This window comes from Octopus sinensis, unplaced genomic scaffold (assembly GCF_006345805.1).
Source record: "Octopus sinensis unplaced genomic scaffold, ASM634580v1 Contig08735, whole genome shotgun sequence".
Classification (NCBI taxonomy): Eukaryota; Metazoa; Mollusca; class Cephalopoda; order Octopoda; family Octopodidae; genus Octopus; species Octopus sinensis.
Window position 1 is genome coordinate 266458 of NW_021831284.1, and position 60948 is coordinate 327405.

The following is a 60948-nucleotide window of genomic DNA, read 5'->3' on the forward strand; positions in this document are numbered from 1 at the left end:
TTACACAAACAGTAACATTGAATTGAGCTTGAATTTTTTCAGTACATTCGACCAGTGAGATCTGGCAATCACATTTAATCCAAGTTAATAGAGCCGATATAATTTCTTCACTTTTTTACTCCAAATCTTTCCTCCTTTAGGAAGTAATTCAATTTTTTTATTTTTAATCCAATAATATGCGGTCCTTTATTTCACTTCCAAAGACCTGCATAAAGAGCGCCAATCTTCATCTCTATCGTGTGTGTCTATGATCAATTTCCGTTTTTCCATTGAATATTTTCCGTAATGTCCTCTTCCTTGTCTGTTTATGCAAATGTCTTCTGTACTATTTTTTTGTGAATTTTCGGAGGCTTCTCGATTTTGTGCCATTTTTAATTTAATTTTAAACGTAAAAATACTTCATATATATTGTTTAAACGCATTAATGTTCCGTCAAGGTTATACAAAATGAATTTGCAAAATTAAATTTCCTACTTGCTAAAGTAATATTCCTACTTGCAAAATTGGTTTTTCCTTGCCGCAAATTAAATTTCCCACTTGACGTTGTTGTTGTGCTTTGTTGCTATTTCTTGTATTGTTGTTCATTATATTGTAATATCGTTCTTTCTGATTTCCTTGTATCTTATATTCTTGTACTCATTGTTATATTCCTCAATTCTTGTATCTAATCTGTTTATGATCCCATCTCTTATTCAATCGTTTCAAACATTCGAATGCCTAATCTGCTCAACAAATAACACTCGCAAGAAGGCGAGAAAGTGCTTTGACTGTCAGAGAGATGTGCACCTATCTTGTGCCGGCTTAACAAAGATGTCATCTGCAGCCCTCGCAATCTGGAAATGTCCAGCGTGTCTCAGTGCTTGTCCCCTAAAGCCAGCACCCCTTCAAAATCCCCCACTCCCGTCTCGTCCGGTTGTTTGTGACATCCCTTCGAAGATTTGTTATCCTCTGTTGCCGGTCTGCGCCGCGCACGGAAGATATGCATATAAAAATTCCGAAAGCAGCTCGGATTGCCGTCGCCGACTCGCTCACGAAGACCATTGTAAACGCCCTCGATTCTGACCAGCCTGCTGATTGGCTGAAATTATTTTGCTTTGGTCCCATGGCAATTGGCACACCCTACAGGGAACCTAATTCGAAGCAGCGCGGTTCACTGACTTCGCAATTAAAGGAAAATTTGACTCTCTTCGACAAAAATCCATTCACGGTCCTTCCTACTCCCCCCGCTGAATTTGAGACCCCTTTAACGAATAAACCTGAACGCACAAACCTTCGTAATAAAGTCCACGCCAAGCTTATGGAAAACGATGTTAAAGCTGCTGTTCGCCTTGTGGCTTCCGATGACGTTGTTCTACCTCCGTCGGAAGAGCTTCTCGAGGCACTCAAACTTAAACATCCGGCTGCCCCCACCGACCTCCGTGCTTTGCCAGTCCTCTCTGGAACCCCTACACATTCCTTTACGCCCTCGGAGATCTTAAGCTGCATCGCGAGTTTCCCCCTCAGCAGCAGTGGTGGCGTGGACGGTCTTCGTCCTGGCCACCTACGTGACCTGACGTCCCCGGTTACAGGCGAGGCAAGAACCCGCCTGGTGAAGGCAATTACTGCTCTTTGCAATCGGTTCTTCTCCGGCGACCTTATCCCGTATGCACGTGACTTATTCTTCTCTGCCAATCTCACTGCCTTGAGGAAGACCGATGGTGGAGTTCGCCCCATCGCTGTCGGAAATGTCTTCAGGAGGCTGGCTGCTAAGCTTGCTTGCAGGCTCGTCTCTACTGATCTTGGCGCATTTTTCGGACCTGTTCAACTTGGAGTTGCTGTCAAGAATGGATGTGAAGGCGCCGCCCACGCAATGAGATGTTATATCGCCAATGCGTCAGCCGATTCTCGCCATGACAGGGCACTTCTCAAACTTGACATCAAGAACGCATTTAACTGCATCCGCCGGGATCACTTCCTGTCAGTTTGCTTCGACCAGTTCCCCGTTTTGTATCCCCTGGCGCTATTGTCATATGGAAGACCTAGCTCTCTAGTATTCGGTTCGGATATTATTCCTTCAAGTACGGGAGTTCAACAGGGCGATCCACTAGGTCCCCTTCTCTTTGCCTTGGGAATAAATGGAATAGCTCGGTCGGTTTCTTCCGAACTGAATATTTGGTATCTGGACGATGCCACTATTGGCGGCTCCCCAGAGACGATTTTAAGAGACGCTTTGTCGTTGGCACCTGCACTTCTGAGGATTGGATTGGAGATTAACCCCACCAAATCCGAATTAGTCGGTGTCAACATTCCTGATAAACGCCTTGACGACCTTTCATCGTCCCTCCGCACTGGTCTTGGCCAAGTGCGCGCGACTGACGTAAATGATCTCCGGATCCTTGGATCCCCCATCCTGCCGACTGCTATTAAGACTGATCTTCTTACCAAACATTCCACGTTAACTATTTTGCTGGACCGCCTCACGTTTTTGGACAGCCACGTCGGCCTGTTTCTTGCGAAAAACTTTTTCGCCCTGCCTAAATTACTCTACTCCCTCAGAAGTGCACCTTGTTACCTACATGAGGACATTCTCACTGATCTCGGCGACTCCCTTCGTTCGAAGATCGAATCAATATGCAATGTCGAGTTCGACTCTTTGGGGTGGAGTCAAGCTTCACTCCCCGTACGCCACGGAGGCCTTGGAATTCGGTGTCCGAATGATGTTGCACTGCCTGCCTACCTGTCGTCACTTTCTTCATGCCAGAAACTCATGGGCACGGTTCTTCCAACCGATTTTGAACATTACGTGCCCTCTGAGTTATCATCGGCGGTCGTAAAGTGGCACTCGCTAGGACTGGAAATCCCAGAGGATCAGCATAAGCAATTTGTTTGGGACGAAGTCCGCCTACAATCCCGAATCCAATCTTTACGTACATCTTTCGACCAACACCGCTTGGCCTGCTTTGAGACGGCATGTCGCCCTCACAGCGGAGCCTGGCTAAATGCCACTCCACTGCCGAGCATTGGGAACCTTCTGGACTGCGAGTCCGTACGCACTGGAATCTGTTTACGTCTCGGTCTTCGCCTATGCGAGCCACATGTCTGCCGCTGTGGCGCGAAAATCTGTCGCTTTGGATTGCACGCTCTATCGTGCAGACGCAGTGCTGGCCGCATCCCGCGTCACGCCGCTCTTAACGACCTTATCAGGAGAGCCCTGGAAGTCGCCGGAATCCCCTCCCTGCTTGAACCCACTGGGATCGATCGGGGGGACGGAAAAAGGCCTGACGGGATAACTGTGTTTCCTTTCAACAGGGGGAAGCCTCTCACCTGGGATGCCACGTGTGTGGACTCTTTCTCGCCTCAGAACCTGCTGATGTCGGCCTCCGCTCCTGGATCTATTGTCACAACCGCGGAATGCAAAAAGATGCGGAAGTACTCCTCACTTACGGAGAAGTTCCAATTCCTTCCATTCGCGGTTGAGACTTCCGGTTCCTTGGGCAGTAAGGCAATCAGCTTCGTTCAGGAGATCGGATCCCGCATGTCTGCCATCACAGGCGACGCCCGCGAATCGAGATGGTTTTTCGAGCGGATATCCCTTGCGATAGTACGCTCTAATTCTTTCTCGATCGCGTCGGCTTCCCGCACTTGAAGCTTTTAATTAATTAACTTGTAGTTATTGGTTGGTTTTCATCAAAAAAAAAAAAAAATCTTGCAAAAACAGATTTTCTAACCGCAAATAATTTTCTTGATTGCAAAATCAAATTTTTAACCGCAAAAATCATTTCTTACTTGCGAAATGAGTTTACTGACCGCAAATTAAAATTGGTACATGCAAAATAGAGTTGTAAATGTATAGTACACTTGCGCATGTTTGATAAAGAGAGGTTAAAATTATTTTATATTAAAAGTTAGTTTAACCAAAAAATTTTTTTTAATAATAAAAAATAGTAGCGAGATTTAGAATTTGGCGAGCAATAGAGGTTTCTTCAGAAATTTTCAATTTTTTTAAAAATTGTGGCTAGCAACATAGGTTTGACTGTATTTGTTCTTTACTGGGTGTAAATATCCTCTTTGCCTCAAATTTTTACTAAGTTAAACCAATTGAATGTATTTGTGAAGAAAAATAATGCCTTTCTATATACTTTGGAGTATAACTATACAACTTTGATATGCCGGATAAGGGTTTTACTAAGTTCAATGAATTCATTTTTTGCTGTACTTTTTGTATTGCAATAAGCTTCATTAGCAGATCAGAAAAAAATACTAAATAGACAACTTTAAAATTTAACACAGAATATGGGAATGAATTCTTAATTTATAAAATTTGTGTAAATTTCTGAAGGAATCTGAATAATATCTTTATGATTTAACCAAACCAAGTAAAACTTGTAATCATTGAAGTCATCCGAACGATTATTTTTAATTGTTCAGGAATGACGGATTCCTCTAGAAGACTTGGCTCTCTTCCATTAGGTCACGTTTTAGTTGACTAGCATTATAGACAATATAGAATTATTCTGTTAAGCAGTAAAATGAATTCCAAATTAATTTTATTAAATAATATTTTAAGCAAATATTTTAAATTAAATCCATTTTAAATTGTATAACTATATGGTTGATGTTTCTTCGTTCTACAAATCAACAGTAAAGGCCCTAAAAATATTAACCTAAAAAGACAAGAGTATAATCCAGACGCTCATGAACAAATTAATGAAAATATTTTAACTCTTGTAAAAGCATATAAACTAGTTTAGAACAGCTTCTCCATCTATTAGAGATCTCTTGCTCGAATATAATCAAGAATCACTCAAATGTCATGAAATTATGGACTTTTCGACTAAACTGCAAGAATATGACGAAAAACTGACTAAATATTTAACTAAATACAAAAAATTGAGCGACACAATTTCTAAATCAATGGAGAAACCGCATGTTTGGTATTTTTATTTGCAGAAAACTACGTAAAAGGCACTTTAACCAATTTATTTTAGAATGTCTTAAATTATACAACATTACAGAAACTCAGTACTCAATGAATTATATAGATTTGATAAAATGTATTTTTAATGTTATATTTCTAAGAACAAGATTTGATTCGGTTTTCCATAAAACAAATAAAGACAAATTTTTTTTCAGTGCTAAAAACGTGGATAAAATGGAGGATTTATGTCCTCAGGAGTTAGAACAGGTGATTAGTGAATTCTGACAAAAAAGTTACAAGAAGAGAACGGGGTGCTGTTTCAAGGACTGAAAACAGTGGATGATGAGATAACGATGGCTGAACGGGCCATTTGTAAAATTGGAAGTTTGATGGATTTGATGGCGTGTTGGACCGATCAGCAGAAAAGTCAAATGGAAAGGATTTTGGAGAATTCTGAGGCTACCGAAGAAGATTTGAGGTGTGGGAATAGGGATATGGAAAAGGTTGGCTGTTTTTTGTGTTTGAGTAGGCTTCCGTTTGTCAAACCACTCGTCGAATCAACTTTTTGATGGTAATTATCATGATGACTTTTTCTGTCATTTTTTTACATTGATATAATCCTTGATTTGTGTTGTTACTACTGTGCGTCTAGTTATCAAGGTGACCAAACTAATGTTTTATAGCTATATAAGTAAAATTTTAGTGATTAGAATCTAATTAGATGATAGTCACCGAGTTCTAATTATGATATCCAGTTCATTCCGCACTTTTGTGTTTATAAGTTCTTTTAAAGTATTCAGAATATGATCGAGATCAATTTGATCAATCATCAAAAACCTCCAAGAGAAAAGTACTTTTTTAGTTATTTAGGTCAGTGTTTCTCAACGTTGGGCCCCAGGCCCACTTGTGGGCCTGAGAAATTTTGAAATGGGCCTGAAGATTTAATTGGGCCTGGAGTGGGCCTCAAAGAAAAATATGTTAATACTAATACTAATAAATCTTTATTCGTTATTATTTTCAAATTGATTTGATTTGTTTTTAATTTAATGATATTGTCATATTTAAATTTAAATATTATAGGCCTGATTGTATAGTTCATGTCAAAAGTACACAAGGAAAAAAGGAAGACTACACGCAAATACCAGACTGATTTTTTATTACTAGGCTTCATCCCATCAAGTGCTGATTCTAAGAGGCCTGAATGTGTGGACTGTGGCTTAGTAATGACAAATGTTTCCATGAAGAAATCAAATTGTTCGCCCATCAACAGTTGAAGCATCCTGCTTCTGTTGGAAAGGAGCGCAGCTATTTCAGGAAGAAAGTGGAGTTACGCCAAAAGAATGCTCCAAAAACTTTAGAATTCTGCTTAAAAAAAGCAAATGAGCATAATAACAAGACACTAAAAGTCAGTTATGCAGTGAGTGAACTGGTTGCTAAGGTGGGGAAGCCACATACAATTGCAGAACGTCTGGTGAAGCCAGCAATGTTGATCTGTGCTAAAGAACTGCTAGGAGAACAGGCTGCCAACATTCTACAAAAAATCCCATTGTCTAATGACACAGTGAAGAGAAGGCAAATTGAAATGGCAGAAAACCTCGAGAAACAGCTTGTGGAAAAATTAAAAGTTTCTAAGTTCTCACTACAAATTGATGAGACAACAATCAACAATTCTGCCTTATTACTTACTTATGTCCGATATATTGATGCAATGGCAATTCATGAAGAAATGTTATTTATAAAAAAGTTGATTGACACACGAAGCGACACTATATATGCGGCTGTTTACGACTATCTGTACGATAATGGGATCCCTCTGTCAAATCTGTTGCAGATTGCAACAGACGGTGCCAGCGCTATGACCGCAAACAGAATGGCTTTGTAGCTAAATTAAAAAAAGTTGCCCCTCATATATTGGCAATTCATTGCATCATCCATCGAGAACATCTTTGTGCTAAATCTCTCAATGATGACATGGAACATGCATTGAAAGTCGCTGTTTCAACAGTGAATTTTGTCAAAGCCAATGCTTTGCATGACCGCCTATTTCAACATTTATGTGAACATGAGGACCACCAGAGACTCCTCATGCACACTGAAGTGAGATGGCTTTCCAAAGGAAATTCCCTAGTTCGTCTTGCTGAAATGTGGGATATGGTTCTTATTTTTGTTCATGACATGAAAAACAAGCTGTAGCAAGAAGCAGAAAGATAAAGCTGAGACTTTGTTTTCAGTGATAAATAACAACGATACAAAAGCAAGGATTTTTTACCTGGCTGACTTATTCGCACATGTCAACCAACTGAACATGACACTGCAAGGGCGAAATGCTAATCTGATAGATAGTGCTGAGAAAGTACGCTCTTTTTTTGAACAAGTTATGTCTCTGGAAGATGCATCTTCAAAAAAATGAATTTGCTTATTTTTGTAATTTTGCCAAAACTGCTCCGAGCTCAGAAGTAATCGCAAGCTGCACTGACCACTTGAAATGCTTGAAAGAAGATATGACTAGAAGATTTAAAGATATCATCGAAATGAATCCGCCTAGTTGGATTATAGATATAGCACATTTTGACGTATTAAGTGAAAAAGACATTGATCCTATTATTGCTGGAGAACTTCTTGAACTGAAGGAGAACAAAGTATTAATGAAAAATATTGAAAGGGATGGCTTATATGGATGGATGAAAGTAGAATCGATTCATCCATTACTCTTTGAAAAAGTTGTTCCGTTTGTACTTGGCTTTCCCACCACTTGGTTGGTTGAGACAGGATTTTCTGCAACAAACGATTTACTCACAAAAAAACGCAATCAATTGCAGATTGAGAAGAGAGGAGACTTACGTTTGAGGTTGAACCAAGATCTGGAAATTCAACTTGACAAATTGATAGATAGACATCAAGAGCAGTGTAGTCATTGACATTTTAATAAGATTTTTTATGTTAATAAAAATACTTTTTGTTAATCAAAGTTTTATTAAAGGCAATGGGCCTGAGATTTTATATGACCCTGAAAATGGGCCTCAGGGAAAAAAAGGTTGAGAACACTGATTTAGTCAGATTGGCAATATTTGTTTCTCTATGATTTTCAATTTTCGTTGCAAAACTGTGCTAAATTTTAGATTTTTTAATTAATTTTTATTTTTTTAATTCACTTACAGGTTTGAGTTTTTTATTTATTAAAATACTATGTCACCGGTTTTATAGCCCACCGGGTTGGATAACCCACCATCGAAAAAACTATCAAAAAAATATAAATATAATCTAAAAATCATCAGAAAATATAATTAACTTTGATTTTCTTCTTTTTTATTAGTTTTTATATTTCTGCTTGTTGCATAAATCACACATCATTCATTTGTGCTTTACATTTTTAAAATAAATAAAATTTTATTTATTTAATGGGATAAAAAATAAGAATTAATTCATTTAAAAAAATCAAAATTTTAATCAAATTTTTTTTAATCTACTAAAATGGACGTTTGATAGTGATTCTCCATTATCTTTATTAATAGTACACGTAGTTTCAAATTTTTCTGAAACTGTGTACTTATTTATATCCAGTTCGTCATATAATGGGTATCTCCGGTTACCAGGGTTATCATCCCTGTCGTGTTTCAGCAGCACTGTATCTCCAATTTCGTTTTTGCGAGTTTTACCACTGCAAATTTGGAAAAAGAGTCGATTACAACAACCAACTATGACTTATTCAAAAAAAAGACCCATCCATAATTGCTGTTAAGGTTTGAATATCTCCTCAGATCCACTAAATCTGCAATATACCGATCTCTAGGTACTCTTGCAATTATGGGGGTGATAGTTGGTTTTGTTGCCATGAAATTTTTCGACTAACACTGATTAACAACATTACTTGGCAATAGACACATTTTCCTATCACACTACAAATTTCTTCCCTTGTTACTGAATATATTTAGTCTCTTAGTAACGATAGCATTCTGTCTCTACCAAAATGAGTATTCATATGCTCGATCTTCAATTGTTTTGAAATAGATACCTCAATAATTTTTAACTTTAGCTCACTTTCTTCTAGAGTAAAAAAACGCAGTTTTTTATTTCCGACTTTTATATACGTTTTTTCAGGAACTTTGAAGCAAAAACGATTTTTAAGCGTCCTGAGCCTTCTCCTTTTCTCTTTATCGTATATAGTAGTGGTGTCATCAAAATTTTTTATTTCATTAAGTTGGTTTGTCGTTAATTTTTGGCTTGTTCATCGATGAAAAGGGAAACTATCTCGAAAACGCAAAATTAAGTAAAAGGAAAGCAACTAATGCTCTGTTCTGCCTGAGGAAGTTAAATTTGGAGCCTGATACTTTCCTCTACGTTTTCAATACGGTGATCCTACCGGGACTACTATACGGAAAAGAGGGATGGTACTTCTCTAAAAAGAAGGACACCATCTTAACTAAATTTGAAAAGTCTCGCAGGCTCGCTTTGAAGCTTGCTTACCACCAAAAAGTTGAAGATCCAATCCCCCTGTGGCTTGAAAGTAAATCCTCCATGGTCGGTGAAACTGTCGAAAAAGCTATAAGTGGTTATAAATCCAACTCAATTGTCACTGGGACGTACCTGCAGAGGTAGAAAAGAAAAAAAAAAAAAAAAAAAAAAAAAAAAATTTACTTGAGGGGGTCTCTTTTTTTTTTCTGGGAAGAAGTCGATAGGGTAGTCCTATTGTTTCATTATACAAACTCCCCCCTAACCTTTAACCCTTCTCTGTTTCCAATAAAACTTCCTATTCCTATTCCTATTGTCGTTAATTTCAAAAGAACCATATTCTAATTGAACTTTATTGAACAACCCTACTTATTTTCACAGTTTTTAAACTTTATTAATAAAAAGTTATAGTTTTCACGCTAAAATATTTAAATAAAAAAGAACAATAAATTATTAAAATAATTAAGAAAATCATTTTTTCCAATGAAATTAAATATAGGAAAAATATTATTATTATAAAATATGGCAGTAGGTGGGTTATCCAACCCAGTGGGCTATAAAACCGGTGACATACTATTTTTTCAAAAGATTCGATAAACCTGCAAAATCGTTTGTTTAATTTTCTGATAATTAAATGTATAATATTTAATAGAAAGTAAAAAATTAGGTATAAAAATAAGTTTAAAAATATTTTTACAGTTCATATCCGACACACAATAACTATTTTCTCCTATCTGAAAGTGTATTCAGTAGAAAACCCAAAGTCACTCTACCTACCGCATCAAACGAAGATTTAGCAGGAATAAACAAAAAATTGCAAAGTGGGGAAGATCTCGATGCATTACCAACTTTAGCAAACAACAGAGTGGCATGGAAGCATACTAACCGTGGCACAAAGAAAGCTCAATTAGCTTTTCCGTGAGTGCAAAATAATAAATCCAACTCACAGATGTCGTAATGATTATATTCCATATAAAGTATATTAATTTATATTAAATTCTTATTTATTGTCCGGGAAACAAATAATGTAAGGTAAATAAAATCTCCGAGAAGAATGAAAGAGAATGATATATACACCAACTTGGGAAAATCATCAATATTTTGAATAATAATCACAGTGATTGCCATAAGCAATGTAAAAAATTTATTCAAACTCGTCTGCACACTTCCTACACGTCCGCGATTTACCTCTTTGACGGTTTCTAAAAAGCATTGAGTTATCGACAAATCCGTTATCCAAAGACCTTTATTTTAATTTCAAAAAATAACCAAATCTTGCAAAAATAACTCCGGCCATAAAAATACTGATTTTTATTAATTTTTCTATAATTTTAAACACTAGAATACGATTAGAGTTTCCATTCGAAAGATTTACGGCAATAACTGTCAATGATAAAAATGAAACGTGAAAGAAAAGTCCAAATAATCCTGTTTTTATTAACTTTATTTTTCTCGATATCCAAGGAAATATAAAAGTCCCAGAAAACCCAATCAAAGCTCCTGCTCCTTGCAACAGTCCTAATGTTGTAGCCAAAAGACCTTGACTATAAGCATAGGCTAAAACTCATCCTAGTCTACAAACCAATAGTGACACTGTCGAACCCCAAAACGGTCATGTATAAGCATGAAAGGGCTATTCCCGCCAAAACAAATTCTTGTCGAAAGTAGAGAATCCAAGCATAAACAAGAGACCTAAGAATCCCTGGATTACTCTCGGTCGTCATATCTTTTGATTGATGTTGGTTTGGAATTAATTCGTTAATTTCGGATTCTATTTTTAAGTACAAGTAAGAACCGAAAAAGTCAATTTTTATGGCAAGCCGAGGGGTTGAATTATAAATATTTACCAAAATGAAATATTCTACACAAACCGAGACCAAATTCCAGGCTAAGATGCGAGTTCAGAATTCCACAAAAATGGATTATTTGTCCAGTTGCTATCGGAGCAATAATCTTTGTCAGCAAATCGAGTCTTCTGATTACGGAATTGGTTTCTAAAAAGTTTTAAAAAATGTATTCCTGAAAGGGAAGAATGATTTGTTTTCACTAAAATAACAAGCCAATCACGCTCTACAGAAACAGTTTCGGAGTCACTTCCCAACTCAGCCAAAACTGCGAAAAAAATGGTAAAAAACTATATTTAAAATTAAATAATTAACTGACTTGACATGTCGTGCTAATGGAAAAATCATTTCTCCATTTTTCAATGGAAAATATCAACAGGAGATGAACTGCGGACAAGACGACACCCAAATTTTGAAATAAGAGAGCTGTTCTAATTACTAGGCAATCACAATTTAAGTCTGACCCTTTAATCTATGAGTTCTGTCAATCCAACACCCAATAGAACTCGCAAATAGAACTGACGACAAGTTCAAGCTTAAGACTACAATCGATACTCCTAAAAGTGAATTGGGATATAGGTCTGTCATGTATAAAGCCAAAGCAAAATTCCACATGCGGTCTCCCTGAGATTCATTATTGTGTTCATGTACCCATGCAGCCAGCAAACGGGTGGCGTAGATTTTTACTTTCCAAGACATCATTCTTGAATTAACTTTAGAACTGATTAGAATAACGATTGGAATTTGTTAGATAAAAAATTTATTGATGATAATTATTAAATACAAAAAAACTAAATTATCTAATTAAACTAAGAAAAAACCCACCATTCAAGATTTGTTAACATATTAAGGTTGATAGGGGTGAATCCACATAATAATTTAAATCAAAGAACTTTGCTTATTTCCTATTCAGAAAATTTTTATTTAAAAAATATCACAACAATTGAAAATATAAATAATATTAGTTAAAATGAATATTATGCAATCTTTTGTTCTGCCTGGTTAACCTTAAGTAATAAAACATCAAACACCTTCTGTGCAAGTGAGCCAGCACAAAATGCGACAAAAGTAGAAATGTAAACATAAAATATGCAAAAAAATAATTGTTCGCAACTTTCGGCTTGAAATGTTGATCCCTACCGACGTATGGCCACTGCTTGTGGGTATAATTCGGCTGATGTTTGGAATTATATTCGTGAGGTTTTATGTCGTTCAAAAGAAAATTATAAGCATCGTTTATTTGAATAAAATCTTTCAAGTCTCCCAAGCTATAGTCAGAGGTAACGCAGACTATACATTCTTTGCTCTGTTTAATGGTGAATTCAGGTCATAATTTTAATTTATTGATACTTCCGATAATGATTTATTAGTTAAGGTGTAAATTAATATAATTAGTAATAGAGTAATTGAGCCATAACCAAGATAGCTCCAATTGAGTAAGCCAAATTTGATGGTTCAGTGACTAAAATTTATAAATCAAGTCTTAACTTGAATTTTGAAATTTGGAAGGTGGAATAATTCCCTCGTCTTCTTTGAATAAATTATGAACAATTTTTCCTAAAAATTAAGTTATAAATAAAATCTCAACTTGCAGTTGAACCTGTAGTTGTATCCTAAATGGTAGAAATTAATATGAAATAATACCGTCTGATCATTGACGAAATCGTGAACAATTTTTTCTATGAATTAAGTTATAAATAAAATCTCAACTTGCAGTTGAACCTGTAGTTGTATCCTAAATGGTAGAAGTTAATATGAAATAATACCGTCGGATCATTGACGAAATCGTGAACAATTTTTTCTATGAATTAAGTTATAAATCAAATCTCAACTTGCATCTGAACTTTTATTTACAAGGTTCTTAGCTATATCCTATTGTAGAAATTAATATAAGATAAATACCTTGACATCATCAAAGATATCATCCCAAAAGCCTCCTAAGAATTAATATTAACCAACAAAAACCTTCGATAGAGATTAAACAGACTAAAATAGGAAACAAAAACATTTTGATTTAACTGCGCAAAATGGAATATTTATAACATTGTTCATAATTAGCACACTTGCATCTAATTATAGGGTTTTCAGTTCTTTAACCTTAAAAGGTCAAGCATTAGTATTTACGCTTCGAGCATTATACTAAGGCTCTAAACATCACCGTGTATACCGCATATAAGCAATATTTACTATCCTACTATTCTTTCTCGAATCCCATAAAAAATATATTCTTTGTATGCAAATATCTTGTTATTTCTGACAATGTCAAATGCTTATTGGAGTTAAAAATGTCAAAAGTGAAAAAATGAATGAAATAAATATAGACCATTGTAATTTTTATCGCAAAATGCTTATTTATATTTCCGTTGCCGAGCAAAAAATAACAATTGATGAATAGAACCTCGATTCTTCACAACATGTTGTTTTATTTCATGAAAAACGTTAATGCTTGTTTATATCACGCTTAAAAGCAAAGTTTTAGAGCTTTAACACTATCCCTTAAAATTGCAGTTTAACATAAAGTTCGAAAACCCTATATTTAATATGTCGCGAGCGCAGCGAGCGACCGAGCGCAGCGAGCGACCACTCAATTTCTAGATCCGATCAATCAAAAAATCTATCTGGGTATCCTGCCGACTCCAGGGCTCGCTTGACAATTTCGTTGATCGCCTTGTACTATATGAATGGGTTGAAGATCAAAAATTTGAGAATAGAAAATGAAATCACCTGTGAATTTGTCGTCCACTAGCACTAATTACATTTAGTAGTCAGCCATGCTATTAATGAGACTTTTTGCGTATTCTGTTTAAACATAATTCAAAATTGATGATCAGTCGTCGAAGTTTATGTTTTTAGTAAGAAGTGCCCTTTACGTGAGCGGATAAGCATTCAGACCGTTTTTTCATTATATTTCTTATTGCTTGAGCTGTTAATAATTTCCCTGTTTTTTTTGTAAAAGTTTTAGCAAATTTAACAGAGTTTATATGGACTTCCAATTCTCGAGCCTCAATTATTTAAAGTATTTCTAGAATAAATTTGAGACATATTTGTAATATTGTCCCATTGTAAATTTAAAAGAAAAAGCATGTTCACTTTTTATTTTTGTTAACTGTAAGTCTGTTACATTAATTGGTTCAATATTCACTCATTATTAATGGAAAAATGTAGAACCAATAGGACTTTTAAATTGTTTAAAGTATACAAAATGGATTCCACGCGAAATAGATTGTTCAACCATAATTCCAAAGGATATAAAACAATTTGATACTCTTATACAAAAATTACAAATTAACGACCAATTGACTGAGCAGGATTTTATTGAATAGGGCTGACGAATTAATCGAAATGTCTAAAGATGATACATTTGAAAATTTCGAAACAGTTCCCCGCAACGAGGCTATTGATGAAAATTTAATTGAGACCAGCAAAAATAAAAATATTGTAGATTCTTTTCGCGCATTGGACAACCTAAGAAACTATTTTAAACTGAATGTGACAGACATGGAAACTTTAAACATGTTGGAAAATATTGATCAAAAACTAAGAAAATCGAGATTAAAAACTAAAATTACTGATTTTTTCAAATAAAAAAATTTTCGTATGTTCATAATAAAATAATTAAAAAAATCGATAATAACCCTCTCGAATCACCAAAATTTCAGTCAGGAACCAAAAATGTTATTTAATGACTAATATAAATAATAAAATTGAGCAAAATTCTTTAATGCTAAGGACGCATTACTTCAACTCTAATTCAAACGCAAACCGTAACCAAAATCCTTGACATAAGAATGCATTCACTTTAAACCCTACTCATATAATATAGCTTTAAAATGTTTAGACCCTTCTAAGGCGATCAAAAAGCAATAAGAAAATGTGCTAAAAATAAACCTTGGTAAATAAGATTAAACAGATCAAAAGAATTTGAGTTGTTGTTTATGATAGGTTGACGTAAAGAGGGCACAAAAAGCAAGAACACAAAAAGACACAAATAATTAAAACAAGTTTATCAACGTAGATGATTCATTTAAATTGTTTTTTTTAATGAACGACAGTTATGTCTCCACAGCAATAGAAATGAAGCGATACCGTTGATCAAGGTTTGCATATTTGTAAATTTTCTTTGTTTTGAGCATCTCCTCCAGAACCCGGAGAAACAGCAGAAGAGACTGTTTGTTTTGAAATGGGTGTCAAAACAAGTTGAATCTCAAACCAACGATTTCCCGTATGAATAAGGAAAGATGGTCATCCCATCGGGTCTTTTACTATCTCCACAATCCAGGCCTACTGACTCTAGCACCAAGGAGAAGCCCGCTGACTCAAAAGCTCGTAAGAACAAATTGTTAATAGCGGAGCGCCGAGAAGCTTGCCCACACTTCCTTTTCAAGAGAGTGGTTGGACACCTTTGATGCAACGATAGTGTTCGCAGATATCAAGTCAGAGTTTCACTGCAGTACTGATGCGCAGTCATCCTCTAATAATGTTCCGAGGTCAGGAATTGGCATAGAGTCTAATTAACATTCTTTAGTTAAATTAATAACAATCAACAAATTGCTTAACGAGGCAATCCCACAAATTATGAAACAACATCGTGAAAATGTTTATTGTTTTATCGAATAGTTTAAATGAAAAATCAAAAAAGGTTAACGGCGAGTAAATCTTGCAATCAAGCCGGGAAACAAGTGTTTTGTGTAGACGGCAAGACGGTACTTGAGAGGAGCGACGAGAACGTGAGAATTATTTTCTGAACAAATATTCCTCACCACAATCCGTGCTAAGTAATTGGCATCCATTCCAGACTGATTTTTCAGATCCTCTTCTAAAACACTCAAATAATCTCCTCGGACTTTTATTAAGTGTCCCATCAGCGGTCAGTGCGTTCAAGGAAATCGCAGTCTTCACATAAGACGGTGAAATCACGGAGACTTTAATCCCATTCTTTGTCTCTTCCGCCCTCAAAGAGTCCAAAAATCCCTCAAACGCAAACTTAGAAGACGAATCTAAAATTTTCTTATCATAAACTAACAAGGGCCTCTTTCTGGAAGGCCTATCTTTCCCTGAATACTGCTTATCCCCACAATATGCCCTCCCTTATTTCCTACCATGTCTCCAATCAAGCCTGGAGATTATTTTTAGAACCAACCTTTAATGAGAAGGACGTTGGACATGAAGTTGACGTCCATCAAATGTTTGTAGACACTCACATCAGTCTCCCTCAGACTGGCACCCCTGCAGGACAGACCGGCATTGCAGATAAGGACATCGACTTTTCCGCCAGTTTGTTTTCGTAATTTCCTGATGCCGGAGATTATCTCCTCTTCCTTGGAAAGATCAAAATTGCAGATGGCAGGTTCGGAGATATTTGGATGGTTAAGGAAACACTTTTCCTTGGTTTGTATCAGCTTTTCGAGGTTTCTTCCGCATAGGAATAGGTTTGCTCCAGATTTAGACAGTTCGAGGGCACATGCTTAGATTTTTCAAAGATATATACCTCGGCCGATCCCTGAACTGGCGCCGGTTATAATTATGTTGAGATCTTTGAGTGATTTGGTGTATTTGGAGCGAAAACATAAGTAGATTAGCCAGGCGCAAAAATTGGCGACTAAAAACTCGAGTCTAAGTATAACCAAAAATAAATTATCTCACATCATTCAGAAATGGGATAAATACTATTTAAATTTAATTTTTTAGGTGAAACTAAAAGATTAATAAATTTAATTCCGAAAATAAGCCAAGTAATTTTAATGATATAAAGCAGAAACAATGTGGTACTGCAAATTTGTTATTCAATAATCTATTGTTGTGGTTTTCATCTATCCAATATTTCTATCTAATATTTCTAAACACGTGATCTTTTGTGGTGTAGTGCATGTCTGTTTTAAACAAACAATTTGAAACATATTCTACGGGCCTTCCTGCTGATTTAGAAACTGGAAACACAGACGAAGTATGATGTTTGGCTCGGGAACTGCATAATGTCCAGGAGATTACTTCGGGTGCAGCCTTTAGCACAAAACTGCAAGCTCTGAAAGCCATGGCTGATGCTGTAGATCACTCTGATAAAGTAGAGTGGGCCAGCGAGGTTGTCAGACTTTCTCGTCAGAGATTTAATCGGTATATTACAACGGATACTTTCAATGAAAAGTTTGGGACCTCGAAGTCTATCTCCGATTTTAAACACTTTCAAGGGTGCCCTGTACAAAGAATTCTACCAATAGTAATTCTTGTGGAGCTTCCTTACAGAATTATGAATATCCAATTTAAGAAATTGTCTTGAGGAATTTAAATTCGGTTTGGGAGAGTTCAGAGTCTTCCCCGAACTAACCGGCCTGCCACTAAGAAGATTCCTTACAAACTGTTGGATAAAAAGCTACTATTTGGAATGAATCTTGCAATTAAAGAATATTTGAAATCCTATCCTCCTAAGAACTTATTATTTATGCCGGTCAAATTTCTTATGAAAATATATCCAATTCTTCTCGAGTAAACAGTAAATTTGTTGAAAGTACATCTGAAAAAATTGAAACATTAAAAACAAATATGTCTATGGTAAATAATTTTCCTAATATGACTGCAAAAAGTACGGAGTGGAAAAAACCCTCAATGTCTTATGTTCATATGGCTATAGAAAGTCAAAAAAAGGAGAGTTTGCTAGAATCTCAATTTTAATTTCCGACAAAATAAAGATCCTGGAAAAGAAATTACGTACTCATGAATCCAGGAGTTATTTAGAAGGGATAATTATTGTCTCGAGTTGAATCGAAGAGCCTTTTATAGAAGAGTGAATGGGACTAACATAGCTAGTGAATATGGGTTTGGTAATGATGAATGTTTAAAGTTCTGGAATGGTATTTGGGATCAGAAACCACTTCCAGATACTCAAATTAGCATCACTAAACGGATTACTGGAGCTGAGATGTATCCAGCAGTATTTGATGAGGAATATATTTTGGAAACTGTTAAACAATTGCCTAATTGGAGAGCCTGTGGGTGTGACGGAGTTTATAATTTTTTTATCAAGAAATTTGATGCATTGCATGAGCATTTGCATAAGGTGATTGTGGATGTTATTAATGGGAAATGTATTCCAGGGGATTGGTTTTATACTGGGATAACCTATCTTTTACCTAAAAAGGAATTTTGTGAGGCACCCAAAGATTTACGACCAATTACATGCATGCCGAACTTATACAAACTGATAACAAAATGTGTCAATAAGAAACTCAGTGATTTTGTTGACACATTCCAAATAATCTCAGATAACCAACTAGGAACGAGGAAAATGTGTCAGGGTGCTAAAGAACAAGCCCTAATAAATCAGTGTATTAACCAAGAATTTGACAACTCTTTATATTCAGCATGGATAGACGTCCAAAAAGCGTTTGATTCAGTAAGCCATGAATTCCTATTTAAAATTCTGGAGTGCTGTGGACTTCCTTGTTGGATTATTAGTTTTATTCGTACTTTGGTTACAAAATGGCGAGTTAAACTGAATTTTAATAAGCATGAAATTAAAACAGTTAAAAAATCAAAAAGAATTTTTCAAGAGGACTCCTTGTCTCCACAGTCATTTGTTTTGGTGGTGGATTCTTTGAGTAGAATATTGACTGGAAAATACCCAACAGTGCATATTAGTCAGTCCAGTCCATCGATGATTACCTATGCCACTAACCATTTGCTTTTAATGGATGATCTAAAAATATTTGCCCAGGAAGGCCACGATTATTAAGATGATGCATGACATTGAATTATTTTTTGAATCAGCAGGACTCAATAAAACATTGAAAAATGTTTATCAAAGGAAGCAAAATATTTGGATTGAACTGAATGCTATCAATACCTTGGAGTGTTGGAGGATAAATGGAGTAACACTCTAAAACAGAAAATTTTAGAAAAGATTGCTGATGAAGGTAAAAAATTATGGGTTTGGAAAGCACAAAGTTGAATGCAGTGAATATCTTCAAAGCAATTAATGAATTCGCATTGTCACTTTACAATTATTATATTGGGCTAATCAACATTGAACCACATGAGTTTGAGGATATTGATTTTGTTCGGCGTATTCTTAATAAGACAAAACTTTACTTAAAGCCTGAAAATAAAGAGAGGCTATATTTAGCATAAGATAAACTTGGAAGAGGGCTCACTTCAATCGTGTTCAGAAGTGAATGCATGTTGTTCCAATTCCCTTATGATTTGGAAAGAAAATCTAATGTGTGTCTGAGAAAAGCTGGAATTCTGCGGGCTGTCAATTCAAAGAAAACACTTATGGCCACGATCGCGGGATTCCTAACCCAGAAGTATAACTTGGATGATAATTCCTCTGACATGGATGTACGGAAACTTAAAAATGCTCAAATTGAATGGTTATTGACGAAAATTAACAGTAAATCTCTTCATTCTATGTTATTCAAATGTTTAAAAGACTTGAATGTTGATATTGCATCATCGTCGGGCTGGCTTGCAAAAGGGAATAATAGTCCAAGAGCCGAAGCATTGTATTGCCTTTTACAGGACCGAAACTTGTTCTTTGAGGAAAAAGGATCAAATTGCAGTCATTGTAAATCTGCCAAAAAAACAGTCGATCATTTGGCAACGAGATGCAATAGAATGTTAAATAGTGATTATATACGCCGTCACAATGAGGTGGTGAGATGTCTTCATTTAAACCTGTGTCGTAAATATGGAATCACATATTCAAAGAAACTGAAGACTCACTCAGTCCAATCAATAGTAACAACTGAGAATGTTGAGATCAGAGTCGATACGACGCTGATGACAGACATCAAAGTACAACATAACAAGCCGGACATATTTGTTTTCGATAAAAGGACAAGGGAGATTACTTTAGTAGAGGTCGGAATCACTTCTCAGGAGATGCTGAAGGTGGTTGAGGTTGAAAAACTTCATAAATACGACCTCCTCGCTGGAGAGTTGTCCCAAATATACAAAGCGAAAGTTAAAATTGTCCCTATTGTTATGACTTGGGAGGGAATCGTGACTAAATTCTACAAATCATATATAGATTTTTTGGGTGTGGATACTATTCCGAGGGCATATATTCAATCTATTGTACTAAAAAAAACTCTTGAAAGCATGTTAGTGGAGCACCGAAATGGGATGAACTTTCAAGAGAGTGATGTTAGTGAAGTCATTCATTTTCTACAACGAAAATCTCTACAACAATTTGAGGACGACGAAATCGTGCCCATGGAACAACAATCCTGGAGTGAGGATCAGATTGGTGATGGTCGACAAGAGATTGCAGTTATAGAGCTAAGGAATGGCTCAAAAAGAAAAATAATGAATTAATACGTCAAATCAATTTTAAATAGATCCGAATTAACATTTAGTATTAAGTTAATTAGAGTACAATTTAATATTTCTGATCTATCTAATTCTTTTCTATCCATCTAATCTTTCTCTGTCTATTTCTTTATCTTATCCACTTCTCTGTTCATATTTTTATGTCCTTTTGTTTTTCCTGTAAATCTGTTAACTCTCGTAAATCGGGTCGTTTCTGCGTTTCCTGCAGCCAGTTTTTTCACCCTTCGTGTGTTAAACTCACTAAGCGTAACTCGGCCGCAATATTCTCTTGGAAATGGTTTTCATGCCTTTCACACACGATGATCACTAAGGCTATATCATCTGAAAAATCCTCAACTGACCGGCCTTGTTATGAGGCGCAGATCAGCCAGGATTCAAGTGGCCAAATCTTTGGTTCTGGCAATCGAGCGATCTCTGGCCTCAAACTCGCCAGATGGTTGGTACAAGCTCTTCTCTTTTGCCTCCGTTTGTCTCGGTGGCGACCGCACGTCTCTTTCGCAGAATATTAAATCAAATTGTGAAATATTCGCTAAATTCGATATCAGTGCAATTTCTCCTCAGTCCGTAAAAAGGCACCGTCGTCCAAACGTATCCATTCAAGACATTACCAAAATGGTTCGAGGCAAGCTCATGCAAGGCGATGTGCCCAGTGCTGTCCATGTTATCTGCTCTAGTTCATCTATTGCCCCTCCTTAGGACAAGGTTCTCAGTCAACTGCGTTCAAACATTCTGCGGCACCGGACGATCTATCCGAAATTCCTGAGTTGGTCACTGGTTCCGTTTGTAACGCATATTCCGTCACTTCAGCAGAAGTATCTGCTGCTCTCAGTTCTTTCCCCCTCAGTAGCAGTGGTTGTATTGATGGTATGAAACCCATCATTTGCCTATGCACGCCTAATGTTGGCCATAATTTGCCTATGCACAAGAATTATCTCTGGTGAGATCCCTCCTTTTGCAAGGGATTTACTTTTCTCCGCAAATCTGACGGCTCTAAACAAATGTGATGGTGGAATACGACCGATTGCTGTTAAAAATGTCTTTAGACGCCTGGCGGCTAAAATTATTTGCCGTTCGGTAGTCTCTGAAGCAAGTGAATTTTTAATGCGATCCAACTGGGCGTAGGTATGAAAGGTGCTTGTGAAACAGCCGCCCATGGTATACGGTAGCTGGCTTCTTCGGAAAATAATGGAGTCCATTTCCTCCTTAAACTGGATGTCAAAAATGCATTCAATTCTATCCGTCGAGATCATATTTTAGAATCTGTCCGTAATCGTTTTTTTTCATTATATCCTATCGTACATCTATCATATGCCTCCCCAAGTTGTCTCCTGTTTGCTAACACCGTTATTATGTCTGATTCGGGGATTCAACAGGGTGACCCATTGGGGCCTCTTCTGTTCTTTCTAGGAGTACATCATATTGCGTCCCAATTATCTTCTAAAGTCAATCTTTGGTATCTTGATGACGTCACACTTGTGAAGATTTAGATGAGATATAAATCCTCATTTCGCGTATCTGTAAACTTGAATCACACCTGGGGCTTTTTCTACTCAAGAACTATCTCTTTATTCCGAAACTTACTTTTCTCATGAGCTCTACGCCCTGCTTCCCAGAACAAGAATACTTATCTCGCCTCGATAATCTGGTTTCCAAAGCCTTGGGCTACTGGTAAACATAAAATTCAAATCTGATTGGCCATCCGTTATGGGGGCATCGGTATTCGCTCTTGCCGTAATTTATCCATTCCGTGTTACCTATCATCGTTGTCCGCTTCCACTAATTTCGTCAACTCTGTTCTTTTTCCCTCTTCTGTAAAGTACGAGTTGTTAGAATATGATAGGAGATACAACCCCATACCATAATTCTTCCACCACCAAACTTCAAAGTTGGCGTTGAATGGGCATAATTTTAGGCTTTATTTTTTTTCTAAAGAAAAATTTTCTTTTTTAGATGAAAAAATTTCAAAGGAAGCCTCGTCACTCTATATAACAGTTCTTTACGTTTCATTGCTCATTGCAGAAAAGATTATTGAAAGCTTGTATCGTTTTTCACTATTTTTTTGATAAAAAAGGTTTTCTTTTACACACATGCTTTGTAATGATTTTCATGTAGATAATTGCTTATTGTTTTTTTGCAGACAACTTTTCCTGTAAAATCGAAAACTTCTTCTTTCAGGTTGGCCAGTGTTTTTTTTTGGATTTTCTTTCACAATGTTGACAAGTTTACAAATATCTGAGTTAGAGAGCTTTTTGGGGTGAGAATAACTTTTTAACGTTTCTTCAAACGTTTTCTGGTTAAATCTGATTCTTTAAACAATCTATTGATTTTTGATCTGCTTATGGATATACTGTTGTTTTGATTTGTAAAAAGCTTTTCTCTAACACCTAATTGTGTCAAAGAATTATCCTCATTAATAATATTTGTAATTTTTTCAATTATTTCACGGTTATCTTTTTTCTTAGGGCCTTTAGACCATACATAAGCATAGAAATCAACATTTTCATTTTCATCCGAAAATTTACAAATTTTGTAAATTGCAGAAGGTGATATATCAACTATTTTGGAAATTTCTTTAACAGGAATATTGTTTCTTAATCTTAGAAATTGATTAAATAAATTAAATGTGAGTGTCTTTCGTATTTTTCGGTTGCAAACATTGTCTTCCATATGTTATTTATCCTTACTTTACGCACTTTGTAATTTTTATTTATAATATTGGGATCGTTATTTATCTTTTTGGGATTTGTATTTATAATATTAGGATCATTCTTTATAATAATAGGATTATTATTTATCTTTCTAGATAATGTTGTAATTATACATACTGAATCAGTATCAAGTCTCTTTAGCTATAGTCAGAGGTAACGTAGACTATACATTCTTTGCTCTGTTTAATGGTGAATTCAAGTCATAATTTTAATTTATTGATACTTCCGGGAATGATTTATTAGTTAAGATGTAAATTAATATAATTAGTAATAAAGTAATTGAGCCATAACCGAGATAGCTACAATTGAGTAAGCCAAATTTGATGGTTCAGTGACTAAAATTTATAAATCAAGTCTTAACTTGAATTTTGAAATTTGGAAGATGCAATCATTCCCCCGTCTTCTTCGAATAAATTATGAACAATTTTTCCTAAAAATTAAGTTATAAATCAAATCTCAACTTGCAGTTGAACTTGTATTTATTAGGTTCTTAGTTGTATTCTAAATGGTAGAAATTAATATGAAATAAATACCGTCGGATCATTGACAAAATCATGAACAATTTTTTCTATGAATTAAGTTATAAATAAAATCTCAACTTGCAGTTGAACCTGTAGTTGTAATCTAAATGGTAGAAATTAATATGAAATAAATACCGTCGGATCATTGACAAAATCGTGAACAATTTTTTCTATGAATTAAGTTATAAATCAAATCTCAACTTGCAGTTGAACCTGTAGTTGTAATCTAAATGGTAGAAATTAATATGAAATAAATACCGTCGGATCATTGACGGAATCGAAATTGAGATCATCCATGAGGTAACCAAACATGTTTCCTAAGAATTAATATTAACCATCAAAAACCTTCGATAGAGATTAAACAGGCTAAAATGGGAAACAAAAACATTTTGATTTAACTGTGCGAAATCGAATATTTATAACAGGGGTGCGCAAGTGCGGCCGTGAGTCGATGAATGTGCGGCCGTGGGCACAATTAGGTCATCGAGCAACTAATCTTAAATATAATGCTCATAAAAACCCTAAATAATAATTAAAAATATTCATATTAAATAAAATTATATTTTTATATAATGGTTAACCTTTATTAAAAGTAATTATCATAAACGGCTTAATTTATTTGCATTATAGGATTATTATTTATTTTTCTAGATAATGTTGTAATTATACATACTGAATCAGTATCAAGTCTCTTTAGCTATAGTCAGAGGTAACGTAGACTATACATTCTTTGCTCTGCCCCCTTGGCTGAAGACTAAGCTATGGATAATGGATATGGACGGTCGTGAGTTCGATTCCGAAGGAGGCCAGTTTTCATCCTGGGGCAAATTCTCGTTATCGTTCCCCTGCCCGTGAGGCAACGAGTACTTCTGGCACGACACAGTTGGAAATGGGGATCTCTTACCTTCCGGGCTTAGCGTGGCGTTACGGGGTCCACCATGTCAGTGGAAATTCCTCCGGATATAGCAACGCTCAGGAGGCACTTAATGCCTACCGAAAAAGGACTCTTAGCTTCTCAGACCCTGGGACATCGTCGTCTCAGGCCGATCTTGCGGGAAGGATTGAACCTTTCAGAAGGATCTCCCTCGTTTGGATCGGCGATCACGGGAATAACTATAATTAACTGGCTTTGCCCGTGTTTGGTCTTTAAATAAAATAAAAAAAAAATTATGTAGCGCTGTTGTCTTTATTTGGTTTACCTTTATTTATATACAGTCCGACCTCTAATTGGGGCGCACCTCCAGGGGTGGGGCACCTTTTTTTTGGGGAAAACTCTGTTTTGGGGCATTATAAATTTTTTTAACCAAATTATAAAAAATCAATTAATTTTAACATCTCTATTTGTGGCATTGATTTTTTATTAAATAAAATTAATTATACCAATTTAAAAAATAAATATTTTAAGACACGTTTCATTTCAAATTTATTGTGTAATGCCTTTGAATTATGAAACCAAGTTGAAGATTGCTGATCATCTTTTAAAGAAAGAACATTCTGAGAGGAGATTATCCATAATGTACAATACTAGCAAGGGAACTATTTTTCGTATAAAAAAGAATATTCTTCCATTTATCAAAAAAGGATTTCTTTCCTCATCATTAAGTGAAAATAAAAACGGATTTGATGAAAAAGTCCTTGATATTTTTCAGCGTCTAAGGGATCAGAATGTTCCAGTTTCTGGAACTCTTTTAAAAAAAATTTCCCTAACTGTTTCTTCGAGAATGGGCTTAAACAAGTTTAAAGCTTCAAATGGATGGTTAGAAAAATTCAAGCAGAGGCATGAATTAAAATTCCGAACATTGTCAGGCGAATCCGCATCTGCTGATCATGCGATAATTTTGAATTTTTTATCAGAATTAAATATTAAAGTTGAACAATATGGAAAGGAGAACATTTTTAATTGTGACGAAACTTCTCTTTTTATCAAACTTACCCCACGTAAATCATTCGTGAAAACTGGTGATTCGGCACGGGGCTTTAAAAGGAGTAAAGATAAAGTTACTCTTCATCTATGCTGTAGTTACACTGGAGAAAAATTTGAAAATATAGAAATCCTAGATGTTTCAAAAAATTTTCTCCCGAAATTTATGGAATTTTATACTCTTCGTCCAAAAATGCGTGGATGACAAGAGACATTTTTATATCCTGGCTCAAAAAAATTAATGAAAAAATGATTATCCAAAAAAGAAAAATCTTAATGTTATTAGATAACGCTGCTTGCCACAAAATATCGACATTTAGCAACGTTGATTTTTTATTTTTACCAAAAAATACGACACCAATACTTCAACCATTGGATGCTGGAATTATTAAAAATTTCAAGGATAATTATTTGAATTGTCTAATTGATTTTTTATGTTTTCAAGACGACCAGGATTTGTTTATAGAGTCTTTATCCAAATTAAATTTGCGGCAAGTGGTAACAATAATCTCAGATGCTTGGAATAATGTATCTGCGGATATTATTTATAACTGCTGGCAAAAGGTTTTTCGACAATCTCCATCAGACTCGAGTTGCATAAATGAATCATCTGAATAAATATTTAATAATGTTATTGATGAATGTTTTGATGAAATAGAAGATAATGATCCAAATATCTATGAGAATATAAGCTGCGAACCATCAATATCACAAATTTTAAGTTTGATGGAAAACTTAGAGACAAACATCTTTGATTTGATTCCAGATTCTCTTCATGATTTTTATGAATTCAGAAAGAAAGTGTCGTTAGGAATTAAAAATAAATATAAATATGGAGAAAAATTAACTGATTATTTTAAAAAATAATGTTCTTTTTCTTTATTTATTGAGCTTTTTGAAAAACCTCTTTTTTGGGGAAACCTCTGATTTGAGGCACTTAGTGCCCCATTTAGAGGTCGGACTGTATTTAATTGGATTCAAAGGAATATTTCGGTATGTAGTTTCTTTTAATGGTTAAATTATTTGAAATTTCATCATTTTTGTGATATTTTCCGATTTTATTTCGTTAATCGTTTTTTTACTTATTTTGAATTTTTTAAAACACAATTATTTTCTTTTTCATTTCACCAACAAGCACTTTGTTCACAAATGAAAAAAATTTGAAGATACACTTAATGAAGTAAAACAAATTATTATATATATCCGAAACAATGCATTGAGACATAGACAGTTTTGTACAATTCTTTCCGGTAGTGAAATATCTGCTGAAGACATTTTACACCATGACAAGTTCGATGGCTATCACAAGGTGAAACAGCATGTCGTGTGCTTGATTTACGAAAAGAAATATCAAACTTTTACTCATTACACCAAATACATTTAATACTATATTCGATTATATTTTGAAACTTTCCCTTCAACAGGGGGAAGCCTCTCACCTGGGATGCCACGTGTGTGGACTCTTTCTCGCCTCCTTTCTCGCCTCAGAACCTGCTGATGTCCGCATCCGCTTCTGGATCCATTGTCACAACCGCGGAATGCAAAAAGATGCGGAAGTACTCCTCCCTTACGGAGAAGTTCCAATTCCTTCCATTCGCGGTTGAGACTTCCGGTTCCTTGGGCAGTAAGGCAATCAGCTTCGTTCAGGAGATCGGGTCCCGCATGTCTGCCATCACAGGCGACGCCCGCGAATCGAGATGGTTTTTCGAGCGGGTATCCCTTGCGATAGTACGCTCTAACTCTTTCTCGATCGCGTCGGCTTCCCGCCCATGAAGCTTTTATTAATTAACTTGTAGTTATTATCAAATAGTACAAAAAAAAATTTGAAGAGCGATTTAACGAATTTAAAAAAATTGAACTCAAACTTCAATTAACTGCAGCACCACATACTGTTTCGATTGAGAATGGTTAGGTGTTAGGTTAGGGGTTAGGTTAGGTGCTAGGTTAGGGGTTAGGTTACGTGTTAGGTTAGGGGTTAGGTTAGGTGTTAGGTTAGGGGTTAGGGTTTGTTTTTTTAGTGTCATTTTTATGATGAATCTGTTTATAAATAACGTTGAAATCATTTAGAGTTAGAGTTGTTACAAACTTGCCAAAAAATTTGATGTAAATTATAATTTGCTAATGTTGCAATTTATAATATCAAAAATAAAAATAATTCACATTGTAAATAATTTTACTATTTTAAAGCAAACATGGTTCAAATATAAAACATCATTTTTTCAAAAATTTAAAGTTCAATCATTAGTTCGGAACGTTTGCCTTTATTTTAATTGGCCTTTTGAATCGGTATTTTCCAGCGGTTCTCGATCGCCGTTCTCAGGGGGAACAATTTGGCAATCCGTCAGACCGCTGGCCCTTTTATCGATTATAATTAAAATTATTTCTGAAAATCAAAGAAAAACTTCTGCTAATTCTAAAAAAAATTAAAACTTAAAAGAGCCACCAAAGGCTGGCAATCCAGCTTTTGCCGACCTAGGGTTTAAAAGATGGTTTCGAAGTGACTATTAAGTTAGAAAAAGTATACCCCTAACCTTAATTAAGTACATAGGAGAGTGGCTGATCATAATAGAATTTGTAGATAGACGATAGACGCCAGCATGGCCGAGCGGTTAAGGCGGTAGCTTAAGGTGCTATTACAGTAATGTGCGTGGGTTCGAATCCCACTGCTGGTATTTTTTGTTTTTTAAAAAGGTTTTCAACATCAGAAGGCAAAACACGATTTCGAATCTTGATTTTGATATTTTTTTTTCATGTTGATAATTTATTTAAAGAAAAAAGATAGATACTAACTAGGGTAGGTGGCTGAAAGAGTCGTCAAGAACCAAAGGGTCAGCTCAACGACATCGCACTGTGTATTGAATGGCAGTTTCAGCTGGGTACGGCGACCGAGATTCGCTGAAAGAGCTAGCTTGTCTCCCTCTGGCAGTTTATTTTCGAGGAAATTTTTCTACCAATGTCAGTAAGGAATTGAGTCGCGGCCTTGCTGGCGATTCCTAATGTTTGATATATAAGCTAGTAAATAAGCTCTTCCAGACATATTCATCTTCGAATTAGTGTCTGTCGAAACCTCAGGCGCACTAGGACCATCAAGACTTCGTTTCCTCGTCTTTGATATTAAATAATGTTGGTTGTACATTTTATTAATATTTAATTAGCAAAAAAACAATAGCGATAATTCAACGACTACGAATGGGAATCCTTCAAATCTTGTTATTCGGATAATTTAATGAATTATACGTTTAATTTCGAGGATGATAGTCAACTCTTTCTAAATGTAAAAAACATTTAACTTCAGGGAGTGATTGAAATCGTTGGCTATACTGCGACCTTTCCTTAATAAAGTGTTTTAATCGTGTGTTAGATAGGTATATCAATGACTATACACGTAACTCAATGGACCAACAAAAGTCTATGCTATGTTCTATCAAATACTGAGTATGAAAAATTATGAAAATTCCAATTGGAGTATTAATATGGAGAGAAAAATTTAGCATTCTTACTGAAGAACAAGGCTAAGTCGCATCAAAAAGTTCTTTGCACAATCGCTTACGGCCAAGAACTGAGTATTTAGTATTTTCTCCAAGATAATAAGGCATGTTTATGCCTGCCTTTGCTGAATGTATTTAAAGTACATATTTCCTTCATGTAAGCTCTGACAATTTCGGAGCTGCATAACTCCAAGATTAAGTTTTTATACTTCGGTAATGTTATTCGTGCTTTAGACGCAGATTTGTATCTCAATAAGAAGTTGAAGATCTTAATCGTACCATTGAGTAAATCAGCCGGTTTGGATTGTTTATTGTTAACGAGTAAATTAACGCGTGTTCAGAAACTGTCATGAGAGTTGGAAAAATGGCTTAAATTGTGTTAGTTTAATCAAAAATTTAACACATTTGTTTCTAAAAATAGCTTTCAACGACAAGATAAAATCTCCATTTTTAGCAATTATACAAATCGTTATTTATTAATTATGAATCAACGGAAATTGATTAAAACACAATTCAAATGAATGTTATACGTCCCCTTTTTACTTGGTTGAACGTAATACTTCTTTTTGTATAAAAATATGATTAATTTTTATTTTTATAGTTAATTACAGAAATTTTTGTCTATGCTGGAGCCATGGTTCTCCGGAACTATCTCAATCTGGGAAATCCGTCGATAAAAACTATTCAATATTCAGGGATTTTTTATATAATTATTGCTGTAATGATTTTTATTGGATTAATATGTGGAATTTTATCACTGAAAACAAAAAAGCGTCTTTTTTGCAGAATAATTGTAGACTAATTTTTTTAATAAAATACTATAGTATGTTATCATTCTTTTTTTCGTTTGTGGATTCGTCTTAACTATCCTGTCCTTATTTTATTTTCACACATCTACCGTATGTGTTAATAGTTATTTCTAGTGTGTTGAAAAATTTAAAAGTGGGTTTTTATGGGTCATTAAAAACTATGAAGAAACCAGCCCAGAAGTCGACTTTTGGCAAAAAACCTTCCAATGCTGCGGTGCTTATTCTCCTGACGATTATAATGGAAATATTACATCAAGTTGTTATATTTCTGAAAATCTTTTTAAAATTAACATTTATGAAACTGTTTTCTAATTCTTAATTTATTTTAGGGATGTGTGCATAAAATAATATCATTAATCGAAGAAAACAAAATTCCATTAACAGCAGTCAGTGGGAGTGTTTGTTTAGTCACGGTTTATATTTCATTATTAATATTTATAGTTTCTTGGAATATGTTTTTCGTTTGTAAAATTTTAAATCTTATAGTTAAATTTAACTGATTTTGGATTAAATATCCGGACTATTTATTGTCTTTATTTAATTTTTGAATATTTGCCTTTTAGTTAAGATAGTTACAAGAAACTTCTCCTTTTAAACAGGCAGCAGATAAAACCACGAATATAAAAGACATTTTTATTACAACAAAAGTCAAACATTCAGCATAAAAATCCTTTGATTTGAAGAACCTTTTATTTTTATTAGAATCTGTAGAATTGAGAGCAAAGTAAGTACATCTAAAACCTTATTAATGAACACAAAATTTGATGTCAATCCCTAAATCCTGTTAAAACGGTAATTTAAATACAATTTATATACATGTAAATCAATAATACTTAAAAGTGCCTATTTATAAAAAATATGAATGAGAATGGTGAGACTGTCAGTCAAAATCAGGTGTTAAAATAGGTTTGCTGATTGGCGAAAGATTTAAGTCTGTAAAGTTATCTTTTCATATTCTGGTTAACTTTCTTGAGGAATAAAGTTTGCTCATATACATGCAAACAATACAATAAAAAATCAGGAACGCATTCTTTATTTTCCATTTACTATTAAGGTGGTGAGAAATGTCTTTTAAACTAAAGAAATACAACTTTTTGAAAGGCTTTCTTTATTAATACAACGAAAAGATAGAAAATCTTTGATTTCATCATTTAATCATTTCGAAAGGCCGTTATGATAATTAATAAGTTAACAAATGTCATCGATTTTAATACTTTCCTGGCGATCCAGTACAAACCCAGATGTGATTAGGCAGTCAACGATACTGTCAAATAATTTTTTTCTTGCAGTAATCCACAATTGTTCTTCGTAAAATGGAAATAGCTTCAAATTTGACTAAAAGTCAGGACATACTGTCTGCATCAACCATGCATTCTGTAATAAATTTTTCATCTGTAAATAGCTTGTTATTTGCGAAATTTAATAAGTTAATAAAAATTTGCCCTTTTGAGCACTTTTATAATTAACAAAGCATCTAAATTAGTTAACTTCTCTATTTTTCTTGTTATTTTGCAAAAAAAAAATTATACTAAAAAAAACAAAGCAGCTGTAATGAGTGTTCTAACTATATGTGTGCTCTTTATACAAATGTTTGTCAAAATTGATCTCAAAATGTAAAAATTAAATATTGTATTATCAAAATTGATGTAAAAAATGTCAATATTGCTTACTGCAGTGTCAAAATTAATGAAAAAAGTGTTAAAATTGAACTAAAATAGTATAGTTGCTAGTTTTTTCATGGCTGTGTACCCTGTTTATTGTTAGGGTAATAACTCTAGCCGCTTGTTGTTGAGTACGGAGGATTAGCCTTTAAATAATTGACATGCATGAGTGATCGATCCTACCTGTCTTAAAACACGGACCAAGAAGATTACTATATTAAAAAGTCTAATGAAGTTATTTCATGCTGCGAAATAAAAGTAACTTGAGGTGAAGGTATTAAACCTGCAACATACGCTTCTAACTGTAATTACAGTTTACCAGGGAGTGTTCGCTAATGCTTTAAGAACCAAAAGATGCCGAACAATATCTGGTTAAGATGAAGGAAGTTGAAACAACGGTAGAAATCTATCGCGGTTCTGACGTGCAAATCGATTATTAAAGCTGGGTATAAAGGCGAAATAATAATCGAGGCATCTCTCCAAAATTTTTCTCAGGAGAGCTGGTGTTCGTAAAAAAGTTTCATGTGTTAAAAGTCTAAATTAAGATATGTGGCTCATTTGATTTATTTATTAGAAACACATATAAAATTAGAGTACCAAGAGAGTTTCCTTAATTTTTTTAAATTTCGAACTCTCCTGTTCAATATCCTACCTTTGTAATATAACCAAGACAGATAACTCTAATTTTTATTTTTTAATAAAAAAATTAGTAAATTTTAATCGAGTGTTTTGTTTTTTTCGCATCTAACTAATAATAATGTAAACTCTTTCGAATCCCCCACATTTACAAAAAATTAATTTTTCATGTGTTTATAGGAAAATAATTTAGAAAATCGATAAAAACCCTTTCGAATCCATCATTTTGGTTCCTGACCGATATGTGGGGATTAGAGAGTTTACTGTATTTGTTTTGAATGTGGATAGATCAAATACATTTTCTGGAGTCTCTTGCTTAATTTACCAGCATTTTGAATCCGCAATCTGCATTGTTTATAACTTGTTGATCACCAAAATGTTCCGGAAATTGTTTTTTTATAGCCCTCTTCATCACTACTGTTATCATCCCACAAACTCTAATAAATAGCATTTTACACAATATCCGAAACAATTAGACTTTCTCCAGCGTTTTCTTTTTCTCGACAGTCATATTCTAAAGCTTAAAGTGTTTGTATTGAATGTTGTATTGAAGTGTTTGTAATCTCGTCTCATGCCAATTTTGCACATGAAATAGCATCCAATAGTGTGATTCCCACTATTGCTTCGTCTATTTGTGGTGCAAGATTTTCATTATAGATAATCGTTTTCATCATCCAGTTTTTGAAATAATTCTCAAATGCCTTTATTATCCTTTGGTCACATGCCTGAATTAAGGAGGTTGTATTTTTTGGGAAAAACATTACGCTGACGTCTGAAAGTTTTCCAGAAATAGCATGACAAGTTGCATTGTCAATTAATTTTTTGTCATCCAGGCTTTGCACAAAACATCATATTCAATGCCGATTTTTTTTCAGATTCACGCTTTTTGATACTCTTGCTAACTTCGTAGGCACGATTATAAGCGGTTTATATTTTTCTCCCGTGTAACTGAAACACAAAAGAAGTTTCATACGTTTTTTCTTATTTTGTGTCCCCTGTGTACATCATTTCTTTTGACAAAACTCTTTGGAAACAGCTGGCCCATTAATTGAGAAAAGAGATTACTAAAAATCTCGTAAAATGGGCATTACATTCGTATACAATTGTCCCATCGATCACAAATCATTTTATCCTTATGACCCGAAAGTCTGATCTTTTTTACTTTGATTTAGTTTTCTAAGAATTGGTTTTCTAAAATTTTTTTGGTTCATATACAATGTTGTTTTGCATTTTATAACTTTGAGATATATAAATGTTATTCAATAATGTTCCCAATCAAAATAAGAATGACATTTTCATATTGTGAGGTTGCAACTAATAAATGTTTTCTTTAAAATTCCGACTATATTATTGTCAATTTATTTAATGAAGTGGTTAAGTGCATCAACTTATAATGAAGTGGCTAAGTTTATACATCTTCAATTATGTCGAATGTATGAAATTAAACGAAGCAGGAGATTGAAGGGACATTCGGTTGTGTCAATAATGTCGATCCAAAATGTCGAAATTAGACCTGTCACGTCAATTATGACTAGGACAACCAAAAGTCATAATCTATGACTGAAACGAAAGTCCAATTCAGTAAACCTGAGATTTTTGTGTATGACAAGAGGAAAAAATAAATAAATTTAATCGAAGTTGGCATTACTTCACAAGATCGTTTAAAGCAAGTTGAAGTGGAGAAATTTCACAAATACGACCTGTTTGCAAATGAACTGTCGATCATCTATGAAGAAAAGTAATAATTATTCCAATTTTCTTGACATAGGATGGAATTGTGTCAAAGCCGACCTTAGGTTCCAAGTATTAAATATATGTTATTTATACCATTTAGGCTTTTATATTCTCCTGCGTTCCCCAGGAATACCTTCAGGAAGTTAACTTTTTTTCTACCCGCCATAACTAAATTTCGATCTGGCTTGAAAAAGTTAGAAAGGTGTTGAAGATAACTCTTAGAATCTTCTGGGTTTTGTTCTAATGTATAATTTTCCCGTCCGACATTGCTTCAATTTAAGCATTAGTTTCTTTTATGAATACACTAAATGAATATTCTCAAATAATAAAAATGTTTAGTGATAATTAAATATCATATAAATATAATTAATGTTATTTAATAAATATTTAAATAAATATTATTAAAGCACGATATTTATAGTGTGGTGCTATTAATTTAATGGATATGAAACGACCATCTAAAGTCGATGAATATTTATCTGAATGGGGATCTTTTGAAAAAGTAAACGATTTTTAATTTTAAAAAATAGATTTTAATAAATAATTTATGCAAAAGTATTCAATCTGTGAATAATCTCCCTCAAAATTCAGATGATTATGACGATTACTGTTCTCTATTTCCCCAATTTAAGGATTTAATGGAGATCGAAGAAAAAAAGATAACAAAATTGTTATTTTATACAAATATAAACCGATGTAGAATTTCGAAGCTTCTTCGCCATTCGATGATTCGACTCGACATTTTTTCAAAGGATAGTCTTACTGATATAAGTGACAGCATGGAAAAACTAGTCGACATCAACGATATTATTCTGGAGCGTGTGGTATAACAAAAATTGTGTTATTTTAATCAGAATAATTCATTTGATGAGGAATGTGGACTCAAAAAACCCGAAACTCTAGTCGTTGTTGACAATAATCTAAATTCAGACAAAAAAGTAATTTTATTTATCAAATCTGTATAGTTCACTTTGCTCACTGCTAAAAATGTCGTCAGGCCACAGATGTACTTTCGTGATGAACTTGACAATTCAAGAGGATCAAAATTTGTTGCCAAAATTGCCTTCAAATATAACTCCTTGCATGATGGTATATTTTTGTTTGATTTAAATTCTTTAATATTTTTTTAATAATATTGGTAGATGAAACTGAATTTTATGACCATCCATACAAATACGAAATTTTGCAGTTCAACGTACCGAAAAGACAGCTAGAAAGACTCCAACCTCAGGTTCCATCATAATTATATTCTAGAATTATACTTCATTTGACGACGAACAAATTATTTTTATAGACAAAATCGAACAATTGAATCAATTAATTGATATTCTTTCTACTACGACGGAATTTTCTGTTGATTTAGAGGTACACCAGTTGCCATAATTAGTAATAGCATCATTCGTATCGATCATTTCAAGGATTTACCTGTCTTATACAGATATCTACTCGACAGTCAAACTACGTAATCGACGCACTTTCACTCCGTCATGAACTAAATGTCCTTAATAAAGTGTTCACTGATCCCAACATTCTTAAAGTAATTGTTATTTAATATTTATTTTTGATTTGATTTTTTAATATTAAAGGTTTTCCATGGGTCAGATTCGGATATTATTTGGCTACAAAAGGATTTTTCAGTTTATGTTGTTAACATGTTTGACACGGGACAGGCAGCACGAACATTGGGATATCCACGCTTTTCATTAGCTTATCTTTTATACAGATTTATTGGAATACCCTGCAACAAAGGCTACCAACTAGCCGATTGGCGTGTAAGGTTGTGGCAAATCATTCATTTCTAAGACCTCTTCCCAAAGATATGCTCAAATATGCGTCGCAAGATACACATTATTTACTTTATATATACGACAACATGAAGAATGAACTCATTAATAATGGAAATGATGCTCTCTTGTATAAAGTTTACCAAAAAAGTACTCAGCTGTGCCTTAAGGTGAGATTCCCCAGTTAAATAGTTCATTAGGTTTATAAAAAGAAAGAATTCTCCCATTTAGATTCTTTAAAGCTGATCAATAATTCTTTGGAATTAAATTCCCGTCAAAAATATGCGTTGATTTTGTTACATGAGTGGCGAGATCGAATAGCCCGCTTAGAGGACGAGAGCGAAGCTTATGTAATGTCAGCCAATATGCTGCTTGAACTGTGTCTTAAAATGCCGAATGACCGAGAAGGCATTACAGCCTGTTGTAATCCTCTCCCTCCACTCATTCGTATATATCATGAAGAGATATTCTCATTTTTTGTAAAGGCTTCAACGCTTACTGACGAAGCTGTATAATTTTGATTTAAATGATGTTAGATTGACAATTTTTTAAACGAGGTTTATTCTGAGTTTAAGATGTCTACTCAACCGAATATTCCGAGTGTCAAAACAGAAGTGACTTCTTTTGTTCATTTACACGATTTTACGGGGACCGACAATAATTGGGCTAAAAATGAGTTATACGGTTTGTTTTACTTTTTTGACTAACTAATTAGTTGATCGGAAGAATATTTCTGGCTTATTTGCGAGTGATGCTTACAGGGTGAATCCTACTAAAAAGGTCACAGATACATTAAAGGTGTAATGTGGTTTAATTGTATACTTGTAGTCTCGTATTGGGTCTCAATTGATGAAATCGTTGGATGGGACAGAATTGAGTAGGATAGGATTATATCAGGTGGGTTTAATTACTTCATCTCCCACTAGATTTATTCAAAATCAAAGATTAAGGATTTAATGGCGACACATTGTCTTTTACAGGTTTATTTTTAAATATGAATCAATAGTCTTTGTCAAAGTGGAAATTCAAGGAAAATACTATCAAGTCAGAAGAAAAGATGGTCGTCCAGGAGGATAATATCACTAATGAAGAGTTTAATCCATCAAATGAGGTCAGGACGCAGTCCTATTATTCATTTTCCGGAAAACGTGACAAGAAACTTGTGGAGAATCCCATCGAGGCTAAGAATTTTTTATCCAAAAAGGCATTTTTGTAGTTTTATTTGGAAGATTAAGAAATCAGATCATTTCACACCGTTTGATTATCAAAGTAAGGTCAGAGAAACTTCAGTTCATGAAAATAAAGGTTCTGGTGGCCGTATTATATTTTTAGGCAAGAAAGATGGGAAACTAAACCCTCGGAAAAAGACTAAGGGGGTTGTTACGTATTTGTGTATAGATATTTAGATTTTTGAGAAAATTCGTTCCAAGAAAAAGTTTACCAAGGGGAAAACATCTACTTTTAAATAACTTTTTTATTATAAATTTTGTTTAAATCAGTTTTGAATTACAATTGACTTTCTGAATTTACCTTTGATGATTGAATTGTTAATATTCCAAATTACGGATGAGATTTTAATTTGATAAATGGGGATTGTGTCATTCTGTATATAATATGAGTAAGAATTTTCAAAAATAGCTACAAATGTTCAAAATAGTAAAGATAAATCGGATGTTTACTTTAGATTTGTTGATAAGCTTAAAACATAACCAATTCCAGTTACTCATGTTCAAATAGTTGAATTTCAACAAGTCCCATGAATTAACACAAGAAGGAAGCAGCCTCGGCTCCACACGGCGGCATCCGAATTCTGAGATCCACTTCTTGTCAATATTTTCCATCCTACCCTCCCAAAACATCCGGTCCTCGTCGATCCAGGACGCCTTTTGTGTCAAACTCTCCAAATACTGTCGCTTATTGAAAAATTCTTTGCAGCATCCCCAAATTTCCATCTATCCAAATTCTTGTCCGCTTTTATTAACGACGCTAATGCCTCAAACACGTGGGTACCCTGGTCTCTCCTTGTCGGCTTCGTACCCCTACTTACTGTCTGTTTGGACAAACTTTAACCTCCCGCTTCCATCGGATCCTTCGAGAAAAACGAAAACTTTCCGCTAACTCTTATTGCTCCGGAGAAAAGCGACATTCTCGATAAGAAAGTAATTTCGTATTTCAGGCGGTTCCAAGAAAGGATTTCCAATTCGATAAGAGTAATTTCGTTTTTTAATTGCCGTACCAATATAGCCGCTTTTGTAAAGAGTATTGTAAAGAGGTTGAACGAAAGCCTCCAACACGCTGTGCGTCGTATAAAGCCGAAAACAGTCTAAAAATTTTGTGAAATTTTCGAGTTGGCGATAAAGCCTCAAAATCTGCGTCCAATCTACACCATCTTCCGTTTTATAAGCCTATGGAAAGGTGGGATGGATATCGTTATTTGAATGTCGTAAAAATGGGAGAAATATCCTCAAAGAGCAAGCTATGGGGCCAATCCTACAAAGAGTAAAGGAAAAAAATTATATTTTATTAATAAATACGTAGTTTTAATCTACGCGTGTATTTACACTTTTGCTGTGATGGCTATCAATTATGAAACAAAATTAATCATTGATATTAAAGAACAAATTATTTTATAATACAGATAATAAAAATATTTCAGAAACTACGAGAGAATAGGTTAGGTTAAGCCATATTCAGCCGATTCTGGCCATTGGCGATTCTGTAAGACAAGTCCCTCTACGAAACTCTATCCCCACCAGCTCTGCTATTTCCGACAAATGATGTCCGGTAAGTTTCACTACTTCAGATGTCCAGTTTAGTTTTGGTCTACCCTGCTTCCTTTTTCCAGCGAACGAAGACAGCAGGATTTCTTTTCCTATATCATTCTCCCGAAGCACGTGCCCCAAATATGATAATTGTTGCTTCCAAACTTTCGCCACAAGCGACAGTGTAGGTTTAATCCTTTCGAGAACAACGACATTTGACACATTGTCGTACCAATTTATATTCAAAAGTTTGCGCCAGCACCATAATTCCAGTGAGTCCACGAGAGGATAAGATTTCAATATCCGGTCCTTTTATAAAGGAAATTGCCTAACACTTTCAAAGCTTCAAATGGCCGACTTGACAGATTTAAAAAGCGACATGATCAGAGATTGATATCAATTTTCAGAAAAACTCTTGTGATTTGACTTAAATCCTTTATTAAAAAAGAAACTAATTAACTAAGTAATTTTACTAAGTCCAGAGCCTTTGAAGTGAGCAGAAGGTGGCACTCCACGCACCTCCTCCCCTTCTTCCTCCTCTTCTCTGGCACTGTAGACCTTCGAGAAGGTGCAGTTCAGCGCCTCTTGCTGACTAAACGTCAGGAAAGGGCTGGATCAAAAAATGCGACAATGATATTATAATGCGAAACTACAGGAATAGAATATAAAATTATTATCTATTAATTAATAATTAATTAAATTTTTATATTTCTTCGGGGTGCGCCTATAATATTATAAATTATTATCCTGAGCCACACGTTGTTTGTATTGTGGTTAGTTTTCTTTATTTGTTGTTTATTTTTTTATTTTTATTATCATTCGAGTTAATGGATTAATCTCTCACCAATTCATTAATTTTGTAACTTTCCTATTACTGAATTGTTGATTTTTGTATTATATGGTTATATTCCATGACTCTCTGATATTATATTTCATTATTTAAAAAATATTTTTGGTATCGACTGAGTTCTTTTTCCCCTGGAAAAGTTGGTCTAAAATTATACTGCTGGGATAGAAATGTTTTTTCCATAAAACCAACAATTCGAAACTTTTTAATATATTTCGAATTATTATTTATAAATTGTCATTAAAGACGGCTACAATTTCAGTATTGTTTTACGATAAAATATCAAAGAAAGATTAACCACAATTTTCCTTGAATGATAAAATAATCTCATGCATTAGATTAATTGATTTAAAATGGTCATTTATTGTAATTAATTCGATTTTTATCTCAAGAATAGAATTTCTTATCTTTAATAGATCAATAATCAAAGAAAGTTTGTAATTGGAGAATTAACTCAAATTTAACGCGGTTAGAATAGGTGAAATAAGCCGACTAAACTATCTCATGGAGAGATATTGTGTAGACTAAGATATTATTTATGAAAGTATATTATTAGAAAATCCTCCTGTGAATCGGTTGGTCATCGACACCTGTCGTATTGCATCGTGGATTAATTGAATAGCCTCACTTTGCGTTATGAATACTCCGGAGTAACTGACACTGATTAGTAATATTGTGGAGATATCAAGTAGAATGCCGTGTTTCCTCCAGATCCAATTGTCGTAATGTGATTTGTATTTTGTAAAACGCTGCATGAATCAATTTTAAATGTATATATTCTTCCGTTGTAAACACATATAAGAATTCCGCTCTAAAAATACAGAAGAATGCAATGTTTCCTCCAGATCCAATTGTCGTAATGTGATTTCTCCGTTGTAAACAAATACAAGAAATGCGCTCTAAAAATACAGAAGAAACTCAAACATATCGATGGGAAGTTGGACAATAATCCATTGATGAAACTTAACAGATTCTTTGGGAACCGTCCAAAAAACAAATTAATTTGAAAAATATGAATGATAACGACCAATTCATGTTTCCAGAAAAACCAATATTTGCATCATTTGTTATATCACGGAGATTTTGATTGAATTGTTTTATTATTGTTTGTTGCGAGTATTTCAAGCATAGGTTACTTTTGTATCTGGATCATGAATAACCCCTTCCAATATAATTTTTTATATTTCAAAAAGATTGAATTTTTAAAAAATATTACTTTCATTTAAAATCACTTTTTAAATTTGAACATTTTAAATAAATTAAACCTTTTTAGACAAGTTTAGTACTTAGCTGACTGACCACTTGAAGAATAAAGAGAATTGTACTCTCATTTTGCTTGAAGTAAAATAAAAATAGACGAAAGAATATGCACTAAAAGTCTAAAAACTACTAAAGGAACTTAAAAAAATTCGATTTAAAATATCTTACAATAGTTCTGATTCCCTCAATTGTTTAAGTTGCACTGAGTACAATAATTTAAACAGTTATAAAAAGGGTTTAGTCTTTATTTGACTATTTGAGTAAAATTGTGGTACAGGATTACATTTAGCCTCAGAATTTGGTTATCCTGATATTATTTCGTATATTCTCTTTCACCCAAAGACTGATAAGCCCATTACAAATTGGAATTTGAAGGTTCCTGGTTGTGTTGCTGTGCAATTGTTATTTCGGGGTGCTAGAAGACAGGTTCGGAGGATACACCCAAAAATATTAAAGAGAAAATGCAAATCGTCTAGGACCTAGACGATTTTTTCGTTGATCAGGAAGCTCATTGGAATGAAGTCCATTTATTTCCGGAAACCATTGCTGTACCAGATGTATCGATTGCAATCTTCCGAGGTGACTTTTTCTATTTGCGGTGCAGCCACTGAATCCTGATTTCCATTTAATATATTTTTTTTAATTAACATATTGGTTTAAAAAATTAAAATAAATGCGGGCAATCTATTTAGAGTAATTACTAAGCAGTGTCTAACACATAAGTCTTTTCAATCTGGAAAAATTCCGTGTCGACAAATATACAAATTATCAGATAACATTAGTTGACGTTACTTGCCGACTGCCGATTATTTTCTAAAAAATTAACTTGGATTTGTATCAGTTATCTTAAGCGGAAAAAATGTTGTTGCACTCCAAATCTAACTTGGAATCAGAGTGTCAATCTGATCGAGAAAATACCAATTTTGTGGGCGAAACAGAAAAGAAGAATTAAATTGGACACAAACACTAAATTCTTGTATTTTAAATATAGAATAAGCACATTCATAGAGATTGCCAATTTTTATGAAATAACCATTTTTAATTTATTTGTTTGGGACGTCACCTGTGTCGACTCGTTTTCCTCGTCATCTCTCACCGACTCTGCCTCCCGCCAGACTTCAGGCCTAAAACCCTGCAACGTGTGGTAGCAGTCTTTGATTATTTGACATCTTTGTTTGAACAATGTGATCATTAGACCATCCACAATATTTAGCAATGACAAGAGATTGGTTCAATTCAAAAATAATTTTCAAGTCGGGTTACCAGAAATATTTGATTTTTATACTTTTTGTCCATTTTTGAAAGCACCACGACCATTTATTGCAATATTGTATAATACTGGCTAGAAGTATTTGACCTAATTTTACTTTTTTAAAAATTGTAACTCCAATGGAAATTGAAAAATGTGGATATTTATGGACAAAATTAGTAGTCCCATCAATAGGGTCGACAATCCACGTAATGGCATCTGTTAGATTACATTTTTCACAGGCATCAACAGTTTCTTGCCTATAAATCTACGAATTGTTTATTTCTATTTCACTTGTGGTCTTTAAAACGCTCATCTGTGTTTAGCAATGTTTTTAATTGTTCTTCAATTATTCTATCTGTTTTTGTGACCACGTCATTGCCAGTTCCTTTTGATTCAAATAAAAGTTCTCCTTTCAGAGCCTTCATCATCATCTTAAAAATATCAGCTCAAGCGAATTTACACTTCTCCAGCCTGCTTGGCAAGTAGGACTGCCGCGTGAGGTATCTCTGTAAATTTCCTAAAGCTAAATGTGATAGTCAAACAGCCATGCAAGATAAATAAAATTTATTCAGAATTTAACATTCAAGAAATTTTATGTTTATAATAATCAAAATTAAAATTATGAAAATTTCAAAGGAAAATTATGACACTGTGTAAACCATTTTTATTTGAAGTTTTTAAGCTTTAAAGACCATTAGGAGGCGACTTTTTAAAACACCTCCTTTAAGGCATATAATCCAAAGATCAAAAAAATATTTTTTATAATTAATTAAGCTTTAGAACTTTAGCTTCAGAAAAATTCGTTAAATTATTTCATGAGCTGACCGAACATGAATAATCTACTTAATATATTGATTCAATATCATTGAAAAACAACACGGCAGTTATTACTAGACGCTTACAGAGATCCAGAGGGCTGATTTTGAAAGACGAAGACAGTTGTTTTAGGTAAAAGAAGAGGTAAAGGACATCTTTTGTAAGTGATCAGCAGTTTCAACAGTTCTCGGCTATATTCGACTATATTTAAATGACTATAATCCAATAATAAAAGAATCGTGCACATCGATGCCCTACAGTAATTTAAGGTGGGTTATGGCAACGTGGATGTCAAAGAAGGTATTACTAAATTGTAATATTAAATGTCACCGTCCAGATAGGTCGAGGCGCCAGATCGGTTATGTATAAAATTTTTATAAAAACTACCTTTCGGAAGTTATTTTCTTTTTCTGTTCATTCTTTTGTTGATTTTAATATTATTTTTGCCAAAATATTGAAGTTACTGGGTTCATAAAAAACCAACATCCAGTCATTTCCAGATAATTACCGTATTAAAAAAAAAAAAAAATTACCGTATTGATTTTGCATTTTATTTAAAAACGCTTTAACCAAGGTTAGCCAACAATTCTCAACAATAAAATTTATTAGAAAAATCTATTTTTAATTTTTAAAAATGTTGTAAATTTCTATTTTTATCATTAAAAAACTCTAAAACACAATCCGGCCTACGGCCGGATGATTCAATGTGAATATTTTTCCCTATGCGGCCTTCGGCCGCGTCGAATTTGTAACAATGGCACAATTATTTCACAATTGAGTAAATATGACACGAGAAAAAACACAGAACGAACCCCATGAATATTTGCAGTCAAAGTTTTTTTACTCTGCTAATATGTATCCTTTGATCTTTTTAATCCTCTTCATTAATTATCGTTACGAGTTCTCGATCCTTATTTTTCACAATATATTTTTGTGCAGATATTTCGTCGTATAATGGGTATTTTCTATAACCCGGGTTTGCATCCCTATCATGCCGTATTAATACTTCATCGCCACTTTTCACTTCATATTTCCATTTTCAAAGCCACATCAGTACGTATGGCACCATAAATTGTGAGTGTCAATAAACTGTACAACCTATCACGTCCAAAGTGATTAAGATTGTGTTGAACCTAATTTAAATAGACAAATATACTACTTCAATGAATTTTAACTTAAGTTCAGCGTCTTCGATACAAAAGAAACGCAACTTTGAGCCATTTTTAGAAATGTAGGTGTTGTTCTCCTTGAAACTAAATTTTTTGCCCTTTCTTCCGAACTCAAGGAATTATCAAGGTGGCCTGATTCCAAATACTCCCTAATTTTTTCGAGGGTGTCTCGAGTTAATTCAACTAAAACCATTGATTAATGCTAATCTTTTCAACTTTTTAGAACTTTTTTATTAATAAGATTTTATTTTTTTATTATCAATATTTTTTTGCAATGAAATGTTTTGTAGGAAAAATATTTGTTTTGTATTTAGATAATTGACCTGACCGATCTGGCGCCCCGGCCGGTCTGGACGGTGACATTAAATATAAAGGTGTTAAAACTGATACGGGAAGAGACAAAGAATATACGAGATGAGAATTGAGGCTATTCTCAAAGCATCAAGCTTGTCGTGTGGCACATAAGTCTCTGTCTCTCATGAACCCAAAACAGATAATTATATTCTTAAAATTTTCAACTTACTGAAATCTAAGAAGATGCCATTACGGATCCCCAAACAGGCTCGGATCTCTGCGGCAAACTGTTTGTGCGATTTCATCATGATGTGTTAAGCTCCGGGAGGACCCTTCTTGGATCCGTCTTCTTTCATTTGCACCTTGTGTCTTTGGGCAACCAATTTAAAGTTCTGTACAAAAGCAGAGTTTCTCTGTAGCCATTAAGTCGAACTCTGCGAGATTGGATGTTTCATGGATTGACTGCGATTGTGAAGCAAGCAGTTACCAAACGTCCATTAAGGAAAAATGGTTTAAAACCCATGTCAGTCGTAAACACATGGATCTTTTTTTTACCAATTCAGTGATAAACATACTTCCGAGACTTTGGAACATCTCAAAAACAAACATCCGATGCTCCAAGCAGACTTACGAAAGTTTCCCACGCAAAACAATGGTCTTGTAAATTTCTGAGGATGAAATTTTGGAAGAAATTTGTTCTTTTAGACCAAGTAGCAATGGGGGAATTGAAGCTCTCTGGCAAAGTCATAAAAAGGAAATTACTTGTCAATTGTTTATGGGAGCTGGAATCTGCCTGATCAAGTGTATTACGAAACTTATCAAACGGATCGTCAATGCTTTGATGTCACCTTGGATGAGTTATCTAAAGTTGTTCATGGTCTGGAAAAAATGGAGCTGATAGTCAACAACAAAAAATCTGAGATCATAAATTTCTTAGTTCCAACATACAACTTTAGCTTAGTAATAAAAAATATTACAAAACAAACAGATTTTAATGATGTTAATTTTCCCGGGTGTCCTTTCGGGAATTCCGAATTGCAAAAGCATCTCCAAGCTAAGAGTGTCGAAATTTACCGTTTTTCTGCCGTCTCTCTCTACTTGACTCTCGCATGGCCTTTTTTCCCTCAAAAAACTATTATATTTGCTGAGGTCTCTCCCTGCTATATACAAGATGAATTATTGTTTGCTGGAATAGCTTTGATTCTATGGGTTTTTGTGTCATAGAAAACCCACTTGGGCACAATCGTAGAGGAAGACAGTTGACCTCCTTTCTACAAGATGTGACAAAAATGTTCAATCATTCTTATTTCAGAAGACACGATGAGATTTTTAAATGCTTAAATTTGCAGTTGTGCAGGAAATTTAGAATTAGGAAAACTAAGAAGCTTAAAAACGACTCTGTTCAATTCATGGGCAAATAAAAGTGGATACAAAAATCAAAACCGATATTGCTGTGAAAAACAACAACCAGAATATATTTACAAGACTCGGAATATGATGACGCTCATTAAAATTGAAATAACGTCACAAAGTTGCTTGAAACAGGTCTAAGTGAAAGAAATACATAAATATGAACTGTGAAAATTAGGAATTATTAATAATGCAAAAGTAAAAATAATCCTCTTGGTCTTTATAAAAGAAAGAATTGTCTCAGAGTATGTGAAAACCTATCTAGACTCTTCGAAGGGACAAAACGCAACTATATCCAGTTGGTTGTGCTTTGAAAGACATTGAATATAAGCGGAGAAAAAATGCTTCTAAAACCCGGACATTGAAAGTAAATAACAAATCTTCAGATAGATGACCAGAGGCACTTACCCATTCTGCCTTCTAGTGATCGCCCTAACTTAAACGCGTTTTACTAGTGATGTTCCATTTAGTTTAAATTATAAGTTATAATTTATGTTATATTTATAACTAGGGCAATTTTTTTTTTAACCTAAAAACTTCGATTTTTTAACCTAAAAATTTTAACTTTTTAACCTAAAAATAACCAAATTTTAACCTATAAAACAAAAATTTTAACCTAACAAATTTTAACTTAAGAATCATTTATTATACAAACATATAACATAATTCTCTATATTTTCAATATTAAAATTTCTGTTATCCCTCATAAAGTTTTTAATTTGAGAGAAGCATCGTTATAGGAGGATGAAGGCTGACACTTTAAAAGCATACAATATTCTTCAGGAGAAATTGATGAATTTGTCATTCTTATAATTTGACATAAATTATTTTTTTGTAATCGTTCATTCAAATATTTTTCAATTATATCTGATTCGTCGTCAAATTTTAAATTCTTTAGCTCATTGTAAGCTAACTCTATTGAGGAGTGAGAACTTTCAAATTTGCACAATAATTCTGCTATTATTAAACTAGTTTTATCTGGAATTGTCGAATAATTTCTAACAATAGAACTTAAGCTTTTTACTAGAGATTCATCTCTTAGGCTATTTTTTGCAGCCTGAACAATGATTCCATCATCAGGAATTGTTTTGAAAATGTTTATCACATGTATTAAATTTTTTGCATAATAAAATGCAGCAGTTAGCCAAGTACCCCATCTAGTTAAAACTACATGAGGTGGAATTCCAATTTCATTAAATAGTCGTTTTCTCTTGTTATTTTTTGTTATTGCCACTTGAATTGATGCAATAAGAGAATCAATTTCAGGATAAATAGTCCTGATTTTCATTGAAAAATTATGCATCAGATGAGCAACACAAGTTACGTGAAATAACCTTGGATATAAAAGCTTAAGAACTTTTCCAGCTATAATTATATGTTAAATTAAAACCTGCTAGCATATATTTAGCGGAATCTGTTATTAGGAGAAGGAAATTTTGTCTTTCAATTAAAACGCATTTAATCGTATCGTCAACAATTTGAATAATTGTTTCTTTGGTAGAAGTTTTATCAATTTTTACGAAAGAAATCAAATAAGTTTTATCGGGATTTTTAAGTATCCCCATTAAAACTGCAACAAATTTTTGACTACGAATAGTGACCTCGTCACTTATGGCGAATACAAGTTGATTTCTAAAAAATTATATATTCATAAACCTAAACTTTTCTTGAAATAATACAATATATTCAGTTTTCAATTGTTTAACGCACATTCTTGCTTTGTATTGGGAAGGAAGAGGCAAAGAAGTATTCTTGAATAAATTCTTTAGAGGAGGCATAGTCAATTTATGCAAGGGTATATCGCATTGAATAAATGCTTTAGTGACTTGCATTGACCAGTCATCATTGGGTAACTCGTCCAAACAAGGCTGATAGAAATTATTCTCTAAAAATTATATTAATTTGTAAAAACTTAATAAATTTGAGTGCTTCTTCGATTCTCGGTGAGAATTCACAAAATGCTTTTTCTCACACCTGACTGTGCATAAGCAAAGTTGACATTGCAACTCGCCATTCTCTCGTAATAAAAACTCCAGCGGATATTTAATAACAATTTTTTTTGCCTTAAAATACATTGTTTTTACAGTTCTGGCATACTAAACACCCACGCGCTATTTTAAATAAAGTTAAAATTTTTAACTTTATAAAAAATTTTTTTTTAACTTTTTAACTTTATTTTTTTCTTTAATAAGTAACTATTTCATTTAAAAAATACTTTATTTTTACTTTTAAGCCAAAATACACATTTTCATATATTTTAACTTTTTTAACTTAAATTGCCCTATTTATAACACAATATTACATAATTAAAGTACCCTAGTAAATATTAATTTCAAACACACTTCAATGCAGTGAAGCATAGTCATGTAATTAAACTATTAAAACTTACAGCCCAAGGACCCAATTTGTGTGACTATCCAGCCCTTCGATGGATACAAAAATCAGAACCGATATTTCTGTGAAAAACAACAACCAGAATATCTTATCATTATCATTCATATCACTCACATATGTTTATAAATCTGCTGAGTTTACTAAAATGATACTCGCGTATATGCACGTATTTTACAAGTATAAATAGAGGATTTCGTCTCGTTATTTGAGATAAAAAGTGCCCAAAGTGCGATTGCTCAAAGCTAACTTTCAAATTGACCCAATAAATGATGTGACTATGGCGGTTTTATACGAATTAATATCCGAAGGTATTCCCTGTCATAATATCAACAAGACGATAAACCTTCCCAAAACACTTTTTACCATTTTTTATTTTAGAAACACAAGATCCTCCAATTTTCAGCATTGAGTGGATTAAAATTTTTTCTTGGTTTACAAAATCTTTGATATTTTTTGAAAATAGTTTGACTTCAATTTGGACACAAAAACTATTTAAATAGTTCCAAATTTTTGCACAATTTATCTTTTTTCACTTTTTTTCGGAGTTTTCAAAAATTCTGCGTTTTTCGGATTGAATCATGATTTTAGACTCATCTTTGACTCGTATTCTGAAATCTGTAATATCACGGAATGATAAATTTGTTAAAATTTGACGAGATTGCCTATCTTATAATGTTCGAGAATATAATAACTTGATGGGAAAATGGGAAAGAATAAGCACGATGCACTAATTGCATTTTTGCAGGATTAGCAATCTTTTTTGTCAAATTTTGAGACGATAGTGAGGCACCTGTCAAAACTTATTTCTCGGATGATTTATAAAACCTTATAGTGATTTATAAAACTTTATAGTGATAGTGATTTATAAAATCATGTATTATGAAGGCTACAGAAATTATACCATCAATTATCGATCTTATTTGGTAAGTATCAGCCTTACAAGAAATACTTTGGCGAATAAGATTTCGGATCTGGCCACTGATTTTCATAATAAACTCACGACATAAATCAGTTCATTCATTAACTTTTCTATCGTTATTGACGAGAACACATTATGGTTGTGGTTCAGTTGGGACTATATTCATTTGTGGTGTGGACGAGAATTTTACGGTCACAGATAAATTTACTATATTTTGCACAACGAGGTACTCTGCACTGAATTGTTAAAAACGGAAATGTAATAAAAGTGTTTATCCGAAAAGTAAATTTTATTCGTGTCAGAGGTCTAAATCACCCTCAATTCAAAAATTTTCTCAGCGATATTATTTTTACTTAGATTGCCACATCATTCCGCAGTAAAGCGGTTACATCGAAGTGTAGTATCGATAAGATTTTTGAGAAAAAATCAAACACTTCTTTTTTGCAACAGCAAGCCTTTTAACAAATTGGATCTCTTGATTGGTTGCTAGACTTAACATTTTTGGTAGACATTACAGAATATCTCAACACCCTTAACACAAGTTGGCAAGGCCGAAAGAATGTTATTGCAAAATATTTCGAATGATACAAGCTTTCGCAGTGAAACTTATGTTATGGGAAACACAATTGACGAAGGGAAGCATTGAGCATTTTCTTGTTTAAAAAGTGTAATTTTCGTTACATTCGAATATTGAAAACATTGAACAGAAAGTAAACGGAAAATAACAGTATTTCTTTGAAAGTACATATCTATGTGAACAACTTTTCACTTTAATGAACATGTACAAAACAATTACCACACTCACCTAAGTGAGAATCTAAGATTGACGGTAAATCAGGATTTCACAACAGATATAGACGATATTATGAAGAAAAAAAGATGCCAAGTTCCTGGATCATATTATTAATGCAATTCTCGCAAATTAAAAAAGTTAACGAAGATTCCACTTTTGCCACGCGACTCAGAATCCACTCTGCTAGTCTTCTCCACCCTCCCCTGTTTTGTGCAGTATCGTCCAGATCATCTGTGTAAAAAATTGAGGTTTTCTAATTCGTTGTACGGCAGGATTGGTTAGACAAATGAGTTGTACAGTCGAATTCAAAGGCGGTTTCCTATGTGTTTGTGCTTCATCCAGATCGACCACGTTTTTTAAAGGAAGCAAAAGCCAGCACTTTTCTTTAAATAACATCCTCAGAGTCCTCAAGAAAAGATCAAACTTTCTTGCATGTTCTCCACTTCTCTTCCTTTCTGGTTCCAAGGCTGGATATGGTAGTTATTTCCGTTTTGTCTGGGTATACTACCAGAAACCAGTCTTTCACCAGAAACCAGTCAAATAACATTTTTTATCGATAAATATAACTTTCGTGGTTAGATCAGAATAATGCATTTGAAATAGCGGTATTTGTAGAGAATTCCGATGTTAAAAATTATGTAAAATTGTTAAACAAAAACTAAAAGATAACAATAAACAATAGCAACAAAAGTGACATCCTAAAAATGATTCTAATAAGGTCAACCATACAAAATTAATTTAAAAACTTTTTAGTAAATAAATAATATTTTTATTAATGATGAATTATTTGTATTAAATAAGAGATCCGATACATTTTTTTGATTAGACGTTAAAAAAGATCCATTTGATCACTTACCAATAAAAAAATTTTCAGTATGTAAAACTTTTCCAGGAACAAATGACGTGTGGTGGGCGACGGTAGGAAGCTGACAAATGGGAACTGGGCGAACCAGATATTCCCCACTTCTCATTAAATCCGGAAAGCTGTATTAAAGATTTGGAGGCTAATGTTGATCAGCACGGACAGTTCCTTCTTCCTTGGCTTCTTCACTCGATCAGTTAGCTATGACTGTTTTGTGTCGGGTTTGCAATATTATGCAAGCTTAAGGGTTAATAATAATAAAGTTCTATTTGTTCAATCTCCAGTTGACTATAGTTTTTTGAAAGATGTAAACAGAGGAGTTTCTCTCAACAATCTGGAATTTAATTACAGTAAAACCTCTCTAATCCGCCGATTTTGGGACCGACCAAAAAATCGGCGGATTCGAGAGGCAATTTAAATAAAATTTTATAGTTAAAACATGAACTTACAATATAGATTAAATATTTCTTTTTATATACAAATGACTGAATACACAAATTATTTATATTCAAATTATCAGAAATTTTATAACATTTCCTCAATTCGCATAATATTTTAGAGATCATCTATCTATTGCAAGTAGAATTTTTCTTTTTTGCTTCGCAAGTTCACAATCAAAATAACTGAGCCACTTGTTAAAAATTTCAGGGTTCATCCATGTCTTATTGGAATGGGTGTAGGTAACATATTTTCCAATGTTGAAATTTTTAAAACATCTTGGACTTTTAAATCTTCCTATCATTACAGGCCTTCTTTTATCGGAACCAGAACAATTTGCGCATAATAGTAAAGAAAATCGATCCTTCAATAACTTTATTCCAGGCCTTGATTTAGTGCACACATGTTTAGAACAAATCGCCTTGTAAAAAACACCACTTTCATCTGAATTATAGACATTGTCCAATCCATATTGTTCAGTTTTTAAACTGATTGTTTCATTAAAATCAGCAATAGATTTTTCATCATGATTTACTGATCCAGTGTCTCCATGAAATTTTCTGACTTGATACCATTTCGTAATTTAAACTTTTCTAGCCACCCACGACTTGCTTTAAATTCTGGAAAATTTTTTCAAAATTTAAGAGCTTTTGCAATTAACATCGAATCTGATAGAATTGCTCCACTAGATTCCATTAAGTCAATCCATGTTATCATCGCTACATCAATTTCATTAAATTTGAGTTTTGGAATTCTCATTATGTTTAATTTTTGACATCAGTCCTATTCAAAAGGTCCAATTTTGATTTAAGGTCGTTTATAGTTTTCGGAAAAATTTTCTTTTTTAATCGTGAAGAAAAAATCCTGGAAATTTGAGGTGCAGAAAAACAAATGGGTTGTCAGAAATATAACGTAGTATATAAATTTTTTCGTTGATAGAAAGTCTAACACAACGACGCATTACAAAAATACAATTTAACGTGTAATAAAAATTTAAAATGTTAATAAAAAATTATTTTTCATAATACTTGAGGAGCGGATTCAAGAATCATTCATAAGAAATATCAAATTTTGATTAAAACAAGCGGATTCGAGAAGCGGCGGATTCGAGAGGTTTCACTGTATATCTTTTCAGAGCATATCCAACATAAAAAAGAATATAAATCAAATCGGAAAATCACATAATTAGCAGAAATTATGAAAGTAATAATTTTAATTCAATTCAGATTATACTATGTATTGGAAATTCATGAATTTTGAAAAAAAAGTTATTTCAATCTGGATTTCGTATGAAATCTTTGACAAGGTTGTAATTAATATATTATTGATGCCAGTTTTGAGAAACTGTTCGAAAGGACAAACTTTAGGCCAAAAGGACGACCAAAATGCCTGAGAAAACGTTTTTTCTCACTGATTGGTGAAAACATTGTGGAACGAGTGGAAGGGTGTCAAGTGGAGGACAGAGGGGAGGGACGTGGATCCTAAAATACCTGGAGAGTGTGGTGGAGGTGACGAAGGCGGACCTGTGTGTGATAGGAGTAATACACCCCTCGACAAAAAATTTGGTTATTAATCTTTCCTGCTTTTTTCATTTAAAAACGAATAAATTCATACTTTAAGATCCTTTAGATCTTCTAAAATAATATTTTTTTGTATTTATAATTAAAATAGATTTAAATTTTAATATTGCAAGAAATTTAAAGCATGTCGGCAATTAGGTTAGTGACATAAAATTGGTTATAAAATTTAAACCGTCAAATTATGCTAGTATTTAGAGATTGATCTTATAAAAAAATTTTTAGATATAATACTCTCGATTCGTTTATGAAAGGGAAAATAATTGCGCTATACGACTTAAATATGTCATATATTAAAATTTCTAAAGAAACCGGTGTTCCATATTCAACAGTCGTAAATTTTATCAAGAAATACAATAAAACTGGATCATATGACCGCCAACATGGTTCTGGAAGACTATCAATTTTGAATAATGTGCAAATTAATCATTTGGTAGGCACATCAGAGGAAAATTCATCTTTAACTGCCTCTGAACTCTCTAATGAAATAGAAAAGTTTTCTGGAACACGTGTCTCGTCTCGAACCATAATACGAAATTTAAATAAAAATGGAATTTTCGCAAGAATTGCAAAGAAAAAACCACTTCTAACAAAAAAAACACATGGTTTCCAGATTCGAGATTGTCCAAAAATTTCTTCAAATTTCAGACCATGATTTAGATCAATAATCTTTTCTGATGAATGTATTTTGAATTATTACCGATCCAAAAAAGAAAAATTGTGCATAGAAAAAAATTTGAAATGAATAAATTCGAAAATATTACTCCAATTGTCAAATTTGGAAAAGGTAAATTATGATGTAATAAAAAATTAGGGAAAGTCATGGTGTGGGGTTGTTTTTCCTATCATGGGGTAGGCTATTTGGTATTTATAGACAAAACGCTTAATTCTGCAAAATATCAATCTATTTTGACCAATAATTTGCCATTTTCTGTACAAAAAATGGGGATTGTTGACTATATTTTAAACAAGACATCGCTCCCTGCCATACATCAAAAATGATTATTCAATATTTTCGCGAAAAAAATATTAAAAAATTAGAATGGCCTTCGCAATCTCCGGATTTAAATCCGATAGAGCATTTGTGGGCTTATATGAAGGTTCAAATTAGGCAAAAAAAAAATGAGAACATTCAGGCACTGAAGGAAAAATCTATTAGATATTTGGAATTCTATTCCACCAAAAACACTTGAAAAATTAGTTGAGTCAATGAAAAAAAGGTGTTGGGAGATCTATTCGGCAAAGGAGGTTATTCTACATATTAATCTCACAATAACCAAATTTTATGCCAATGAAAGTCGTTGGTTTTTCCAAATTTCTTAGACAAAATTTCAAAATTTAAATAATTAAATTAATTTTATCAATTTTATCAGATTTTAAAATATATCTGAAGAAAAAATTAAATCATTCTTTGTATGAATGAAGTAAGTTGAAGATTCACCAATATTTATGTCGAGGGGTGTATAGTGAGTGAGCAGGCGTATAGTGAGGAATGTTTCCCCCGTGAGTACAACATGTTGAGTGATACAGTGAGTGCTACCACAGGGTGGTGAGTGAGCGAGTATGTGTTGAGAATGAGGAGTAGTTGGAGTACTTGGTGAGTGAGGCAGAGGGGAATCAGATGCTGTCGTTGATTATTGGTTGGACAAGGCAGTCAGTGAGTGAGTGAGTATATATAGCAGATGGGGGTTGTTCTTCGTGGATATAAAGGTGGGTATGACTTTGGAGGTGTGGGCCATTGGTGAGTGAGGAGGTGATGGAGGGACTGATAGAGGGGTATGGTGAGTGACTAAGCAGATTCCTGGCCCACTACTCAGAGGAATTGGGGTGGTGTATGAGGAAGGGACTGGAACAGGACAGGGCGGACTGGCATTCGAGGACAGAGCCGAGACCAATCGAGTGAGTGATAAATATTTGACTTGTCTGTACATGTCAGTGGTGGGGATGCACGAACAACGATTGAGAGTGATAAGGCAAGTGGAGGGGTATTCTCTCCTGGGAAGGGCAATGGAAGTGTCCCTCGACTCCCTCATCTCCTTCTCCCCCACTACAGACGTACTCCTCCTATATATAGTAGACGAGCTGACGTGTCTAATCCAACAACACGGGCAGGACAGAGAGTGTCCCTCCCCTCTTCACCCACTACATGATTGCCAACTCCAATAACCTCCTACTCCAAACTCTGTCACCCCACTCCCCTCCTCCACAGACTCAGAGACCACCTCCTGTTGGCCTATGTCGACGCACTGTAACCACACACCCTCACATCCCTCAGCAAACTCAATTGAAGAGGGCAGTAGTCCATGTCCACAAGTTGGAGACGTTGTTTGGGCGGCTGGCCGACAGTCCCTCCCTCCCCCTCTTTCATTTTTTGGATGACATGCTCAGACTGTTAAAGCAGGAGGACAGGTCGATGAGGTTCATTGAGATCACAGTTCTGTCCTGTCTTATGTGTAGGAGTTTATTGACAAGTACGACCAGATCACCCCCGAACAGGTCGTGTCCATTGTCGCCATTCGAGATGACTTTAGTAAGGCTGCTGTCAGGGATGTCCTCAGAGACACCTTCAGTCGAGACTTTCTTCACAAGACTAAGCCTGTCTCCGGATTCTTCTCCTTACTCCCTTAATGCACTTTTTTCATGTTTTTTGAAGTTTGAAATATTAAATGTCACAGTCGGTTAATGAAACACGCCGTTGCGTTTCATTAACGGCGTGTTTCTTTATCGGACTGTGACTTATTGGTTGTGGGTCACTCTTGTGTGCTTGTTGGGTGTTGTTAAAAAATTCTAGTCATTATTTAGTTTTTGTTTTAATTATTATTTGTAATTGCAACAATATTTACAGTGCATCCCAGAAAGATAAATAATAATCCTATTATTATAAAGAATGATCCTAATATTATAAATACAAATCCCAAAAAGATAAATAACGATCCCAATATTATAAATAATTCGTATAAAATTTAATTTTAATGTCAACATTGATGACATTATTCCACAAAAGGATACATTTTGGCCTTTATAACTTTGTTGAAATAATAAGGGTTCAATATTAGGTAAAGAATAGCCATAATTAATGGATGTATGTAAGTTGAATCCACTTTCATCCAAAAAAATAATTCTTTTATTAAAGAATGTTGATAACTTTGTTGCGTAATATTTAATAGAATCTTTATGAATTTGTGTGAGAATAACTTTTGAACGTTTCTTCAAACGTTTTCTGGTTAAATCTGATTCTTTAAACAATCTATTGATTTTTGATCTGCTTATGGATATACTGTTGTTTTAATTTGTAAAAAGCTTTTCTCTAACACCTAATTGTGTCAAAGAATTATCCTCATTAATAATATTTGTAATTTTTTCAATTATTTCACGGTTATCTTTTTTCTTAGGGCCTTTAGACCGTACATAAGCATAGAAATCAACATTTTCATTTTCATCCAAAAATTTACAAATTTTGTAAATTGCAGAAGGTGATATATCAACTATTTTGGAAATTTCTTTAACAGGAATATTGTTTCTTAATCTTAGAAATTGATTAAATAAATTAAATGTGAGTGTCTTTCGTATTTTTCGGTTGCAAACATTGTCTTCCATATGTTATTTATCCTTACTTTACGCACTTTGTAATTTTTATTTATAATATTGGGATCGTTATTTATCTTTTTGGGATTTGTATTTATAATCTTAGGATCATTCTTTATAATAATAGGATTATTATTTATCTTTCTAGGATGCACTATAATGTTGTAATTATACATACTGAATCAGTATCAAGTCTCTCTAGCTATAGTCAGAGGTAACGCAGACTATACATTCTTTGCTCTGTTTAATGGTGAATTCAGGTATAATTTTAATTTATTGATACTTCCGGGAATGATTTATTAGTTAAGATGTAAATTAATATAATTAGTAATAAAGTAATTGAGCCATAACCGAGATAGCCACAATTGAGTAAGCCAAATTTGATGGTTCGTGATTGACGGAATCGTGATCAATTTTTTCTATGAATTAAGTTATAAATCAAATCTCAACTTGCAGTTGAACCTGTAGTTGTAATCTAAATGGTAGAAATTAATATGAAATAAATACCGTCGGATCATTGACGGAATCGAAATTGACATCATCCATGAGGTAACCAAACATGTTTCCTAAGAATTAATATTAACCATCAAAAACCTTCGATAGAGATTAAACAGGCTAAAATAGGAAACAAAAACATTTTGATTTAACTGTGCGAAATCGAATATTTATAACAGGGGTGCGCAAGTGCGGCAGTGACGGCCGCATGCGGCCGTGAGTCGATGAATGTGCGGCCGTGGGCACAGTTAGGTCATCGAGCAACTAATCTTAAATATAATGCTCATAGTGTTAATTAATCAAGAAAAACCCTAAATAATAATTAAAAATATTCATATTAAATAAAATTATATTTTTATATAATGGTTAACCTTTATTAAAAGTAATTATCATAAACGGCTTAATTTATTTTCATTATGTAGCGCTGTTGTCTTTATTTGGTTTACCTTTATTTATATATTTAATTGGATTCAAAGGAATATTTCGGTATGTAGTTTCTTTTAATGGTTAATTATTTGAAATTTCACCCTTAGCGTAACGAGGTAATTGATATCATGATATTCTTCCATACCTATTCCTGTAGACAGGGATTAATTATTTTGTATTTTTGAGAGTATTTTTTAGACCGCCGATTTCGGAATCCTGTATTTTATGTCAATAAATCTTTGCGACAGTACATTCCTTAAATCTTCGGCAATTAAAGTTTTCTTCAAGTCAGAAAGGTGCTTAGGCATTAAATATCTATTTATAAAATAATAATCACTTTATAATAAAAATAGATAGGAAATATTTAAGTGGTCACTTTTTAGATGTAAATAGATATTCAAAAATTCATCGTTAAGACAGATTCTAGAATACAAATAGTCAATTTTTTAAGTATAATATGTTTATCAATAAAAATAGCAGATTGCTAGCTGTTGGAATTTTTTTGAATGATAACCCAAAACTATGATAAATTTCATTATTTTTAAGTAGTCACTATTGTTCCTCATTAAGTGTATTAATTTTTGTGTTAAAAAGTGACCATTATAAGACAAAAACAAGATCTAACTAAAAGTAAAAAGAGGATAACGTAGTATCACCTCCCGCCACGTAATAGAATCTGAACCAGTCGAACACAATGAGCGTATTAAATTTGGCACATCATCAATCTATAGAAATTATTTAAAACGGGGACAACTGGGACACGAATCTGCAACATTGTATCTCTATCGCGGATAGTAACCGACGAATCATTTATGGAGTCAAAATCAACAGTCACGGAGAAGGGAACTGAGAGCTGATCATTTCGTACGTATTTCCTTCCAATGGAGGCCCCAGAGTTGTCAGACCGATAAGAAATTTCCAACGCATACAGCGAATCCTCTAATAAAATAACATAAATTTGAAAAACCAATTTCTGATGAAATTTTAATAAGCGACTCATTCTTTACAAGTGGAAACACAGCACATTTATAAGGACAAATCTGCGGTGGAAGTGCAATAAACTGAAAATATTTTTAAGAGATGAAGGAACCGTTCTCGTGTCGCTTCCGTCTCTACATAAAAAATTTTGTTCAAAAATAGAGTATATAATCCTTCCAACTCCGAATGAAGGTTCAATAACTCCCGGAACATACTCCTCGTCTGAAAAACTCAGCTAAAATTAACCTGAAACGTTTTTTTCAGATTGTTTGAATTGTACCATTTCTGTCGAAATTTCAATTTGTCGATCCTCAATGTCGATAAATCCAATTCTATTTTATTATTTATTTCATTAACTTTTTATCATCTAAATCCTTTTTTAGTTTGATAGCATCATCAGAAGGCATATTTTTTAAACTTTGTAAAACTGAATTCGTTGACGATTTGTACTTCTCTTTAATTTTAGAAGCAATTGGAATTGCGCAGGTTATGGTTTTTTTAATCTCGAATAAACAATAAATATATAAACAGGTTTGCTATAATGACGAGTGGCAACCAATTTCGATTTTGTAGCCTCAGAATGTTGACATAGGTCATAACAAGACCGATCTGCACATCCAACACACTCAATCCAGCCCTTTGAAATTATAATAAACATATAACATAAGAAGTCTTGCACTCTGCATCCCAACAGTCACATGCATAATGTGCCATTTCGTTTGTCAGATGCTGTCTAAATCGCAATTTGTCGTGATTTATTCCAACGCGAATCAAAAACAAATAAATTCTGCCAATAAAATAGCCGAGTGTCTGATTAGCAATCAAACCCTAAAAATATATTTAAAAATAAAACTGATTTAACGGCCTCATCCAATGTGAGATCTTCTCTACTCGGTCGCCCATTTATTTGGTCAGCAGAAGACAGCAAAGACAATTTGAGAGAAGCCACTTTATCAAATTTTGGGTGACTTTTATCATCTGGATCAACAAAATGTTCAATTTCTGCCATTGTGAATTCACTAAATTAGTTAAATCGTTTTATTAATTGATTTGATAGCAAAACAAATTGAACCGAACTCTGAGAAGACCCGATCGAGGAGAAATTTCGTTACGAAAGGCTTTTCCTATCTGAGCTGCAGCAAAGGGAATATTTTGATGGTTAAACCGCAATAAAGCATCAAAATTAACAAAAATTCCCTGCGCTGTTTCAGGTCGTAAAAAACTGTAACTAACATTCAAAATATAACCCTTTTACAGAACCCGAAGGTCCAATTGCGGTAGAAAACATAAGATTGAAAGGCATTAGATCACTCAGTGGGTTATCAGTGTTGGGGGCTCTAATTTCAAACTCCCGAAGAACCGCGTTCATCTCGCTCTGAGTCAATCCATCCAACTTGAAATAATCAAATTAGAAAAATACCAAATCAATGATATTTCTTAACTTATTGCATTCATTTTCACATTTTGTATTCGAAATCCTTAATTCAAGAAATTCTAAAAATATATGAATATAATACGTTTAATAAGGTGGTCTGCCCGATAGCAGGCGCCTGTAATCATGTCTTTGACCATATAGTCAGAAAACCGTTCTAATGACCCGAGGCCTTCAGGACAGGTTCAGGAGTTATAATAGAACAGTCAACTTCTAACATTTTCTCTTCCAAAATAAAATGTTTTCGCCATATTGCAAGAATATTGGATTGAGTGGCACAGCCAATTGGACCATAGTCGTAAAGACCTTGAATGCCTTTAAATTAGGATTTGTTTGAACCTCCATAAATTGAAAATGATGGTAAATAAAAGAATTTTGCTTTAATAAATCTTCAAGTTTTCCCCGATCAAATATATTTGACATGTTATTCTGATTTTATTTTATATGTATACCATTCTTTCAAAATCCGCATAAACACGTTTTATTTCTTCTTGAGTGTTGTGGAATGAGGAATCTTCTATTTTGAGTTTAAAGAGAGATGACGACTGTTAAAAATAACACACAATTTATAACTAATGAATTTAATTTTCTGTTGTTAGACTTGCAATATCTGATCCATTTGTGGACATGGAACCACGTGATAGCTTAACAATGATTTGTTTCGAATAGACAATCATTGTATAAATAAATTCAAAATTAAATACAGTGAATCCTCGCAATTGGCCATTTTTGGTACATAGAGATTTATGGCCAATTTGAGAAAATGGCCAATTTGAAAAAAATCAATATTAAAAAATAAAATAAACACGTTTAAATTTTATTAAAATAAAATTCAATCCCTAATTCCTTTTTATTTGCTCTTTTTACATTTTCTTTGTATTTTCTTATTGCAGTAATCAGCGAAACATCATTCTCATTTTCTGCATTACAGTAAAGTTGCCTTTCTTCTAGTTAATGTCTTTGCAATATCTTTTCTATCGAGTGGATATATGATTTTGTCTCTTCGTCGCTAATTTCAGACTCTTTATCCTCTTGTAAACAATTTCGTTTATATCTTGATCTTCTGTGTTTTCGATATTTAGAAAATCTTCGCTCATTAGAGGATCGAAAATGTCAGTTCTTTCAATTTCAGTCTCATAATGTTCAATTAATGTATTTTCGTGATTAGATTCATTTAAAATCTTAAAACAATTTTGAATAGTTTCAGTAGATACGTCATCCCAAGCCATATTAACAAACAAAATTGCATCTTTTAATGTCAATTTTTTGTATGAATTGTATACAGAAATATTTTCAGTCTCCAGCAAATCAGTTAAGTACTGTAGCTTTCTTCTCATGAAATGAGTCTTGAAGGTTTTTATAATTCCAATATCCATTGGTTGTAGTAATCCAGTAGAATTTTTAGGAAAAAATAAATCTTAATACAATCCAAGTTTTGAGGAATAGAATGTGCAGGACAGTGG

The 60948-nt window shown here is 33.7% G+C and overlaps 6 protein-coding genes and 1 non-coding gene across 7 annotated transcripts; 6 read left to right on the forward strand and 1 right to left on the reverse strand.

Annotated features, from left to right (window-relative positions):
* The first annotated feature begins 6098 nt into the window (after positions 1 to 6098).
* LOC115227902 (SCAN domain-containing protein 3-like) lies at positions 6099 to 6779 on the forward strand. The gene has a single exon (XM_029798608.1). The coding sequence runs from the start codon at positions 6099 to 6101 to the stop codon at positions 6777 to 6779; it is 681 nt and encodes a 226-aa protein (XP_029654468.1).
* Positions 6780 to 7287: 508 nt separating this feature from the next.
* LOC115227903 (SCAN domain-containing protein 3-like) lies at positions 7288 to 7815 on the forward strand. Its single transcript, XM_029798609.1, has one exon. It carries the CDS (start codon positions 7288 to 7290, stop codon positions 7813 to 7815), a length of 528 nt encoding a protein of 175 aa, XP_029654469.1.
* An 11700-nt stretch (positions 7816 to 19515) lies between these two features.
* On the forward strand, positions 19516 to 20499 carry LOC115227904. Its single transcript, XM_029798610.1, has one exon. It carries the CDS (start codon positions 19516 to 19518, stop codon positions 20497 to 20499), a length of 984 nt encoding a protein of 327 aa, XP_029654470.1.
* Positions 20500 to 25464: 4965 nt separating this feature from the next.
* Positions 25465 to 26282, forward strand: LOC115227905 (tigger transposable element-derived protein 6-like). Its single transcript, XM_029798612.1, has 2 exons — positions 25465 to 25729; positions 26110 to 26282. The coding sequence occupies exons 1-2, from the start codon at positions 25465 to 25467 to the stop codon at positions 26280 to 26282; spliced, it is 438 nt and encodes a 145-aa protein (XP_029654472.1).
* A 1973-nt stretch (positions 26283 to 28255) lies between these two features.
* Positions 28256 to 28336, forward strand: Trnal-aag. The gene has a single exon. It is a non-coding gene; the product is annotated as a tRNA-Leu (tRNA).
* Positions 28337 to 36330: 7994 nt separating this feature from the next.
* Positions 36331 to 36992, forward strand: LOC115227906. Its single transcript, XM_029798613.1, has 4 exons — positions 36331 to 36460; positions 36492 to 36574; positions 36605 to 36673; positions 36783 to 36992. Exons 1-4 carry the CDS (start codon positions 36352 to 36354, stop codon positions 36990 to 36992), a joined length of 471 nt encoding a protein of 156 aa, XP_029654473.1. The 5' UTR covers positions 36331 to 36351.
* Positions 36993 to 55854: 18862 nt separating this feature from the next.
* On the reverse strand, positions 55855 to 60714 carry LOC115227907 (glycine--tRNA ligase, mitochondrial 1-like). The gene is made up of 8 exons (XM_029798614.1): positions 60507 to 60714; positions 59651 to 59800; positions 59474 to 59547; positions 59126 to 59301; positions 58916 to 59072; positions 58717 to 58881; positions 58411 to 58556; positions 55855 to 56095 (listed from the first exon to the last, which is right to left on the reverse strand). Exons 1-8 carry the CDS (start codon positions 60712 to 60714, stop codon positions 55855 to 55857), a joined length of 1317 nt encoding a protein of 438 aa, XP_029654474.1.
* Positions 60715 to 60948: the final 234 nt, after the last annotated feature.

Bases quoted from the DNA above. Each gene is read 5' to 3' on its own strand.
- LOC115227902 (XM_029798608.1), top strand. From the start codon at position 6,099: ATGTGTGGACTGTGGCTTAGTAATGACAAATGTTTCCATGAAGAAATC.
- LOC115227907 (XM_029798614.1), bottom strand. From the start codon at position 60,714: ATGGCTTGGGATGACGTATCTACTGAAACTATTCAAAATTGTTTTAAG. The intron at 59,548-59,650 runs GTCATTAGAACG...ATATATTTTTAG, and splicing joins ACCTGTCCTGAAGGCCTCGG to AATTTCTTGAATTAAGGATT. The intron at 58,557-58,716 runs GTTATATGTTTA...TGTTTATTCGAG, and splicing joins CAGAGTGCAAGACTTCTTAT to ATTAAAAAAACCATAACCTG.
- LOC115227906 (XM_029798613.1), top strand. From the start codon at position 36,352: ATGTCTACTCAACCGAATATTCCGAGTGTCAAAACAGAAGTGACTTCT. The intron at 36,575-36,604 runs GTGTAATGTGGT...GTATACTTGTAG, and splicing joins AGGTCACAGATACATTAAAG to TCTCGTATTGGGTCTCAATT. The intron at 36,674-36,782 runs GTGGGTTTAATT...ATGAATCAATAG, and splicing joins GTAGGATAGGATTATATCAG to TCTTTGTCAAAGTGGAAATT.
- LOC115227903 (XM_029798609.1), top strand. From the start codon at position 7,288: ATGCATCTTCAAAAAAATGAATTTGCTTATTTTTGTAATTTTGCCAAA.
- LOC115227904 (XM_029798610.1), top strand. From the start codon at position 19,516: ATGGATGTACGGAAACTTAAAAATGCTCAAATTGAATGGTTATTGACG.
- LOC115227905 (XM_029798612.1), top strand. From the start codon at position 25,465: ATGGGCTTAAACAAGTTTAAAGCTTCAAATGGATGGTTAGAAAAATTC. The intron at 25,730-26,109 runs GTAAAGATAAAG...TATGTTTTCAAG, and splicing joins GGCACGGGGCTTTAAAAGGA to ACGACCAGGATTTGTTTATA.